General features: G+C 37.6%; 1 protein-coding gene across 1 annotated transcript; it reads right to left on the bottom strand.

Moving 5' to 3' along the window:
- Positions 1-13061: 13061 nt before the first annotated feature.
- Positions 13062-62294, bottom strand: LOC137010554 (contactin-4). The gene is made up of 22 exons (XM_067372624.1): positions 62202-62294; positions 55925-56051; positions 54769-54944; positions 52478-52573; positions 49373-49576; positions 47959-48061; positions 46380-46564; positions 45649-45791; positions 45378-45507; positions 38241-38391; positions 33305-33432; positions 29744-29916; positions 27785-27902; positions 27250-27408; positions 26852-27001; positions 23696-23766; positions 22297-22531; positions 21870-21985; positions 19282-19462; positions 16325-16437; positions 13313-13481; positions 13062-13156 (listed from the first exon to the last, which is right to left on the bottom strand). The coding sequence occupies exons 1-22, from the start codon at positions 62260-62262 to the stop codon at positions 13062-13064; spliced, it is 3084 nt and encodes a 1027-aa protein (XP_067228725.1). The 5' UTR covers positions 62263-62294.
- Between the last annotated feature and the right edge of the window lie 9795 nt (positions 62295-72089).

The following is a 72089-nucleotide window of genomic DNA, read 5'->3' as shown; positions in this document are numbered from 1 at the left end:
TGAGCTGGAAGTTTGGGGAGGGACAAAGTAAAAGGCCTGCCTACTTTTAAAAATAACCAATAGCCTTTGGTTTTCATCACAGCCATGATCCATGATTTATTATTGCTAGGCAAGCATTCAATATGGCTCAGTTCAAATGTAATGATTTAAGTATGTAACATATTGATCACAAATTTTATTATGTTGTAATATTTTTGACTGAATGAAGAAATTTTTGACTGTCAGAAAAAAACACACATGATTATATCATACTACCGTATATTCAAAACTCTTTAGAAATCACCAAGAATAAAGGGATAAACAATGAGGAGAAAAAGGAGAACACAAGCAGACAGATGTCATGTTTTCATAAGACTAGATGAATAGCCTGTGAATAGCTTTCACATATTCGTCTTTGCAAAATCACAAGACTGGTTAGGACAGTTTGAAAGTGCCAAATGGTAAAGGAGAAAGAGAAAGAGAGAGAGAGAGAGAGAGAGAGAGAGAGAGAGAGAGAGAGAGATAACCCTATAGACTGCCAGTCATCTTCTCCAGTTCTTTGTGGGGAGAGGGGGCTCCCTGTCTTTTTAATTCTCTGTGAATCTTCTGTCCATCACCACACTTTATCCCTGCTTTAGAGCTTGGCTCTGACTCACGCACTGTCACTTTCCTGACAAAACTACACCTGCACGGAGAGACGTCATAAACTGTCAGGAAAAAAAGGAAAGTATCTACCCGACTCTTCTCAGGAAAAAGAAGAAACCCATACAGATAAACTGCATACAAACTCACTTTTTACTGCCACTGAATACATATTTTTATAAGATATAAAAATGTTTTAATCAAACTCAGACTAAAGAATGCAGACTTGTGACAACCATGAACACTTTTACAACATCTTTTGCAATTATTTTACAAGCAAGTTTGAGGAATTGAAATTACATGGCAGAATGAGCAGTAGCTCTAACACATTGGATTTGAAGCTTTTTGTTATGTTTAACCTCATTTTAGTCTTTTAATAAACCCAGCACATTATTATGGATTAGGTTCTCGCCTGGAAACTGCAGGTAGGCAATTCATGTAGAGGTTTTAATTTGACCTAAAATGAACCATGACCATTTTCTAGGGCTTTGACAGCACCCTACTTGGATTAGCGTTTTAATTATCGCAAATGTCAAGCGGGGCTAAGAACCTGCTCACAACAGGCTAAAAACACCAAACAAAATGACTGAACCAGTGATACTTTTTTCTTGGGGTGAATATATCCCCACACTGCACTGAATTCCCTGTAGGCTCACAATCACTGATGGCAGGTGAAAAACATTAAAAAGAACCAGTTTGTCAAATTTCCCCCTGATGGCACATGATTTTCAAATGTCCTCGGAAATATAGATGTTAAAAATACACATGAAAAATAAATGCGCAAGAGACCCTCTAAAATGTGAAATATTCACATAGAGTAGAAAAAAGGACAAAAACAATTGTAAGTTTCTTTGGATTATGTTTTTGGTAACACTTTACAATAAGGTTAAGATTAGTTGGCTGAATTAGTTAACATGAACTAACAATGATAAACATTTTGAAAGCATTTTATACATCTTAGTTAATTCTTCAACATTTATTAATACATTATCAAAATCAAAAGTTATATATGTTAATATAACACTTTCCCCATCAGCATTTTTTTTTAATAAGTTGCCATCAATTTTGATCATTTTCACAAAATTGCATGGCCTTTCATACATTTTGTTCTATGAATATCTGAACATATCTGAACAGAGCCTCTGCTTTAACAAAAAAAAAAAAAATGTATGAATGAATGAATAAATAAATATGCATTTTTTTTTTATCAACACTTGAATGTGGGTACGTTTTGTAAAATCGCTTTTTTTTTAAACACTATGGACCCTATAATACACCCGGCACAATGCAATGCAAGGCGTAGCGCAAGTGTGTTTGCTAGTTTGCGTCCGGAGCCGTTCGTGTTTTCCCGTTCAGCGACACGTCCTTAAATTAGTAAATGCATTTGCGCCAGTTAGTGCGCCCATAGGCGTGCTGGTCTAAAAAAGAGGTGTGTTCAGGCGCATTGCCGGCGCATTGCTATTGTAAGGTGCTGAAAATAGACTGCGCCATAGACCAACTCAAACCTGATCTAAAGTCTAAAGTCAATGGCACAATATTTTTTTGTTAGAGCGCGTTGGTAGAAACTGCGCCTCTGGGCGCGTCCACAGTGCGCGTTGACTTTGCTTATTACACACAGGGATACGCATCACACAAACATGCCAAATATTAAAAACAAAAGGATTACAGTGTAAAAGAATATTATTGTGTAGGCTACATAAATATAAAAATGTAATGATGAATAGTCATTGCGTGTATTAGAATTAGGCTAGCTATTTTCAGTTCAGCCTATTACTACTTCTAATGATGAACGAAATTGGCTAATTAATTGAACAATCTTGCCAATACACACACACATATATATTAACTGACTCATCGCGCGGAGCTATTTGAAAGCCTGCATTTGCAAGCCTGCTTTAACTTTGAGCACAAGCAGATCGGTTTCTTCGCTTGAAAAGCGTTCAGCTTTTCCGCCAACAAATTCCGCCACGTAAATAGCAATCCGCCATGGCGCGAGCGCATCTCGCTCTTAAAGGGAATGGGAGATGACACTCTGATTGGTTTATTGAACGTTACGCCCATTACTCATTAAGAGAATAGGGACAACCCATTTCAAAAATGCACCCCGGCGCACGGACCGTTTTTCCGTCGTTAAAATAGCAAAAGTGGATTTGGACATGCCCTGAGTGCACCTGCGCCGTGTGCTTTACACTTTGCGTTTAGATCATTAAAATAGGGCCCTATATCTGGATCAAATAAAGAACATTGATCAAAACATAGATGGAGTAGATGGAGTCCATCAATATAGATGGAAACATAGATGGAGATCGAGTCCATCAACACCCCCAAAGCTTCACAGTCCTATATCCTTCCTTTTCCTGGGTCGACATTTAATTCGGTAACATTAGGCTGTTTTCATTTATGTGCTGTTTAATATTCGATGATCACCTTATTTAACATGTGCATAAAAGCACAGCTTCTATTGCTTGTTTCTGCTTCTTCTTCACCTGTGTTTTGATCTAGGGATTCTGTACTATTTCATAGGATGCGTAATAGCGCCCCCTACCAATATAACAGTGGAAACTTGGATTGGAAAATTCCATCAATAATGGAAGGAAAGCATTGTCATGAATGACAGAAAATTCTGTCAGTGGTGGGAATAAGTTGGACCTGAGCTAACATGAACTAACAATGAACAGTATTTTTTTTTTCAACCAAGATTAACACAAACTATAACAAATGTATTGCTCATTGTTAGTTAATGCTACTAATGCATTAACTAATGTTAACCAATGGATCCTTACTTTAAAGTGTTACCTGTTTTTTTAGTGTAAAAAAAAAAAAAAAAAAATACATTTTCATTAAAATGTGTTAAAGATTTCCCCTCCAAAATCCCTGCTTGACAAATCACATTTGATTACATTTGAATATCATTATTGAATAGGCTAATTGTAATACAGAGTTCTCATGAGAAAATCCTTGTTTAGATTTGCCATTGTATCAAATTATACAGGCAAACTGAGCTGAGTTTTGAAACTGGTGCATCTATTTAATTTCAGCAACATATTTTTCATTTCAGAGGATCGCACAGCTCATCAGAATAGAGCAAACAGGTCTATGTTGTTTGATCAGGTTTTGTGCAGGCCTGTTATTAATATTCACCATCATGTCAAAAGTAAGAGTCTCTCTGAGCCGTTTCCTTCCGTTCAGCTGACAGGTGAAGTAATGGCCCATCTTTCCTCTAACTTCTAATCCTGTTTACCCTCTTCCTCGGATGCTGCTTTTCCACAGCTTGGAGTCTGGGGACAAGCTTTGTAAACACACAACCTTCTCTATTCACGCCAATTTACAGGCCTAGCAGCCCAAGGCTCTACTTTTCAGATTATGAATGCTTTAACCTGGCTTTCCACACCTCTTGGTAATTTCGTCTGGTTTATCTTCTTCGGACCATATTTTCGAACCTTCCCCCTTTACGTGTGTCGCCTTCGTGTGAATTTACATGCATAAAAATCATGACCACATCAGCTCCATGAAACACGAGAGCTCTTCTTGATATGCTGCCATGTCATCACATTCTACCGGTGTGCAATTGTCAAATTAAATTATTAGTTTTGCATACCAAATAAGGTCTTGATCACTTTGATTGAAGTGGTTGAACAAATGAAGTGATATTCTAAGGCACAGGGCAATAAAAAGGACGATTTCTCTTTGGTATTCACGCACGTCTTTAGACTGCGGCATGACATGTAAGTAATGCAGCAAATTAGCAAATCATGGCAAGCTCTTTTAGATCAGGTGCCACTTGCATCTGTGTATTTAATTGATAAGGCAGAGTGTGGGAAACCCTCTGTGTGAATACATTACAGCAATTACAAGGATGATTGCAGTTACTGCAGGCACGCAGGTAACATGATAAGTTATGATTATGTTGCATTTATATTGTAGATGCAGTTGACATAAAACAATAATAAAGCTTAATATATATACTGTAACCTTAAATGAATAATTTGCCCATCATTTCAGTCATCATTTACTCACCCTCATGTCTTATGACTGTTCCATTAAACAAAAAAAGAGATGCTTTGCAGTTGACACTGCTCTTTTACATAGCAAAATCATATAACCACATGCTTCTAACAAACAAATCTTCTGACAAAAGCACACCATTAAAGTCAGCATTAAATTAAAATCAACCCTGTTTATTTTTCTTAATTCATGTTACTTGTGTTTTATTAACAAAGTTCAGGAGGAGCACATAATGCATTACTTTTAAAAGTAACGTTCCCCAACACACTGCTGTTCAAAATTTACTTGTAAAAAGCGCTATACAAATGAAGATGACTTGACTCAAACATGATGCTATCGTAGTTCTAGACTGTGAGCATGTGTTTACTCATCTCACATGCAAAAATAGAAAATAGTAGGCTAAATCGTGCACGATTTACTAATTCGTTCCGTTGATTTACTAAAACGTGCACACGATTTAGTAAATTGTGCGCACGATTTAGTAAATCGAGGGAACAAATTATTAAATCATGCGCACGATTTAATTTTTTTTCTTGCAAGTCACGTGTGGGGCTCTGTACTATGTAAAAATTACTAGTTAAACATCACATTTGTTTCTTTTCTCTTTTTTTTAATTGCTGAAGAGTGTTGAACTTTCTTTCCTGGGTCATATTCTTCTGCGATCCAGAATATCAGCACAGCAGAAAGGTTTGTTAGAGCTGCGCCCTCTACTGTACAGGTGGAAATTTGCATGTTCTTCAGCCTGAAGCTTATTTATTTGGTGTAAAAGGGTCTTTACATTTGCTTTTACAATTTTTGTTGTTGTTGTTGTTGTTTTTATTAAAAAACAGGCCAGCCCAGATGAGAAAAAGTAACATAAAGCAATACTTTCCATAAACAGTAACTAAGTAATGCAATTAGTTACTTTTTTAGGGAGTAATGCATAACTTTAAAAGTAACTTTCCCTAACACAATGCTGTTCAAAAGTTCGTAGTTTCAAAATGCTTTTGAAAGAAGTCTCTTGGCTGCATTTATGTGATTATAGATATGGTAAAATAGTAATATTGTTAAATATTATTTCAATTAAGAACAACTGTTTTCTATTTTAATATATTTTAACATGCAATTTATTACTGTGATATCAAAGCTGAATTTTCAGCATCATCACTCCAGTCTTCAGTCACACGATCCTTCAGAAATCGTGGTTTGGTGATCAAGAACCATTTCTTTTTTTTATCAATATTTGTGTGGAAACCTTGATACATTGTTTTTTTTTCAGTATTCTTTGATGTCTATACATTTAAAAAGAGCAGCATTTATTTGAAATAGACATTATTTGTAACAATTTAAAAGTCTTTTGATCAGTTTAATGCATCCTTAAAAGTATTAACTTCTTTAAAAACAGTATGTAATCAGTATTTTATTTTACAATTTAAGAAATGAAGTCAGTTGCTATTTCCATTTAATTCAGACTTAAATGTAGTCTTATGACTTTTGAACTGTTTGCCAAGTCTTCTGAAGCCTTCGACAGGAACAGACCAAAATGTAATTCTTCTGCATAAGCAATCTTTTTTGATGACAAAAAATATGAGAACCAATGGTGTCAACAGACGTCACTGACGTGATGCATCTTGAAACAGCGAGTTTAAATATGTTGGTTGTACTATACCTTTAAGAGTGACGCATCCTCACTTGAATTCAAGCTAGCGCTCTTTCTCAATAAGGTTTTCCCACTGATTCATACAAAGTTCTGTCTTTGTCTCCCTAGTGTTGAAATTTGTTTTATGGCCCTCACCTGCTTGTACTTGAAACCAGCTAAATAGGCCTGCAGGTCTCTCATACCCCCTTCAATACTATGACCGTCTTCTCAACCTTTCCCTGTAACATGGCGAACTTCTAAACCATTCATTATCTTACCAGTTTCCCCCCTGTGCCGCTGCAATACTAACAAGTGAACTATGACAGCCCTATTCTATCATTGAAATGATTAATTTGAATAGCCAAAGGTTTCCTCACAATTATTTCTCCATTTATATATCCGAGGGCCTTTATAAACCACTATGGCTATCTATGAAAAATCTGGGCCACATTTTCTCCATTCATTTTTGCATAAGATCCATTACATCGCTGCAGGGTAGAATTTTTAATCTGCCCCACTTCAATAAGCACATCTCTGCCTACCTTGAAAATATTGTCAAAAAGGAAGGCGGTTATTATTTATCAGTGCCAGTTTTGATAATAAGGGGCCGAGAAGCCCTGGTAAAATGTCTACAGTGGGATCCAAAAGAGACCTGGGATTTTTTTTTTTTTTTTTTTTAAGTCAGCATGAAACAGAATGTTGCGATTTTCTTCCCTATATCCAAGTGAAATGGCTTCTCAAACAAGAAAAAATGTAGGCCGGGACTTGATTTTGTCCATCGGGATGTGATTTGCTATTGCTGTGATCTCATGCGAGTGACAGGTTGCCCCGCCCTCGCGCCGGTAAACACATCATCAGAGAATAGAAGAGATGTCGCTGCAAGAGGGAGGGGAAGTTATTTTGATAAAAAAAAAATAATGATGTGCACGGATAAATAATTTATAATAATATTGCAATATTCAATCAATAAAACAAGAATTGTCCATTTTGATTTCATGGTGACTTCAAGTAAAACAAAGACATAATCCAAATTGAAATTGAAGAATTGGTATCTTTTCTTTGTTTCAGGGCACTGAAGCCTTTGTTCTGAGCAGCAAAGTGTCCGACTTATGGGATGGAACTGCTATCAGATAAGGTAAAACTCCCTTCCAAAGCGAGCAAGGGTTTATTACAACCATTTTGTGAGATTATACAGACACATTGGCTTGGCAAAAGTAGTGATTAGGAAGCAGCCTTCCCATGTCTCGCTTCCATATGGGTCTTTAGAGCTCCAGTGAAGCCATTAATTCAGGAGGATCCGTGCGAGAAATATCAGTACCCACCAAATTTTGGTCAGACTCACAGGCACTATTGAAGGGCACCAAATGACATGCAAGGAGGACTTCCAAAAGGCTCTGTGACTGCCTACGACTGCTTCCGTTTCAGCTGGACTAGTATTTACGGTTAAATCCCCTGGTAGCCCAACAAGTCGGAGCAGTTCTCGGGAGATTACATCCGTGTTCGCACACTTACCTGTCAGTGTTCCTGACAAGCTTATTCCTCTGAGCTCTTGGAATAAACTCCTACACCTTCACTGTGAAATCTACTTTAGCAAACTCCATTTCACACCTCAACTGTAGCCCGGTTTCATAACTTAATGTCAAATGTTGGTAAATAAACATGTAGGATGCTGCTTATTGAGTGAACATTTAAGTCTTTCCAAAAATGGAAGTCCTTCCAGATAAAACATTTGACTACTTCTAGTGTAGGGTGGTCGTGTCAAATATTTTTGTCTTGACCAAGGTCACACTTTTTTGGCATTGTAAAAGGCTACAATATCATAATTAAATATAAAGTAATTATAATAGCAGCACCTTTAAGGACAGATTATTTATCATGATACAAAGGTATACAGATCTAAAGAACCACCAAAATCTTTGCATTCGCAAACTAAATATTTGTGTTGCCCTAAGAAACTTTGTTCTCTCACAATACTATTGAATTCTATGTGAGAGATGCCAAAGCACTGACATAATTTTTCCTTCCATCTCATGTTTTATTCCATCACCTTGTCACTTTAGGGGCTCCTTACTCGCAAAAGTTTTGCGTTACCCCAAGAAACTTTGTGTTGCTCACAAAATCTTTGCATTCCCTCGCAAAAACTTTTGAGTCCCTCCCAGAAAATTTGTGTTTGCGTTCCCCCGAGAAACTTTGCGTTCCCTCGTGAAAACGTTTGCGTTCCCCCTAAGAAACTTTGCATTCTTTCACAAAGAACACAAATGGTTTGCGAGCAAACGGAAAGTTTTCAGGGGAACAAACATTTTGTGAGTGAATGCATACTCACAAAGGCTTTGTGTTCCCAAAAAAACCTTTGCGTTCCCCCTCCAGAAACTTTGAATTTGTTCACAAAGAACACAAAAGGTTTGTGAGCGAACAGTTGCGAGTGAACGCAAAGTATCTGTGGAAAAATCAAACATTTTGAGAAAGTAGTGAATACATATTTGCAAAGGTTTTGTGAGGGATCGCAAACTTCTGTGAGTAAACATTCACTCACAAAGTGTTTGTTCCCCCTAGAAACGTTGCATTCACTCGAAAAGAACACAAAAGGTTTGTGAGAGAACATAAAGCTTCTTGGGGGACTGCTAACATTTTGCCAGCGAATGCAAAGTTTTTGGGGGAACGCAAACATTTTGCAAAAGACGGCAAAGCATTGATATAATTTTCCCTCCCATCTCAAATTTTTTTTCCATCACAATGTCGCTTTTGGGGCTCCGTACTCGCAAGTGTTTTGTGTTCCCCCAAGAAACTCGTTCCCTCTCAAAAACTTTTATTCACTCAAAAAGAACACAAAAGGGTTGTGAGCAACCATGATTTGAGAGCGAACGCAAAGTTTCTTGGGGGAACGCAAACATTTTGCGAGTGAACGCATACTCGCGAGAGTTTTGCGTTGCCAAAGAACTTTGCATTCACTTGTAAAACCTTTGAGTTCCCCCCAGAAACTTTGCGTTTGCTCACAAAGAACACAAAAGGTTTGTGAGTGAACACAAAGTTTTTCGGGGAACGCAAACATTTCGCGAAAGACGCCAAAGCATTGACGCCAAGCATTTTCCCATCACAATGTAACTTTAGGGGCTCCATACTCGCAAAAGTCTTGCGTTACCCAAGTGTTACCCCATGTTACCGCAAGTGTTTTGCATTCCCCCAAGAAACTTTGTGTTCACTCACAAAGAACACAAAAGGATTGTGAGCAACCATGATTTGAGAGCGAACGCAAAGTTTCTTGGGGGAACGCAAACATTTTGCGAGTGAACGCATACTCGCGAAAGTTTTGCGTTGCCAAGGAACTTTGCATTCCCTGGAAACTTTGCGTTCACTCGCAAAGACCTCAATGTTCAAATGAACTCAAAGAAAAAATGTTTGCGAGTGAATGCAAAATTTCTCGGGGGAATGCAAACATTTTGCAAGCGAAAGCAAAGTTTCTCAGCGAAATGCAAAACATTTGCGAGAGACGCCAAAGCATTGACAAATTTTTCTTTCATCTCATTTTATGACCATGTCAATTTAGGGGCTCTGTGTGCAAGAGAGCGTACAAGGATTGAAATATATTTTCCCCCCTTATCTCATATTTTTTTCCATCACCATGTACCTTTAGGGGCTCTTTTATGAGATACTTCAGTTTCTATTAAAGCACAAGCTGCTTTTTAGATCATTCTCAAATCATGCTGGATAAAATGATCAACATGTTTCACACAAACTTCTAAAGTTCATGCCAGTTTAAGCACATTAAAGTTAAAGGGGATGTATGCAAGTACAAAGAAATTCATGTTATTTTTCACTTTAACATTTCAATCAAATTATGCTGATAATATAATTTGTACTGAAAAGAAAGTTGTATTTAATTAGAAAAATGCAAAATAGAAGCATTTTCACTAGTAAGCTCAGACTTCTGGATCCACTGTATATTTTTCTGTAATTTAAATAACTGTCAGTCAGTATGCCTGCCATCTTTACGCTCTTATCCAGCAGAGACTCAGTCTATTGGTAATTACCAATCAGTATGCAAGTCTTTGAAGGAATCGTCTCTAGGCAACCATATAGATCAGCCAAGCTCTCTTCCATTCATCAAATTAGACTGAAACGTCTCCTCCCAGATCAAAAAAATGCTGTAGTGCGTGTTGGAGGCTATTACTGATACTGTAGCTAATCACAAATTTGCTCTACATATATTTCAATATGAAATTTTTATTTATTTTATCTCTCAGAGATTGTACAGGATTAATACAAAGGTATTAAATAGCTCAAAATGCTTACACAACAGCAAAAGAAAATGCCAGATGAATATATTACATTTATAAAATGCTAATTTTCAAAATAAGGCAAAATATGGATAATATGGAAAAAATAAATAAAAAATATAAAAATACAATAAACGTAAATATTATAAAAATATAAAAATAATAGTAAATAAATAAAATTAAATAATAATAAATAATGTTTTTAAGTTTGTATGGTCATTACTTATATTGTAAAACAAATTTAAAAAATGATTAAATAATAATAATAGTAAAAAAAAAAAAAAAAAAAAAAAACTATAGAGGATATAAAACATTTCTTTTAGACACAAATATTTAGAAAACATGAAACCGGCAGAGGGAATATCTGGTTAAGCAAAGTTCTGATGACACATTTTGGTCTCATCTTCAAGCGTACAAACTCAGCAGATGTTTGAAAGAAAGATTATCACAGGAACAAACATGATGAAGCATCTTTGAGAGATATCCTACTGTTTAACCGACTCCCATAGGAAAATGTGAATGACAGAAGAAGTCATAACGGAATTGATGAACTATGGGTCGAATTTAAAGGAACAAGATACATGTTTCATTTCAAACCATCAAATGCTTGACTGTCAAAGTAATTTTCCAAAATAATAATTCAAAACTAACTAGCAGCAATACATTGGTGTAATTATCCAGAAACTATGTATTAAACCAAACTGTCGCTATTCATCAAAACAATAATATCTCTCAGGCTTATGCAAAACAACATAATGCATTTCATCTATCTAAAGGCCTTTTTACATACACAGACACAGCGTCATTGGCTTGACTGACGTGTGTAGGAGGAAAAACAGCATGGGTATAATTCATAATTCAAGGATTTCTCTTGGAGATCCAACATTCCAGGTCACTACTGCATTACATGACTTACTGTAATATTGTGCTCAATTTAAATCTCAGTTCTGAACACCTAAGCAAAATTATTAGCTAAAAGAGAAAGCCTGCTTTTTTGCATAAAATCTACATACAAAAGACGAATAGTTTGACAAAGAGGTAAAAAACCATCACAATATAAGGCAATGGAGCTGAGTCACCAGTTCTTAACCAAAAAACGAAAAGAAAAGGCAAATAAAATGTAACTATAACCAACCATATCAAAATATTTTAAAGTGTATTTTCACTGCAAAAAAACAAAACAATTTCTTCCTTAGTATTTTAGTCTTGTTTTCCAGTACAATACCTAAATTAATATACCTAAATTATATCAAATAAATCTTAAATCAAGGTACAATCAATTAAATCAATTTGCTTGAGAAGCAAAATGACTTGAATGATCTTGTTTGACTTGAATGGGTTCAGACCACATTGGCAGATATTTGTTCTTGTTTTAAGCATAATTTTGATATTTTTTTTTATTTTTTTTTTAAATATTTTAACTCATTTTGCTTCTCAAATAAATGTATCTTGATTTAAGGATGTTTAGATATTTGTACTGAAACAGGACAAAAATACTTGGTAAGAAAAACATTTTTTTTTTGCCATGTTAAAGCTGAAATGTATGGAAGCTTGTTTCCGCCACTAAATAAAAAACAAATTAAAGGTAATTGCAACTTTTTGTCTCACAATTCTGACTTTTTTTTCTCAGAATTGCGAGATATAAAGTCAGAATTTAACTCGCAATTGTGAGTTTTTATCAGGCAATTCTGACTTTATAACTCTCTTTATAACTTCTCAGAATTGCGAGATATAAACAATTGCAAGTTATAAAGTCAGAATTGCAAAATGTAGTCGCAATTCTGACTTTTTTGCGCAATTTCTACTTTATATCTCGCAATTCTGACTATTACTCACAGTTGTGAGTTTCATCACGCAATTCTGACTTTATAATTCATTATTCTGAGAAAACAAAAAGGCTGAATTGTGAGATAAAATCAGAATTGCAAGATATAAGCACAATTGTGAGTTATAAAGTCAGAATTGCGAGATAAAGTCGAAAATCTGACTTTTTTTCTCAGAATTGTGAGTTATAAAGTCAGAACTGCATGACAAACTCACAATTGCGTCTTATAAACTCAGAATAGTTATAATTAACAGAATTAACTCACAATTCTGACTTTTTTTGAGTTCATATCTCACAATTTTGATTTTATAACATGCAATTGTGAGTTACAAAGTCTTAATTGTGAGATATAAATGTCTTTCCCCCCTGACAATTGCACATTATAACATGCAATTGCGAGTTTACATCTCAATCCTAACTTTATAACTCGCAATTCTGAGAAAAAAAGTCAGAATTATGAGATAAAAAGTCGCAATTACCTTTTTTATTTATTATTTCATGGCGGAAACAAGCTTCCATCAAAGTGTGTAATTTATTTTTTTCAAATGTTAAAATGCTTTCTCCTATCTATGCAACAATTTTAAGCAAGCCATTTTTAGATTGATTTCTCTACACTCTGGCAAACAGTGTTTGGGAAACCATAGTCATTTTTGCAATTCCACTCAGTGACATTAGTGGCACAGAAAAGACACACTTCAGCTTAAATAAAGGCAAAGTTCTATGAAAACGCCCACGACAACATCAGAAACACTACTCCGTGAACATGGGCCATCTTGCTTGCGTCTGAACTGAAGTATCCCCTTGAGTTCAGGCCTGTGAGGGAGACAAACACAACGACATCACAGACAGGATTATATGAAATAGGCCACTACAAATGTCAAGCAATTGCCTAGTTAGCAGTTCAATTCTGTGTGTACAAGCTCAGAAATCAGAGTGCACTATTCTTAATCAGCTCACATGAAGCCTTACTTGACATCTTTGGTATACGTATAGGGCTGCTGCTGCTGCCGTCTCCTCCGTCACTCAGGGCTTTGATCTGAACGAGCAGGTCCTCTTCTGACGGCAACTGAAGCTCCACGGACGTCCTGTTGGTCTCCACTACACCGCTTCCTCTGTGCCAGTTTTGATGATACACAACCTGCACAGGAGAAAGTGGGTCAGTGAGATGCAGCTAGTCTGCGCCCATTAGCTAAAAACACTCAAAAATAAATGAATAAGTCAGAGCAACAAGGATATTTCATGCCGTACAGCGGCTACGAAACATATTTGAAGACATACAAAAAAAAATGCAGAAAAGTGATAAAAGTAGCATTCATTAAGAAGAAAACTAGCACAAGCATACTTGACATTTCACAAAAATAGGTCATGTTTGTTAATTTATAAAACTATTTTTTGTAATAGAAAACAAATTATAAAACCCTCACTTTTGGAATGCAATAAAGTGATGTCCAGCCTAGGAAAACTGACATCCTTCCTCTTTAGTAAAATATTATTAGAAATTTGTTAAAGATTTTGTAAGCATATTGAATAGTTGTGCTTGGAGTCATTTGTTTTAATTACTGTAAACCCTAATGCTCAAAATAATTAATTGGTTTGTGTAGGGCAAACTCAAATTAAACAAACTAGTTCAATCAAATTAACTTTTATGAGTATTTAGGACTTTTCTTTTGAGTTCATAAAACTGACACATTTTAAGTAATTTGACTTATTTCATTTCATTATATATATATATAATATACAGCTATGGAAAAAATTAAGAGACCACTTAACATTGATTTCTGAACTTGGAGTGGTCTCTTAATTTTTTCCATAGCTGTATATTATATATATATATATATATGCCATGACAGCCTGGCCAAAAATGATGCAGACATCATTTTTGGCCAGGCTGTCATACAGAAATTATGAACACATGCAAAAACAAGAGAGAACCAACTAAATATTAATAACAGATTATGAATGTATGGTTTTTCCTCTGAGCTTTTTGTTTTTCTATGCCGTTTTTGTATAGTAAAAAAAAACCCTGTAGCTGTAGTTTGCCTTTTTTGCCAAATCATTTTGATATATAATTATAATTTCTAAGATTATAATTTTAAAAATAAATATTTTAAACTTTAGTGTTCTTCTCTCATTTTTAAAATATTTAAAAAATATAAAATATTTTTATTGTTTTTTTTTAATTTTCCCTAAAAAAAAAAAAAAAAAAAAAAGCAGCAGCACTGCAAAATGCATGAAAGTCTGTTATTAATATTTCACACCAACTCCATGCAGTCTCCAAAACCCAGGTAAAAGAGGGAATACAAATTAAAAAATCGTTATCAATTTCAAATTTCAAATTGATTTTCAGTGGGAGGATTATTAGTATGTTTGCTGACATATCTCACTGGGAAAAAAAAAAAAAAAAGGTTTCACAATCCATAAATCATTTAAATTTGTTCTTCATTTTTTTTTTTTTTAGATTGACAGTGCAAAACAAATAGCCACCAAACTGATATTCTTTCTTGCTCACACAGACTAGAGAATTTATGATTATTGATTTCATTATTCTGCAGGTGCCTCACAGCGGACGGTTAGGATTGCAAATGAATAGAGTTTCTCCCTTATGAAAGTGTCTTTGGTGAGAAGTCGCTAAGCTCGTAGCTCCAGATGGAGGATAGCATCAGAGCCATCCAGCTGTTCGCCGACCCGACAAACCTCTATATTTCAGAGAGGCCTTCGTCAATTAGCTGGCAGCACGCTGCAGCAAATTAATTTGCTCAAAAGAAATGAATCACATTGGACAATTTTTAATCCTCTTTCTGAACATTTTGTGTGAACTCTTGCTACAGATGACTTGGGTTTTGAGCGCAGCAGGAGATCGGAGCAGCTTGTTCTGAAATGTAAAAAAGCCTCAGATGTTTCTGAACTGTATCTATGACCTTGAGTGTGGAAGTGCTTTATTGAGCCTTGCAAAAGGAAATTAGAAAAAATGAAAGATTATACTAAAATGGAAATCAAATCTAGACCTTAAAAAAATATCTTTACATTTAATGTATAGCCAGATATCTGCTTTAATTCATTCACTTTTATAATTTATCATTTATATTATTTGCTAAAGGGTCTTGCGAAAAGCATGTATCTATTCCTTGAGTTTTTCATAATTAATTTTAATAAAAGTAAAAAAAAAAAACTATAGGCTACTGCTTATGCAAATTTGTTTTGACCAATCCCACCCAAGATGACATGTTAAAGGGATAGTTCAACCAAAAATGAGTTTTTTTTGACTATGAGTTTCTTTCTTCTGTTGAACACAAAAGGATATATTTTTAAAAATGTTGGTAACCAAACAGTTGACGGCACCCATTGACTTCCATAGTAGGAAAAACAACAACAACAACAAAAAAAACAAAAAAACATGGAAGTTAATGGGTGCCGTCAATTGTCTGGTTACCAATATTCTTTAAAATATCCTCTTTTGTGTTCAACAGAAGAAAGAAACTAACACAGGTTTGAAACAACTTGAGGGTGAGTAAGTAATGACAAAATTTTCATTTTTGGTTGAACTGTCCCTTTAACAGCTTAACTTAACTGATATGAACAGTGCAAAAAGGCCGGCAACCATTTACAGCAAGATTGCATATATTAAGGTTTCTTATGATATTTAATGGTATGCAAAATGCCTTTAGTAAGTAAAAATGCTGTATATAACCAGTTGCCACTTATGGGAAACTGTTATTAAATACAATGCTATGCAAAATGGTTTGCACTTCAAATAAGAAGTTCAAAGGAAGTTGCATGAGCGTATCTGGAAAGGCTTCACTGGCACTTCAAAATAAAAAAAGTCAAATAAAAAAACATAGTATATAATGCAGCTTTCAAAGGTAATGTTCTCAGTCATTTATCTCTGAGTTGTTTTATGTGAAACACCAGCTTATGTGGCACACTGATACAGCATGTTTATCAGCAAAGAAACAGAAGAGCGAGAGTGAAAAAACAGATTACCTTGTAGCCAGTTACTTCTGATTCATTGTCCATCGCCTTCACATGTTCCCAGTTCAGAAAGACCTTTGAGTTTGTCAGGTTCCACTCAATGTTCCCTGGGGGTTGACTTGGAGCTAAAAGACATAAATAATATCCTGATTTACTTCCAACTTGTGTATATGACTGAACAGCATCTCCTGGTTATGTTTTGTCCTTTGCAATCTTTACAATCAGCATTGCACCAGCTGGGGTATCACTTAAATTTAAGACTTGAAAAGCGTAGTGGCACGGATTCAACACAGATTATCTCTCATTTTTAATTAGTTGGACTATAAATGGAACCTTATGAGTAATTTTTATGTAGAGGAAAAAAACAGCTATGAAACAATGAAAAATAGTGCAGAACATTACAGGGTTAGTTCATCCAAAAATGAAAATTATGTTGTTCCTCACCCGTAAGACCTTCGTTCATCTTCAGAACACAAATTAAGATATTTTTCATAAAATCTGATGGCCAATAACATGCCATAATAAAGGCCAATAATGGCTATAACAGTGGCCAAAGTCACATGAACTACTGAAATTTCGAAACACTTATGACGTAACGAAGCCTCATATACTGAAATCATGTGACTGGTGCTCCGAACCAACGATTCGAAACAAAAGATTTATAAAGCTTCGAAGCAGTTTTTTGAAATCGGCCATCACTAGATATTGCTGAAAAGTCATTATTTTGTCTTTTTGGCGCACTTTTTGTGTTCAGAAGATGAACGAAGGTCTTACGGGTGCAGAACGACATGAGGGTGAGTACTTAATGACAGAATTTTCATTTTTGGGTGAACTAACCCTTTAATCTAAATTCTGTGATCATTTATTTACACTCATGTCTTTCAAATCCTGTAAAAGAATGTCCAAGCTGCTCTTCTCCATGCAATGAAAGTGAATGGTGACCACGGCTGTTAAGATTTTTGTTTTTAAGTGAATAACCACTTAATTAAATTTCTAACTATTAATCGTACAATTTTTTTAAATGGTGAATGAGCAGTATGGACTACTTTTATTATGATTTTATCTCTTTTGAGCTTGACAGGACCTTGTAGTAAGACATAACAAATCTTAGTAGACATTATTTAAAATTTCTCATTTTTGTTCCACAGAAGAAAACAAGTCTGGAACAACATGGGGTTGAGTAAATAGTACCAGAAATGTCTTTTTAAGGTGATTTATACCTTTAAGGCCAACATTTCTGTTCATAACATCATAAAGTTTACACTAAAGAATGAGATTTAATCCATTATATGCGACTTAGCAGAGAAACTTTCCCTACATGCTGTTGTAATGTATTGCAATTTTCAATATTCTGACGTGCCAGACTGCTTGAATGTCATCGTGCCCTTTTCGCTTTATTTCCAAAACTCCATAACAGTAAAATAGTTGCCCCTGATGTAGGATTGCTAAGGAGCAATTGTATAAATGTTGCATTTGCCACTGCCCGGTTATGTGCCCACTCAAACAATTCAGAAAACATCTTTCAGTCAAATACTTTTCACAGTAATTGTGGAATTTAAACATAGTTTAACTCTAGAACACTGAACAAGGGATCTCTTTTCTCATAAAATTTCATGGTTAGGACATTGTGCACCCTGTATTCATGCTTTAAAAATTGAGGATAATAGCTATAGTAATTTGAAGCAATTTAACTAATGATATTCAGCCCACCGAGTCTATAATACATGCTATTATGATAACTATACTCAATCATAACAGTGGTCTGCTGTATCACGATATGTTTAGTCAGAGAATCTACCGTAAAAAAGGAAAAAGAACAATAGCCTATCTGCTCCGACACAAAGAAAGATATCTCTCAAGCTCTTTATTTTAAAGAGGCCTTTAATTGTATGCTCAGTCTATTAGCTGAAAATAGCCATAAGACTCCCTCCATAGTAATGTCATAGTTTATCTGATCAGTTTCTGGCTCAGTTAAACACAGTGTTTTGTTCTTGATTATTGGCATCAGATAATGAACCTATTTAGCCATGGTAGTTTAACAGAGGCCACCTTAATCTCTCATAGTGTTGAGAACACCCCACTAAGAGTTTAACAGGTTCGGATTATGATCCTGTCAGGCTTCTAATCTCACATCTTTGAAGTTCCACCCTACTTATTTAGTGGCAGACTCCTTATTCTACATTAATACATATTTCTGTCATGACAACTCTCTGAGGGATTGGTATGGTAATGGATGTGGCAATGTTAATGTATTTGGTCTTGAGCAAGTACAGACTTTCTATTGCCGATACATTTACAGATATGTTGCTGTGAGCACGTAAGACATGCTGCTGCTGCACATATAACATACATATTATAACCCCCATAACAGATCTATACAGGTGGAGCTGGGGAAAGTGGAGGGTTTCTGAAAGTGCGCTGCAGACTCCTAACAGCAAACACTGCCAAGTATTTGAATGTTGTGCAGCAAGCTCATTGGCTGCTGATGCACAGCAACCAATCAGCTGTGCTAAATAGATAACGCTGTGATCACTAACAAAGGACCTATCAGCCTGTGCCATCTAGAGTTTCATGACAGAACTTTGTATATATAAACCATATGGGGAGCTCTAGCTGTCAGTTTATGCTGTATGTGCAGCCCGAGGGCCATAACTTGTGCTACATGTTCAGCTTCCTTTGTCAGACTTGGGCACCCAGCCTGAGGCTTTGGAGGTCCCTGGAAGTCTGAAGCCCCAGGGCACTGGTTCCACTGCTTCTGCTTCTGCTTCTGCAGACTACACTGGATACTTTGTTATTATTGGCGTTTTTGCCTTTTTTTTTTAATTCATGTATAAATATTCCATTTAGTTACTATACTAGTATGTCAGAAAAGCTACCTGTTTAATAAATACAGGACTCAGGAAACATTAACTTCCACAAATGCATTTTGTGGCAGTAGAAATCAATCGTTTAAAAACAATATTACTTACGTGGCTTCTTGGTGGTGATGCTGATGGGGGCGCTGGAGGGCCCGGTGCCTGCGCTGTTGTGTGCTCTGACTGACATCAGATAGATCGTGCTTCCCTTCAGACCTGTGATATTGACTGAGCTTTCCGTGACCCTTACTCTCTCTGCATCGCTTTCTGGTGACCCATCCTCCAACCACTGCACCTGTAATAGTGAAGGTTACATTTAAAGAGACAGTAAGGGCAGGAAAATAGTGAACAGTGGGTGACATTTCAAAGTGCCACACTTCCTGCTGCCAACAGGTGGCGCTTTGACTGTAACTGAATATTGCCATGTAGATGTCTCCAGGACTATTATCAAACATGTGAAGTTTGGAGCAGATCGGACATTGTTTTTTTCTGAGTTATATCAACTTAATTTTCATGGTGTTAATCACATACTTTAACACTTAGTCAAGTGTTTGCATGATTTATCATGTTTCATGTAAAATGTTTGGTGCTTCCATGGCATAATTTAAACGTGTTTCTGGGAGTAAATTACAGTGTAAAGCGTGCCATTTTCTGTTGCCAGCACGTGGCGCTATGACTATCTGAATATTGGCATGTAGATGTCTTCAGGCCAGGTCTCTTATCACACTTATGAAGTTTGGGGCAGGTCAGACACTGCATGCCTGAGTTACAACAGCTTCCTCTTTCATGGCGAAACATCACATTTTGTCAGGCTACCACAGCCTTGAACAAAAACTCAAGATCTTTGCAATTTATCATCGCAAAGGCCTTTAGATTAGACTCACAACATATGGTGTTGATATGGTTAAATCTCTACGAGGAGTTAATCATAGCGTAAAACAAGTAATTTCCTGTTGCCCGCAGGTGGCGCTATGACTGTAACTGAATATTTGCATGTAGATGTCTTCAGGCCAGGACTCTAATAAAACAAGTGAAGTCTGGGACAGATCCGACTTTGTATACCCAAGTTACAACAACTTGGTGAAACATCGAAATTTGTCAGGTCGCCACGGACACGACCTTCAACGAAAACTCTAGATCTTCGCAATTTAACGCCGCAAAGGCCTTTAGATAAGACTGACCAAATATGAGCTCTAGGATGAGTTTGTTAAAGTACAACATGTAGAAATGGCAAAAACTGCAAAAGTTTTGCAGAGAAAACTCAAAATATCTCACTTTCTGTTGGGTTTACAGATTTTGCACCCAGGGACTTTTTTGTAGTTATTGAGCTGTTACATGTGTCTACCGAATTTCACGAAACATACACGAAATGTAAGTGTACGTACACGAAAAGTAGTGCTTAATTTAAATTTTGAAGGTGGTGCTATCGAGCCATTTTGCACACCTAATTCTGAAACCCATATCAGATTTAATTTTCACCACTTCTGACGCGTGTGTTTTCGAGCATGTTTAGGCCTTCAAAAATGCGATTCCTTTTGGAAAAGAAGAATAATTGACCGAGCAATTAGGGTCCTCATACCACCGGTGCTCGGGCCCTAAAAACACACAACTTGCATTGGTGTAAAAGTCACATTGAGTTATTACATTCAGAAATACTGTAAAATACCAATAAATCAAACAAACAACTTACAAGCATGTATTTTAGTTCCCCTCACTCCACAACAAATCCTTTAAATTTGACAGAACATAAATTATAGTGGCATTTATTATAAACAGCCAGCCTAATCAAATTTATTTAAACCGAAACTACCGGTGTGTGGGAAATGTGCTATAAAAATAAACTTGGGCTTACGTACCTCTCTCAAACAGCACAAATCCAAAATTGCACTTTACTCATGTTTTGCACAATATTAATTGCATTATAAAAATTAAAGCATGTTTCAGATGATAAAAACTGACTTTGTCTTATATTTCGAAAAATACGGTATATACACACATTCTGTTTAATGAATTGAATAGGCATTATGTTTCTGCTTGAGTAAGTGTGCTTCCAACCTCACAGCTAAGAAATCGACTTGAGAAAAATGTCATTTTTGTTCCTGCATTAGGGTTCAATACACTAACTCTGTGACAAAGTCACTGTGACTCAGTTTCTTTTTTTACTGCGTTCAATAAACATCTGCACACTGCAGCAAGGGACTCTGGAAGTATTTGTGGATTTTCATATGCGCAATATGTGCTTTTTCTTACTACCCGAAGCTGTGAACGACTTTGTGGTTTCACCACGGAACAACCGCGTGACCTGGGATTTCTTGCTGAGGCTCGTTCGGGTTGGAAGGAGAGAAATGGGCAGAATCCTGTGGGTTTCTCACACAGTGAGAAACGACCTAGCAGCTGAAGTGTTTGCAGGAGGGGGAATTGATGTATGATGTCCACACATCTGAAAGGTGATTTATATAAGTGCCCAGAAAGCCTGGGTATTGGCGCTCCCCGGGAGACAGGACCAGCTGTGAGAAGACCTCTTCATTCTGCAGATGAGATTGTGAAAAATGTGGCCGGGGGATCGCAGACTCTTGTTGGGGAACAGGAAATTGCACACCCTGCCATCAGCACAGTGCATACATTACGGAATCTGATTGAGGTGATGCAGTGTGAGGTCAGAATCTCTTTTTTCCCTTCCTCCATTTATGGTGTTTACGTACCTCATAGCCTGTTATGCGTCCTTTGCTGCCGCTTTGGTGGACAGGTTCCCAGAATACCTCGATCTCAGATGCAGACAGAGTACGGGCCCAGACTCTTGGAGGAGCAACAGAGGGTTCTGTACATGATGTCAGACACATCAAAAACAAGTGGAAAGGAATGGAAAACACAACAGCTAATGAGAACAGTCACTTTCCAGGATTTGTCCAACATCAGTCTTTAGTGCTTAAATGTACCACCTGTTTGCAAGAACTAATTGCGCTGTTAGCAGACTAGCGAGTAAAGAAATTACCATCAAAGTGCACTAACACAGCTGAGGGAGTGTAATTAAAAATCGCAATGCATCCATCAACTTTTGTTCTTAAATGATGTCCAATAATGTCCTTGGACAATTTGCATACAATCAGCACAGAATACGAGCATATTAACCTTCATCTGCTGAATATACAACGGCCACCGGGCTAAACGGTCCCTCTCCGATGTTGTTGTAGACGCCGACTTTTACCTCAAACAGTGTGAGTGGTGGAAAAGTATCATTTTTATAAACATATCGTGAAGCATCAGCCGAGGCCAGCACGCTCTGTTTCCACGTGGTAGCGCCAAGAGGACGAAATGCCACCACGTAACCAAACTTTTCTCCATTTTGTAGCTCCTCCGGCACAGGCTGTGAAAGAAGAAGTTGAAAATCATATGTACTGTAATGTCACACGATTCAATGACTCACTCATAAAGAAAGCCACTTGTTTTATTTCTAAATCAATCAGTGTTGTTTTTACATTTGCATACAAGAAACTGGCAGATGTTTTTAATCCAAAGCACCTTACATGCACTTAACAGCTTTAATGAGGCAAAGAACAACAATCCTACGAATCGTTGTAAATGATATTATTGAACTGAAAATGATGAACAAATATACAATTACTGATTTAAAGACTTTGATTTTTTGTAGAATGTAGTTTTTCTCCACTTTTGAACACAAACCCTTTAAAGACAAAGTTTAATGTTTAAATAATTAAGTTATTGTTCAAAATCAGGTCCTCTATGGAGAAAATGAATGGGATTTTTAAGTCCGGTACCTGCCTGTTGCATTCTATTAGCATCCTTGTAACTCCACTGAACCAGTGAGATTCAAAATCCAGATCTAATAGAGTAATATTAGCATTATAAGCACAAAAAATAAAAATGTGCACTGCTCTCCTCAACAAGTCCTGTGATTTGAGGTGTCACTCTGATGCCTATAAACAGTGTGGGATGATATACAAGGCAAAGTTTCATATGGTTATGTGTTGTTCAAAGTACAAGCAATAATGTATTAAAATGCATTAAAGCAAAATCATTCAGCTGACATGACATTACATTACTGCAAGTTGACAAGCAATTTTCCGTGGTAGGTTTACATTGTTGCCTACATAATCTGAAATCCATTGAATGTAAGTAAATAAAGTTGACAGATTTAAGCACTACAGTGTCAGTCAAGAAACCCCTGGACTTAGTGAAAAATGTGGTGTATTTTGAAAGTAATACTGTATTTAAACACGCCGCTGAATATCTGTCGTGACAGCCGGTGAGATTACAAGAAAGCCATTGATAAACATTGTCATTTCAGATTTACTGGTTTGAAAGCTGTTTCATATCTGCGTCTTCATTATGATTTACATACCAGAGGGAGCAATCCCACTGAGGCAAAGAGCAAAGACGACAGCGCTGCCTTTTAATTAAACCTTGTCTAATTTAAACCACGTCACCGTGGAGAATTCCCTCAGAATCCGATTCACAAGAGAAGACTGATTTGAAAACGCTCCTGTCACAATAAAGACGCTGAGCTCACCTCCCAAACAATCACGAGTTCGCCTCGGTTGCCTCCACCTCCACTCACGTTAGCTGGGGCGACTTCAGGATCTAGGAGCCAGAACAGACAACAGAACAGAAGAAACGGGTTTTATACCTGTGGGATTGGCGGCAAATCCGAACACTTCCTTTTCCTGAGCAGCGGCTCAATGCTCTTTTCAAAATGCTTCAAAGAATCTGAATGAGATAGATTGTAACAACCTGTAGAATTTTTAGTTTCCTGCTGAAAAATGGTCTTAGTATGTCTCCCAGACATTTTGTTGCACTTTTATAGATGGTCCAACCTGGCTGGGAGACCAGTTAGACCTGCTTAAAGGGTTAGTTCACCCAAAAATGAAAATTCTGTCATTTATTACTCACCCTCATACCGTTCCACACCCGTAAAACATTCGTTAATCTTACGAACACAAATTATGATATTTTAGTTGAAATTCGATGGCTCCGTGAGGCCTCCATAGGAAGCAATGACACTTCCTCTCTCAAGATCTATAAAGGTACTAAAAACATATTTAAATCGGTTCATGTGAGTACAGTGGTTCAATATTAATATTATAAAGCAACGAGAATATTTTTGGAGCACCAAAAAAAACAAAATAACTACTTATTTAGTGTTGGCCGATTTCAAAACAATGCTTCAGGAAGCATCGGAGGACAAATGAATCAGTTTGTCGAATCTGATGTTCGGAGTCACATGATTTCAGCCGTTGGCAGTTTGACACGCGATCTGAATCATGATTCGATACACTGATTCATTTGTGCTCCGAATCTTCCTGAATCTTCTCTTAATTTGTGTCTCTAAAGATGAATGAATGTCTTACGGGTGTGGAACGGCATGAAGTGGGTAATAAATGACAGAATTTTCATTTTTGGGTGAACTAACCCTTTAAACCAAATAAGCACACCAAACCAGTCCAAGCTGTTTTAAAATGATACTTAAAATCTGCTGGTTTAATCTGAGGTTGTTTTTTATGTCACTTCATGATACTTTGCAGGGCTTGACATTAACTTTTTTGCTCACCAGTCACTGTGGCTAGTGGTTTTCCAAAGTTACTAGCCACTCAGCATTTTCACTGGACACAATTTTGACATCAATACCATGGGGAAAAACCCATAGATAACCCATAGATATTAGCCCTATAGATATTAATATTATCTCATAATTTGGCAGCAGGTATATTAGGCTGCTGTCGCTTTAAAGCCAAACGCATATGCATTTTCTTTCTCAACTCTTTACGTTCTCTTTAAACATAACTAACTGTGTTTATATGAATACTTGCCGGCATTTTGGCATTATTTTGTGTGTATTTGACTGTTAAAGCACAATAAGCAGCGAAAAGAAAGCAAAATTTAGTACTAAGAGGCGGCTTTATGTGCGCGCACTTTGGGTGTGAGCACAAAATCTGCAGGAATCAGTAAAATTATGTGCAAAATGCACAATCCAATGCCGAAATTCAAGCCCTGTAACACAAACAATATTCATCCAGAGTAGGGATGTGCAACGATTAATCGCGATTAATCGCTTGCAAAATAAAAGTCTGTGTTTACGTAATATATGTGTGTATATTTACATATGTGTATATAATATATCCATATGTATTGAAAAATCTATATTTTTTGGCAACACTACATTGCACTTAGTTTATTATTTCAGAAAAATTTACATATTATAAATAAAATTCAACCCTCCAACCCTGACTGCATTACACGCCACTGCTGAAATCCACCTGCATTTGGTGTGTGTTAATGTCAAGCCCTGTTGCTTTGTAATATTCAAAGTTTATTTTATAATGTTTGTTTATAAATCTTGGGTAACAAATCTTGATAAGTTTTTTTTTTTGGTATATATTTTTCTAGAGTTTATAATATATTGTATCCATATGTATAATGTCACATGTCTGTCTGTTTTGGCACTTTGTTCTCTTTGTCACTTGTCCTCCTTTGTTTAGTTTTCCCGCCTTTAGTTTGTTGTCATAGTTACTCATTTGATTAGTGTCCTTAGTTCAGGTGTGTCTTGTTAATTAGTCTCGATTGCCCCTGTGTTTGACTTGTATATATTCCCTGTGTTCTCCCTCAGTCTCTGTTGATTCTCGTTTGTATGTGGTGTTATTTATCCTGAGTTTCTCTTGGTTCTTTGATTCCTTTATTAAAAGTCTACATTTCTGCAAATCTCCTCGTCGTGAGTGTTCCTACACCATGTACCGTGACATATATAGTGTAGATTGTTAAATTAAGAGTCAGTTACTAAATATTGCTTATTCTCTCACAGTGTAAACAAACAATTGTGTTCTATTGTATCACATTTACACTGGCTGGGAGAAAAGTAATTAAAAGTAAATAATGCCCAAATCCCCAGCCAAAGGGAAACCTAATAACCCTAATTATAACTATTTACACTACATAACTATTTACACTGTTATCTCAAAAAACAATACAATATGGTTTTGGTTCAACTTTTTTCAGTAATTACGACAGAAATGGACCTATATCCTTGATTTTCACAGTAAAATTCTACAGTATTTTAGACATTGCTGTTAAATAAATAGTGTACAGTCTTGGCAAATGTAGATGCTTTGTTTTATTTGCTGCATGGTTGGGATCTGAAGGAAACAGCATGTCAGTGATCGACGCAGTTACACATGGTACCCGAGCTTAAAATAGAGCCTTTCAAGTGTTACTACCTCAAAGAATGCAGGAGAAGTCCACTCAATTTTTGTTCATGTCGACATGAATTATTGATAGCTGCATTTCCTGATCGCTGATGTCCAGTGTGCAGCAGAGTTGGGTCTTGCATTAAAGCATATAGCTACGTGAGCTACATTTTATTTTGTCCTAAATTTCCATGCAACCACATTTTCTTGCGGTTTCAAACTAATCAACTAAAAACTCCAGCCCTTCTGTGACGCCAGTCCGATTTCTGCGCACTTAATTTGTGTCCTAATTGTCTGTAAATTATTTTGCAATTTGGATGTTCCCAGGAAAACCGGTGTGAATGCAGGAGTGTTTATTTCTCATGCCTGAACTCTATTACGAGGAGTCACTCCTGGTGATTTAAACTAATTATAGAATTAAATTACATTTTCTCCTTGCTGATGTATTAGAGATGACAGATATGGAATCAGGAGGGATGGGCGCATACCTGCAGCTTTGGTGCGAACGGGTTTGGATGGCACACTGGGTTCCCCCACCCCCACGCTGTTGATAGCCACAACTCTAAATTCATAATCTACCCACGGATTTAGATTCACTGCCGTCGCATGAATCATCTGTCCAGGCACAGAATCAGGAACTAGGATTAAAGAAAATTTGGAATGGAAAAACACATCAATACCCATCTGCACAAATGAGTAGCCTAGCATAATTATTTTGGTCTATCTTAGCAATTGCCTGTATCTTTTTTTATCTTAAACAGTGCATTTAAAAAAAAGCATTTGCATGAATCACATTTAAATGGCTCACTCAAAAAAAAAAAAAAAGAATATGAACAGTTGCTTATATTTCTATTATATAAACAAGAAAGTATGCAGACTACTATACCGGTTTTGACTGCCTGCCATCCAATAGAGAAAGGGGTCCTGGCTTGCACAATGTAGAGGGTAACAGGACTGTGGTTGTCAAGTCCGGGGCCCCACGAGAGCTGAGCGGTCCTGTCTGTGACGTCCCCCACCAACACACCCACCGGAGCACCAGGGGGCCCTGACAACACCGCCGCCAAAGAGACAAAAAGGACTCAAACTTACTGTGCATCCTCATCAGAGAAGGACACAGCAAGGTGACCAAGTACCTTGCGATGTGAGACAAGTCTGCCCACAAAAGCCGACATGTTTAATATTCACAACCAGGGAGAGAGATCCTTCACTTGATGATGGAAATACAAAAGGTTCTAAAGAGCACGAAGCAGGGAATTAATGCATTGATTTCAGATACTCCTGTAGTCATTACTTCAAGAGCTGAATAACGGAATAAAACAGAAATAGAGGGGCAAATTGTAAGGCCTTTTTAATTTATATTTGATAAATGCTCAGAAAAGTGTAGAATACTGAACAGCCTTCTCAAGGCAAGACGCACATACCTCTGACAATTAAGTCTGCCGCTGCAGACACACTGTCCACTGCTGTATGCACCATGCAGACGTACTTCCCAGAGTGCTTCAGCTGCACATTTCTGATCATAAGATCCCCAGAAGATCCCTATAAAAAAGTATTATATAAAAAGTTACTGAATAAAAATCTATCTATCTATCTATCTATCTATCTATCTATCTATCTATCTATCTATCTATCTATCTATCTATCTATCTATCTATCTATCTATCTATCTATCTATCTATCTATCTATCTATCTATCTATCTATCTATCTATCTATCTATCTATCTATCTATCTATCTATCTATCTATCTATCTATCTATCTATCTATCTATCGTTTATTCCTATATCACTGCACCAATTAAAACCATATTATAAGGAAATGGTTATGGTATATAAAGTATCAAAGTACTATGGTATTATCATCTGATAATTATTTTTTTTTTTTTAATGGCAATACTATGGTATGTTTTGATTACTATATTCATGTATTGTGGATTGTAAATGCTAATGTAAGGTACTTTAAATAAACCATAGTAGTTTACACTTTATTTGGTAACACTTTATTTTACAGTGTCATTGTTACATATGTTACATGTATTTACTGTAGTAATAACTAGAAATTATGCATAATTACATGCAGCTAATCCTAAACCAAACCCTCATCCCAACCCTACAGTAATTCCATGTAGCTAATTGCCATTACTCAGTACTTAAATATATAATTACACTGTAATACTGACACCTTAAAAGAAAGTGTAACCCTGTATTTTAAGGTGTAAGTATTAAAATGTAATTATACATTTAAGTACTGAGTAATTAACTACATGTACTTACCATAGGGTTAGGGTTGGGATGAGGGTTTGGTTTAGGGTTAATTGCATGTAATTATGCATAGTTATTACTTCAGTAACTACATGTGTAATGTGTAACAATGATACTGTAAAATAAAATGTTCAAACGTTTGTGGATTTTTAAATGTTTTTGAAAGAAGTCACTTATGGTCATTTATTTGATTAAAAATATTATTAATATTGAAAAACCATTTTCTATTTGAATATATTTTGAAATGTAATTTATTCCTGTGATCAAAGCTGAATTTTCAGCATCATTACTCCAGTCTTCAGTGTCACATGATCCTTCAGAAATCATTCTAATATGCTGATTTGGTGCTCAAGAAACATTCCTTATTGTTTACAATGTAAAAAATGGTTGTGCTGCTTAATATTTTTGTGGAAACCATGATTTTTCATGACTATTATAGATGAAAATTGAAAATTATAGATGCCTTTACTGGCACTTTTGAACTATTTAAAGCATTCTTGCTGAACAAGAGTATTAATTTGTTCTTACTGACCCCAAACTTTGGAACGATAGAGTTATGGTAATACTGTGGTACTTTTGTATGGGAAACTTTCATTTCTGTAGTTATGACACATTTGAAAAACATTAGATGGCAGTGAAGTAGCAAAGGACACTTTGCTCTCGTATTTGATTGGCTCTTCAGATTACGTTCCTTTATCTCACTTAAACAAGCAATCCTACTGTTGTTAGTAAGAGCCCACCATTCGTGAATTTGATCATTGGTCTCTCCAGGTTCTCAAAAGCAATACTTGGGAACCTGAAAAGCTGGATGATCTACACAGTCAGAGAGTGGGTCCTGTGGATAGCTATTTGAGGTTCACTGTGTGTTAAACAGAGTGCGATGAAAATCCTGTAATCAGACAGATTTGTGCCTCTGTGTTCAGAGAGCAGCCAGGTGCCCTTGTACTCAAGTTCCCTCCATTGCTAGCTGAGCTACAAAAGTTAAAACGCCAAGAAATCTCAGTCATTCCTCACACGCATTCCTCTACCCCTAGTTCTTTCAAAGAGGAATCCAAGGCTACAGTAATTCAGAAAAACAGCATTTGTAGCTTTGAATTATAATGACTGACAGAAACGCACCCCTCCAATCATCCCGAAGTGATCATGTCTACTGAAATCGATGAGTTTCCCGTTGAAGAACCACTTGAAGACGGGGTGTAGAGTGGAGTCTTTAGATACTTCACAAGGCAAGACAATGCTCTCCCCTACTGTGGCATCCATACTCAAAGGGGGGACTGTAATCTTGGTCGGTTCTGACAAAGGGAAAAAAGTACCAGGAGAGAAGACTTTAAATACTTTCGATTTGTTGTAAAAAGAAATCTACAAATTAGTCTGATATAGTACTGATTTGCTTATCCTGATGAAAAAAGCATCCATGAACTATAAACTACAAACCTGATTCCAAAAAGTTGGGACACTGTACAAATTGTGAATAAAAACAGGATGCAATGATGTGGAAGTTTCAAATGTCAATATTTTATTCAGAATACAACATAGATGACATATCAAATGTTTAAACTGAGAAAATGTATCATTTTAAGGGAAAAAATAAGTTGATTTTAAATTTCATGGCATGAGCACATCTCAAAAAAGTTGGGACAAGGCCATGTTTACCACTGTGTGGCATCCCCTCTTCTTTTTATAACAGTCTGCAAACGTCTGGGGACTGAGGAGAGTTGCTCAGTTTAGGAACAGGAATGTTGTCCCATTCTTGTCTAATACAGGCTTCTAGTTGCTCAACTGTCTTAGGTCTTCTTTGTCGTATCTTCCTCTTTATGATGCGCCAAATGTTTTCTATGGGTGAAAGATCTGGACTGCAGGCTGGCCATTTCAGTACCCAGATCCTTCTTGTACACAGCCATGATGTTTTATTTGATGCAGTATGTGGTCTGGCATTGTCATGTTGAAAAATGCAAGGTCTTCCCTGAAAGAGACGACGTCTGGATGGGAGCATATGTTGTTCTAGAACTTGGATATAACTTTCAGCATTGATGGTGTCTTTCCAGATGTGTAAGCTGCCCATGCCACACGCACTCATGCAACCCCATACCATCAGAGATGTAGGCTTCTGAACTGAGCGCTGATAACAACTTGGGTTGTTATTGTCCTCTTTAGTCCGGATGACATGGAGTCCCAGTTTTCCAAAAATAACTTTTGATTTGTCTGACCACAGAAAAGTTTTCCACTTTGCCACAGTCCATTTTAAATGAGCCTTGGCCCAGAGAAAATGCCTGCGCTTCTGGATCATGTTTAGATATGGCTTCTTTTCTGACCTATAGAGTTTTAGGTGGATTTTAGATGGATAGCACGGTGGATTGTGTTCACTGACAATGTTTTCTTGAAGTATTCCTGAGCCCATGTTGTGATTTCTATTACAGTAGAATTCCTGTATGTGATGCAGTGCTGTCTACGGGCCCGAAGATCAGTATGGTTTTCCGGCCTTGACCCTTACGCACAGAGATTGTTCCAGATTCTCTGAATCTTTGGATGATATTATGCACTGTAGATGATGATAACTTCAAACTCTTGGCAATTTTTCTCTGAGAAACTCCTTTCTGATATTGCTCCACTATTTTTTGCCGCAGCATTGGGGGAATTGGTGATCCTCTGCCCATCTTGACTTCTGAGAGACACTGCCACTCTGAGAGGCTCTTTTTATACCCAATCATGTTGCCAATTGACATAATAAGTTGCAAATTGGTCCTCCAGCTGTTCCTTATATGTACATTTAACTTTTCCGGCCTCTTATTGCTACCTGTCCCAACTTTTTTGGAATATGTAGCTCTCATGAAATCCAAAATGAGCCAATATTTGGCATGACATTTCAAAATGTCTCACTTTCAACATTTTATATCTATATTCTATTGTGAATAAAATATAAGTTTATGAGATTTGTAAACTATTGCATTCCTTTTTTATTCACAATTTGTACAGTGTCCCAACTTTTTTGGAATCGGGTTTGTATAAACCAGCCTATGCTGGTTAGGCTAATCAGTTTTAATGGTTATAGAGTGCATGTGTCAAACTCCACTCCTGGAGGGCCACTGTCCTGCAGAGTGTAGATCCAAACAGAGACACCTGCCTGGAAGTTTCTCGTAATATTGAAGACCTTGATTAACTGGTTCAGGTGTGTTTAATTAGGATTGGAGCTCAGCTCTGCAGGACAGTGGCCCTCCAGGAACTGAGTTTGACAACCCTGCTTTAGAGAAATTTTGGGCAATTTTCAGCCTGTCAGGGTTGGAGACTGAATGAGCAAAATCAGCTGAAACCAGCATGGCCCAGTTGGGAGAGCAGCTAGACCAGCTTAAAGGGTTAGTTCACCCCAAAAATAAAAAATGATGTCATTAATTACTCACCCTCATGTCGTTCCACACCTGTAAGATCTTCATTCATCTTCGGAACACAAATAAAGATATTTTTGATAAAATCCGATGGCTCAGTATTGCCAGCAAGATAATTAACACTTTCAGATGCACAGAAAGGTACTAAAAACATATTTAAAATAATTCATGTGAGTACAATGGTTCAATCTTAATATTATAAAGTGATGAGAATACTTTTTGTGCACCAACCCCCCCCCAAATAACTACTTTTCAATAATATCTAGTGATGGCCGATTTCAAAACACTGTTTTGAAGCTTTATGAATCTTTTGTTTCAAATCAGTGGTTCAGAGCGTCAAAGTCAGTTTGATACATGATCCGAACCAGTGATTCGAAACAAAAGATTCATAAAGCTTCAAAGCTTCATGAAGCAGTGTTTTGAAATCGGCAATCACTAGATATTGTTGAAAAGTCATTATTTAGTTTTTTTGACGCACAAAAAGTATTCTCATCGCTTTATAATATTAAGGTTGAACCACTGTAGTCACCTGAACTGTTTTACATATGTTTTTAGTAACTTTCTGGGCAACTGAAAGTGTTAATTACCTTGCTGGTAATAGAGGCCTCACTGAGCCATCGGATTTTATCAAAATATCTTAATTTGTGTTCTGAAGATGAACAAAGGTCTTACGGGTGTAGAATGACATGAGGGTGTGTAATAAATTACAGAATTTTCATTTTCATTTTTTTGGGTGAACTAACCCTTTAAACTGCCTCAAACAAATTTTTTTTATTTAGCATGTACTTGATGTTGAACTGTAGCCATAAAAAATGGTGTCTGCCTCATTTTCAGATTAATTTAACATATACAAAATTATATATTGTTTTTTAATGTTCAGTCCTGAATAACCCTACTTGAAGCCATCAAAGTGTCCAAAAACATGCATATGTAATGCCTTAAGTTATTAAAGGAGTAAATTGAGAAAAAAAAAAAAAAAATCAAAACTTGCAACAGCAGCATATTTTTAATTAAACATGTAGAAAGTGACTGGGAAGACGAGGAGAAAATCTGCTCCCGGTGCTGTGGACAGCTAAGGATTTTTTTTACACCAATGGCTGGACCAATAACTCACACATGACAAAAGCTTGGATGAGTTATACCTCTGTCAAACCGGCAGGAACATAAAACAACTATATATTTCATTATCAATTTCATGCTTGGGTTGCTCACAGTTTTTCCACTGGTTCTCATCCGGTTTAAGGCGTCCGCTTAGAAGCAAGAGAAATGTGCTGTTTGTGAAATGTGAAAGGTGTTTTACCTTTGACCACTAAAGTCCCAGAACTGCTGGATGTACCGAAGGGGTTTCTGGCAACGCAAGTGTACTTCCCTGCGTCGGATTCGGTAACGTTGGCGATCCTGATGGTGCCGTCCTCTAAAATGGTCCGTCTAAGATGGAAAATAATTTATGGAATAAATGGAACAACCAATGACATCTTGCAATAACTTTGCTGTTTTAATAATAAATAAATTATATATACACACTACCATTCAAATGTTTTTTTAAAGAAACTGAAATTTGAAATTGACAGTCTACTGCAATAGATAAATAAATAAATAAATAAATAAGCAAAGATGTTTTTTAGCTTTAATGTTGAAAGATATGGCAACTGTCTTTCCTTCTTTCTAGGCACCCCAAAAGGAATTCTTAAAGATTCAGACTCAGCCCAACTGTTCCAGACAGAAAAACAACCCTGTATTTGTCCCTGTGTGCTTGTGCTTCTTTTTAAAAAGTGTGAAAACTGTAGGAAATCGTTTAGTTTAAATAACCACAGCCAGAATTTTCAACAGGATACAGTCAGTCAATGGGATTCTAAAAGATTAAACCTCCACATTCACAGGTGAATACTGCTATATTAAGACCAAGAATAAAGAGAGAGGGAAGAGTATGTAAAGGAGAAGCTGATTCGTTCAGGTTTGAATTCTTACCTGCGGTCTTATCATTATCCAACATATGAAAGATGCTATCGACACATTAAAAGGCGTTTCCAAAAATGTCTGGATCATGTGAGGAGATGTTGATAGCATCTGACTAAAATGTTACCCTAGAGATTTGACTTCACAATATAGCTACAACAGCACAAACAAAACAGATTCTCTCTCTCCCCAAACAAGTTTTTATTAGTGGTGGTTGTTCAGGTTATGGATTTTTCATAACCCCTCAGTATAGGTTGTTTGCAAAGTTCTGGTGACGCGTAAAATTGCGGTGGAGGGAAAATTAGAATGGAACAGATGGAGAAAAGTCCGTACTGTGCTGGTTTAGAAAGGTATAAACAGAAAATCACAACAAATGTTGGACGTGATCCTTATGTTATGAAGAGGAGCGACTTTTCTACTGAATTAAAATACTTGCCTGCCATCGAGGCGGTAGATATAGAGAATGTGAAGCTGCCATCACGAGTTAGTCTGGTTTGTTTATATCGTGCTGCCTTTCTGCTACTGACGTTAAGGACAGTATTTTGATTTTCTGTAGTGATTGTGAAAAATGTCGCTATTGTAGGTCATTTATGCTAAATCAAATAATTAACATTATTCAAATATTTTTAATAATGTTAAAATGGTATAATATTAATGAATTTGATGATGTACTTATCCATTTTATTGCAAGTGCGGGAGCTTGCCGAGAAAGCCCACCCACGTGCTCTTCTGATTGGCTGTGATTTTTGATTGTCTCATAGTCACGTTGCGTCTGGTGTGGAGACAAATTGTTTGTCGCTGGAATCAAATTTTTTTTTTTTCTTTTTAAAGACGCGTCATAACTTTAAGTTAGTTACATAAAAACATATATTGGTCTAATTTGAATCTGAAAAATAAGACTGATTGCCTCTTGTTTAACTGCTAGTTGGTCAGATTCTTTCTTCACATTAAGGCAAATGGTCAAGCTTGGTTCTTTTGCCTTGGAACAGGAAGTAACCACTTTAGCAACCAATTAGCAACCATTTAGCTACATCAATTGTGGTAGACTTTTGTACCACGCACTAAACTGAATTCTGATTTATGTATATTTCGTATAACTGGAGAAAACAATTCTCAGAAGTGCTTCATCTACCTTGATATGCATCAACAAATGATGCTGCCTTGTTTTTAATAACTAGGAATGGAATGGAAGGAATGATAGATAAATAAATACAGCAATGTAAATATATAACACTGAGATCCGCTGTGACCTTCTCCCAGAACAAATCAAACATGAGCGCAGCAGACCTGCCAGCTCAGAAATCAAACAATTTCAGCTGCAGCTTTTAAAAATAAATATGTATTTACTATGGCTCAGAGAACATGCTTTACGCCGAGAGCTTTCATCTGATTTATTGACAAAAATATCAAACGCTGAGTGATAGAAGCGTGCCGACCAGACGACCCGTGAGCAATGAGCTGCAAAACCAATAAAAAAAAAAAACCAAGAGCTATCTGCTTACGGAACAAAACTTTTGACCACACAGAGCCACATTTATATTTGCGTCAAGACATGATGGCTTTGTAATCAGTCTCTGATCCTTCCTCTCCTGACCGCCCTGTGGAATACGATGACTAATCGATGCTTCTCCTCACAAGTTGGAGCACGTCCAGAGAATCACAGAAAGTCTACGGTGTAAGGCTCTAACACACTGACTTGATACAAACTCAGGAGTGTGAGATCCAACATCAGATTGACATGTTCATGTTTACACCTCTTCAAACTAAAACACAGTGTAATTGCTGTGAAAATATTTCAGACTCAACGATCACACATATTTACCCACAAAGGCAAAGAGCATCAATCTGTTCCTTTATTCATGAATGTAGGTGTCAGTATGTTCAGAAGGGAACAATACCTAACGTACACTACCGCTCAAATGTTTTGGGTCGGTAAGATGTTTTAGAAAGAATTCTCATCAAGGCTGCATTTATTTGATCAAAAATGAGGTAAACACAGTAATACTGTGAAAAGTTCTAACAAATTCAAATAACTGTTTTTTTTTTTTTTTATATATATATATATATATTTTAATATGTAATGTATTACTGTGAAGGTAAAGCTGAATTTTCAGCAGCCATTACTCCAGTTTTCAAGAAATATCATTTATTCAGTCTCATTTGATCAGTTTAATGTGTCCTCGCTGAATTAAACTATCAATTTCTTTCAAAAATCTTACTGACCCAAATATTTGAATTGCAGTATGCAGGGTATACACATTTTCACTATGTATGGAATACACAGATGACCCCACTACATGTCAAATTGTCACAATTTCACATTACTGTATCCCGTAATGCAATGAGGCAAGGCAAATTAAAATTAATTTTCTAAAGTAACAAATGTAAAGTCAGCCACACCTTTAATCTCTTTCTTAACTTATTATTTGATTGGACTGTCAATCAATTTCTGAATTAAACATGTAATATACAAAAATAATATTGTATATTGCGTTCAATAATAATATTGCTCGAACAATGTAGTTTAAAACATTTATTCTGCATAATATTTTCAGTTTTACATAATATATATTGTAAACAGTATGCAGTATACAGTGTGCAATATGCAGTACACTAGTATTCCTTCCAAACGCAACAAACCAGAAGCACACTGTGTAATAGCGTATCCCACAATGCAATGCACTCCACTTGACCTTCCATTTCCTTCCATTGTTTGAGCAGTCAAAATTTTACTCAAAATTAGATTTCAAAAATGATAACTGAATGCCACTCGCTGATAAAAAGACTGTTTACTGAAATGTTGATTGTCGCATATTGCATACTATTTCATATAGACTACTATTTGTAAAACATTAGTATGCAGTGTGCACAATGTGCCATAGTGTATCCCACAATGCATTTAAGTGGATTGTCAAAAGTTAAGACATTAAAAAAATAACTAAAATAACTACTTGCAAAATGATAACTAGATGCCACTTCCTAGACGTGCACATTGCTTCATATAGGCTTCTATTTCCAAAATAATAGTATGTGCAAAATGCACAATGTGCAATAGGGTATCCCACAATGCAGTGCACTCGACTGCCCATTTGCTTCCTGACACATTGAGTCCAAACCTGAAAATACTGCAAAATAACTATTTCCAAAATGATAACTGGAGGCAACTTTCTGAATTAAACAAACTCTTTACTGAAATGTTTATTTTTTTGCATATTGCTGCATATACACTACAAAGCTTTAATACATACTGTGCAGTATGCAGGTAGGAGTATGTTAGCACTCCATTTCAGACACTCCGAGGCCTACCTTTACCCTCTGATAGACAGTATCTGATACACAGTCTTGCACCTCTTGTCTCACTTCCTATCGCTCTCCCCCTTTCCATCACTCCCTCTCTCCCTCATCCAATAATCACATCGTTCCACAGAGACCCTGGGCAGCATCAGTGAGTCATGGCATGTGTGTTCTCTCTCAGGTCCAGATGGACCACAGTGCACAGAGTGAGCTCCCATTGGTTATCGCTCCATCCCCATCCATTACTGGAGATCATACACTTGTCCCTCCTGCCACCTGTTCTGACATGGCCATGCTAGAATGATTCTGTCCTGTTGAAACCCCACAGGAAAGACGCAGAACCAGGGGTGTATTAATTAGTGTTCCACTAGGCACTCACTCTTGTGTGAAAAGCACCATCAGGATGGATGTTGTTGGTTTTGAATGTGCAACATCTGTGCCTCGGCAGCGTGTGTTCAGTATGGACAACAAATGGCAATTATTTTTGAATAAAAATATGGAAAAAATATCACACAGTAATGGGCTAATGCTTTGCAAATAATGACTGCTGAAGGAAACAGGAAGTTGAAAAATGTATTCTCATAGAATGTAATAAAATGTTACACTGTTATTTCTATGGGAAGTAATGTAAATTTTGCATTTTTTTTTTCTTTCTTTCCATTTTTATCTGCAACATACATAAAATGAGCACAACTGGATTCCACTAAAGCACCCAAAAGATTTTTTTGTCATTTTAAATCCCATAAAATCAAAATTGTCCATAAGCTTTGAGGCGTTTTGCCAACATGGGAAAATGAGAGATTTCAAATTTATTGGGTATTATAGCATAAATGTAATAATAAATTGAAAACTATTACTGTGCAGATGCATGCAAGAAAGCGTCCTGTGTGAATGGCCTGCAAACAAACCCAAAAGCTCTGGGGACAACAGGAGTGCAAGTGGCTCATTTCGCACCTTTCATTAGTGACCAGTCTGCTGACCCATACCTCTTGCTGTCTTTCAGGAAGTCATTGCCTTTCCTCCAAGAGTATGAAGCTCTGGGGGACGCGTGCGGCCGGCATTCGATGATAGCTTCTCCACCTCTCTGAATCAGTGTGCTCTTCTTCAGTGGGTTTTTTGAGAAGTCTGGAGGTGAGGCTGAAAGACATGGGACATGTGATATACAATTTAAAGGTACATATTTCACTATTATAAACACTGAATACCAGGGTTCCCACACATTTGAACAATTAATTTTCATGACTTTTCATTAGTGATGTGACTGAAATTAATAATTTTTTTTTTTTTTTTTTAAAAACGTGAAACACCTTTTCATTTAGTCAAAAACTGAAACCAAAAATAAAGTTAATTTAATAATCAATTAATCACATTTATTTAACAATAAACACTCAAAAACTGAGTCGTATGTAAGCATTTAGATTGCACATACAGTAAGGCAGTTTTTATATTATGCAGAGTCATTACATGAGACAAGATATATTTCAGTAAGTTGTACTGTATCTTTCAACATAACCTCTGATGTTCATTCATGTTTATTTCATGCTGTAACTGCTATAACTAATATGATTTTTAGAAGGTACACTATGTAAATTTTGTCCCTTTAGCGGTTAATAAGCAATTTTGCAGAAAAATCAACCTGATCTCACGGCAATTCATACATATTTGACGAGGTGGCTAATTCGTACGTGTACGACCTCACTCATACGAATCTGTACGATTTTTGCCGAATCGTACGTATTTTACAAGTTGCCAAATTCGTATGAATTCTTACAAATTACCTACCCCTAACCCTGCCCCTAAACCTACCCGTCACCCAAACTGTACAAATTCGTACAAGTGAGGTTGTACGAATTTGTACGAATTAGCCACCTCATAAAATATGTATAAATTGGTTATAAGATAGCGTTGGAAGAACATTGTTTTGGTTGTGCTTTGGCTCTGCGTAACTGTGCGGATGAATATGGTTAACCTACTGCTCATAAAACATTCACTACTAGGCTTAAGGGATATAATCAGCTTAGATGGAAAGGATCTCAAGTTGACTAGCTGCAGACGTTACTGTAGCTATACCCATTAATAGACAAGGTACTTCCTTTAAAATAAATTCCAGCACAGTCCTAAAACAAAAATTGGCATTTCCATTTCACTTTGGAAACGTGTCAAATCCATCAGATCTCAGTAAAGCCAAGCCAATGTTGATTCTTGTTTTATTACAAGTTCTGTCGCATTCTCTTTTTGCCAGCAGACTCTCCTCTGTTTGGCGTTTATATAAAATGGGTGATTCCCCGGAGGTTTGAGATTTACCGTGCTCAATGCCAACTTTTCTCACGCGTAGTGACAAATAACATTTGCCACTCCCACACCATTCACACATCAAAGTAAGCGGAGCAACTTTTCTGTATTTACGGATATACAGTAATGAGACACGCACGGACGAGTGACGTATGTACGCAATTTCCTGCGTAGTCTAAAATATATACACTAATAATCGGCTTACCTAGTGAATCCGGGTCAGACAAAAACACTTTTAAGAAGGATTGTGTCACAGACACGCCAGGCTCCACCTCACCACAGTACCCACGCACTCAATCACCAGCTTATTAATCACCGCCACCTGCACCTCATTCACTCTGCAATCACCAGCACTACAAAGCCACCACTCTCACACACACTCACTGTCCGGTCTCGTTTGCACTACGCCATGTATATGCTTACCTTAAGGACTCCCCTTCAACATACTTACCTGCTCCAGCGATCTCCTTCATCTCCTTCGTCTCCTGGTCCCTTCGTGTGCTTACCCTTCTGTGTGTGTGAGTGTCTCCAACGTCTCCCTCCATCTCAGCTCAACTCCTGGATCCACAAACCACACAAGGACAGTATTACTTTATATTCATCTCTCAAGAACCTGATAACCGCCATTATCACTCTGTGTTCCACATATTGTTCCAATAAACTCACCTGGATTGCTTTTATCTCTGCCTCCGTGTCTATATCATAACAGAAGACCGGACCATAACAACTAACGGCATGAGTACCCACGATCCATTCCAGGAACTCGTGGACGTGCTGCGTCGAGCACTCACACCACAGCCCTCAACATCGTCATCCCACAACACGGCTGTCTCCGCACCCACCAGCACCACTCCTTCACCTGCATTCACCGCCAGTCCCATGGCCAAACCGGCGCCCTACTCTGGATCGGCGGAGGAATGCAGCGGATTTCTTCTCCAATGTGAGCTGGTCCTGGAGATGCAGCCGCACCTCTACACCACAGACACGGCTAAAATAGCGTTCATTATTTCACAACTGCAAGGGAAGGCTCTGCAATGGGCAGATTCGTTGTGGACCCAGAAAGGCCCAGTCGTCCAATCCTATTCGGCGTTCGTCTCCCACTTCCGGGAAGTATTCGGGAAACCTCTGACTGATTCCTCGACTGGTGAGAAACTTTATAATCTAAAGCAAAGAAACCTATCTGTTAACGAATATGCCTTGCAGTTTCGAACGCTAGCCGCCACCAGCGGATGGAACGAGCAAGCCCTCATCACCACGTTCCGTCAGGGGCTGGAACCCTCCGTGCGGCTGCATCTCGCTGCATACGAGGACTCCATGGGATTAGAACGCTTCATCCAACTCGCCATCCGCGTGGGGTCCCGTATGCAGTCGTGCATTCAAGAACACCAGGGCCAGTCATCCACCACTAACCTCCTCCGTCGGTCCGAACCCGTCAGCTCCCCAGAACCAGCCAACGAACCCATGCAAATTGATCACTCTCGTCTCACCCCCAATGAAAGACAAAGAAGGCTGGCCCTGAATCTCTGTCTCTATTGCGGAACAATGGGGCATAATCTCTCCACATGCCCAATCCGTCCTCCTCGACCCGTGGTGAGTGCAATATTTCCCTCCATTCAGAAAATGAAACCACTCACTACAACTGTAACCCTTACTGCTGCTAACATCTCTGTTCCAGTGGTGGCGCTCCTTGATTCAGGGTCAGCCGGAAACTTCATCTCAGGCACCCTCTGTAGACAACTCAACCTTAAGATCTCTCCTTCACCGACGAGCTATCAAATCCACTCCATCACGGGCAAACCCCTAAGCCGCAGACACATCCGTCACTGCGTGGGTCCACTACAACTCAGCATCGGTATCCTGCACACTGAACACATCCATTTGCTGGTTCTGGAGGAATCCACCGCTGACGTGGTTCTAGGGCGTCCGTGGCTGGAACAACACAACCCCAACATCTCCTGGCGCACGGGCGAGGTCCTGAAGTGGGGCGATCACTGCTTCCCAGACTGCTTCCCAGCGCTTCCTGTTCCAAAACCTCCACTCTCCAAGTCTCTTCTCGTGAATGCCACGTCCATCGAGAGCCCTGTTGAGAAGCGCTCCGTGGATGTTCCCCCTGACTACGCCCCCTTCAGCGACGTCTTCTGCCCGCAACGCGCCTCCAAGCTTCCTCCACACCGGCCATGGGACTGCGCCATCGATCTGCTGCCGGGTGAACCAGTGCCCAGGGGACGCATATACCCCCTGTCCATACCGGAGGAGAAGGCCATGGAGGAATACATCAAGGAGGCACTCGAACAAGGTTACATCCGCCCGTCTACTTCCCCTGCTGCTTCAAGCTTCTTCTTCGTGGCAAAGAAGGACGGAGGCTTGAGGCCATGCATCGATTACCGTGCACTCAACAAGATCACCATCAAGTTCCGATATCCACTTCCCCTCGTCCCAGCGGCCCTGGAACATCTCCGCGGTGCCACTGTGTTCACCAAGTTGGACCTCCGCAGCGCGTATAACCTCATCCGGATACGTGAGGGGGACGAGTGGAAGACCGCCTTCGTCACGCCCACTGGACACTACGAGTACCTCGTGATGCCGTATGGCCTGGTCAACGCCCCCTCCGTATTCCAGGATTTCATCCACGAGGTGCTCCGGGAGTTTCTCCATAAGTCCGTTCTGGTTTATATAGATGACATCCTCATCTACTCCCGGAGCTTGGCCGAACATCGCCACCACGTTGCGGAGGTCCTCCAGCGCTTACGGCAGTTCCATCTCTTCCTCAAGGCTGAAAAATGCTCATTCCACCAACCCTCCGTCCAGTTCCTGGGGTACGTGATTGATCACAGTGGCATCCGGATGGACGAGGGGAAGGTCTCCGCCATACAGTCCTGGCCCACTCCTACCACCATCAAAGAACTCCAAAGATTCCTAGGTTTCTCCAATTTCTACCGCCGGTTCATCAAAAACTACAGCACAATCGTCAGTCCACTCACCAACCTCCTCCGTCACCAGCCCAAGTCTCTGTCCTGGTCTCCATTAGCCACCGACGCCTTTGAGACCCTGAAGAAGGCCTTCACCACCGCTCCCCTCCTCGTCCACCCTAACCCGGACCTCCCGTTCATAGTAGAGGTGGACGCATCTACCACCGGAGTGGGAGCGGTCCTTTCACAGCAGCAGGGGACACCAAGTAGACTCCATCCATGCGCCTTCTTCTCCCGCAAGCTCAACCCGGCGGAGGTCAACTACGACATCGGTGACCGCGAACTCCTGGCCGTCAAGCTTGCCCTTGAGGAGTGGAGGCATTGGTTGGAGGGAGCTACTCACCCATTCCAAGTCCTCACTGATCACAAGAACCTCGAATATCTGAAGGCCGCAAAGAGACTCAACCCTCGCCAAGCTCGCTGGGCTATGTTCTTCTCTAGATTCAACTTCTCCATCTCCTACCGTCCTGGTTCTAAGAATACGAAGGCTGACGCCTTATCTCGCCTCTATGCTCCTGAGGAAAAGCCCGAAAAACCTGATACTATTCTGCCGGAGTCCATCTTCGTGAGCCCCATCCAGTGGTCCGAAGAAACCATTCCCTCCGCCAATGCCTCCACACGCACTCCGCCGGGTTGCCCACCGGGCTTGCAGTACATCACACGGACACGTCGCACTCCACTCCTGCACAACGTTCACTCTTCACTTGGCACTGGTCACCCGGGGGTCAAGGAGACCCTCTCGTTGCTCAAACAACGCTTCTGGTGGCCCAACATGGCCAACGACGTCAGGAGGTACGTGCAGGGCTGCAGGGAGTGTGCCATCTCCAAGAGCCCACGCCATCTTCCCACCGGCAAGCTCTTTCCTCTGCCCGTTCCTGAGAGACCCTGGTCACACCTGGGAGTGGACTTCGTCACCGATCTCCCCGAGTCTGACGGTCACACATGCATCCTGGTGGTGGTGGACCGCTTCTCAAAGTCCTGCCGTCTGATACCCCTGGAGGGTCTACCTACCGCCATGGCCACCGCTGAACTAATGTTTAATCATGTTTTTCGCTATTATGGATTACCTGAAGACATCGTCTCCGACAGAGGACCCCAGTTTGTCTCACACGTCTGGAAAGCCTTCTTCTCCCTCCTGGGTGTGACCGTCAGCCTATCGTCTGGATACCATCCTCAGTCGAACGGGCAGACGGAACGGAAGATCCAGGAGATCGGCCGCTTCCTGCGTACCTTCTGTCACGGCCACCAGAACTCCTGGAACCAGTACCTGGGTTGGGCCGAGTACGCACAAAACTCTCTCCGCCAAGCCTCAACGGGACTAACACCCTTCCAGTGCGTACTCGGCTACCAACCCCCGATGTTCCCCTGGGACGGGGAACCCTCCAACGTTCCGGCAGTCGACTACTGGTTCCGGGAGAGCGAGAGGGTGTGGGACTCAGCTCACCACCAGCTGCAGAGGGCCCTGCGCAGACGCAAGATGGCAGCCGACCTTCGACGCTCCGAGGCTCCTGTCTACCAGCCGGGGCAGAAGGTCTGGCTGTCCACCCGGGACATCAGGATGCGTCTGCCCTGCAAAAAGCTGAGTCCCCGCTTCATTGGCCCGTTCACCATCCTTCGGCAGATCAACCCCGTCACCTATCGTCTCCAACTCCCGGCACAGTATAGTAGAATCCATCCTACATTTCACGTGTCTCTACTTAAACCTCACCACCCTTCTGTTGTTCCCTCCACAGAGCCTGACGTGGCAGCCGCCGAGCCCACCCTTCCACTTCTCCTAGAGGACGGCACAGCCTACGTGGTCCACGAGATCTTGGATTCCCGGCGCCGTGGTGGTAAACTCGAGTACCTCGTGGACTGGGAGGACTATGGTCCCGAAGAACGCTCATGGGTTCCCAGGAATGATATCCTTGATCCTCTTCTGTTACAGAACTTCCATACCAACCATCCAGACAGACCTGCCCCGCGACCCAGGGGAAGACCACCACGACGTCGGGGTCCGCGGCCCTCAGGAGCGGGCCGTGGGAGGGGGGGTACTGTCACAGACACGCCAGGCTCCACCTCACCACAGTACCCACGCACTCAATCACCAGCTTATTAATCACCGCCACCTGCACCTCATTCACTCTGCAATCACCAGCACTACAAAGCCACCACTCTCACACACACTCACTGTCCGGTCTCGTTTGCACTACGCCATGTATATGCTTACCTTAAGGACTCCCCTTCAACATACTTACCTGCTCCAGCGATCTCCTTCATCTCCTTCGTCTCCTGGTCCCTTCGTGTGCTTACCCTTCTGTGTGTGTGAGTGTCTCCAACGTCTCCCTCCATCTCAGCTCAACTCCTGGATCCACAAACCACACAAGGACAGTATTACTTTATATTCATCTCTCAAGAACCTGATAACCGCCATTATCACTCTGTGTTCCACATATTGTTCCAATAAACTCACCTGGATTGCTTTTATCTCTGCCTCCGTGTCTATATCATAACAGATTGATGATGATTTATTGATTTTACTTATAAAATTTTGTTAATTTTGAATGAAAAAAGCTACATAGTGTACTTTTAAAGATCAGTCTGATTGTTGGTTTTCTAAAAGTACTTGCAGATCTCGCCCCCCACTGACCCGGGAAAAAAAAAAAAAAAAAAAAAAAAAAAAAAAATTATATATATATATATATATATATATATATATATATATATATATATATATATATATATATATATATATATATATATATATATATATATATATATATATATATATATATATATATATTCACTACATACAAAATTCCATTAAAGTTTTCCAGGTCTGAAAAATCACTATTTAATTTGATAACATTGAAAGCTGCTTACCCACAACTTTGAGTTCAGCACTAGCATATATGACTCCGTTATCATTCTCTGCCAAACACTGATACATCCCAGAATCCATCAGGTTTATGTTGGAGATGGTTAACCTGCTACCATCAACACGAATTCTGTCCTGAGCATAAACAAAACTGTCAGGACAGATTGCAAAGACGATATACACATTTCAACATATACAGCATATTTCATGTCTTAGCATTTCACTGAAAAGGTAAAACGTGTTGAGGGATGTTATTCTGACGGTTAGTATTATCACCTGAGAGACCAAAGGCTGTCCATTCTTGAGCCATCTGTAAAGAGGTTGAGGTTTTCCATTAGCCTTGCACTCCCAGTGAAGATCAGACTCAATAGCCATGTTTGCATCATACAGAGTCTGCGACCACTGCAGGTGTTCCACATCTGCGTGAACAGCAATGAACTAAAATAAAACAAATGCAGAGGTCTGCATCCTGCCTTAACACAACGTCTGTCTCTCTGAACTTTCTCCCTTGCAATGCATTGCAACAATGATGAAAGCATTGTGTTTTATAAACCACCAAAAAATGAGGTTACACTGTGCACATTAATTCTAGATGATTCTTCCTGTCTTGTAGAAGAGCACCATTGCAGTGCATATATTGTGGGTATTCTGGGCAGACTAAACAACACCTACTATAGCCATTCTAATTAGTCTTGCCTTGACAATTGACAATAAAATCTATTCTTTCATTATTTATTATTTACCACAGGTTGCTGTGTGATCCGTTATCTGACTCATTAAAAATTTAAATTTCTCTTATTGATTCTCCTGCGGTAATGGCGTGATGGCAGACAAAATGCTGCATGGATAGGAGAGATAAAAAAAAGGTCTTTTAACATTGTGAAAAATACTCTGCACACAATGTTTTGGACACAGCTGTCTAAATATAAAAAAAAAAAAAGGCTATTTATCATCCAGTCTGTATTTTGAAATAACTATCTGACCATTTTGTCAGTATTTGACCTTACTTTGAAAAACAAGACGTCCTTTTGCAATACTGCGTCCTTTGGAGTTTTCGGCCACACATTCATAAAGTCCAGAATCCTCTGGACGAAAATATGGGATCTCTAGGACACCATTTGAGTGATTTATCTTCATTTTTCCCGGGAAGGGGCTTCCGTCCGCTCTCTTCCAGGAAATAGAAGGCACTGGACTGAGGAAAGACCATATTAACATCACACTGCACAGAGATGATCTATGGAGGTTTTACATGATTCACCAAAGCAGAACATGTTAGTCAACATTTTTTAATAACATGTGACTCAACATCCATTCCTGCACAATTATAATGAACATCATTCACAAAGCATGACATATTCCCCAGTCCCTAACATGTTTACATCTATAGTATGTGACTTATTTTCTCAGAATTATGAGATATAAACACAATAAACCCTTTTCACATTTTTCCAGATTTCTCAGAAGCAGACGTAATCAAAGTTGGGTAAACTTTTATAGCGGTGAATGAGACTTCATTAAATATTTTTTGAGTTTCCATTTGCAAAAATAGCAAAAGAAAAACTCCACAATAGTGTTTTCATAACTTTCAAAAAGAGAAAAAAAAAAATAGAGAGCAATTGATAACGGCAGTCAGAAGAGAGAAAGATGTAATTTTTACCATCACTTCCATAGCCGCTGTATTAGAAAGACCCTCACAGCAGTGTCAACTATTTAGTGTCGACTATTTTTTTGTAATTTGCAATAGTAATATAATACTAAGTATAGTGTTATAAATGTACATACATTTAAAAAAAAAAAAATGAAAATATAAAAAACTAATATAAATAAACTAATAAAAAATATAAAAAAAACTTTAAAACACGCCATCACAGTCTGTGAAAACGGTCTATTGTGAGAAATAAAGTCAGAATTGCGGGTTATAAACTAACAATTGCACGTTATAAACTCATAGTTGCGAGACATGCAATTCTGACTTATTTTCTCAGAATTGTGAGATGTAAACTCACAGTGGTGAGTTATAAAATCCAATTCAGAGGGGGGGGGAATTCTCAGAATTACGCCTTTATATTTTACAATTCTGATTTTATACTTTATAACTTGCAATTGTGACTTTATATCACACAATTCTGACTTTATAACTTATTCAGTGGCAGAAACAAGCTTCCATAAATTTGTGACATTTCAACAACATAATATATATATATATAAAAGTCAGACTGACCCCAAACCTTTGAGAATGTATAAATAAATAAAATGTTAAAATACATGGCCTGGCAGCAAATCTGTTCTGCACCTGATCGACCTCCAGTATCCCTGCATCCCTTAACACATTACCTGTGGACAATCCAAAGCCAGAACCCCGCCCCACCCCTGGATCACAGTCTGCAGCTGTTTTTAAAATAATGGCTGCCCCCCTCCATCTGCTTCCTAGTACTTCACGGAGATTAAAGGATCCTGTAGATTTCTGAGACATTTCTCTTAAATAAACTGCGAAGATGTACTATGTGCCAAGTGTGGCAATCCCCAGTTAAGCAAGGCAACCCTCTGGGGGCAAGCAGTCCATCTGTTAGTAAAGTAGAGACCTACTTTCCTAAAGCGAAACACTCCAGTCGAACCGATGATCCTTTGGCAACGTGGAGCATTTTTTCAAACTGGACTTCAATCTTTGGCTCATATTCCCCCATCACAGCTGTAAAATAAGGATAAACAAGCATAATACTTTTAGGGTGAAAGCAATGCACTTCAATTCAAATGAAACTATTTATAGTATATCACTTGATGTGCAAACAAGGCATATAAACAAGTTCACAACACATGCAGCTTGCCAAGAAACCCTGCTGAAAAGAGAATGGCTGGTCACCAGAATATGTAGTGCTTTGGATGCTGGTGTTCTCACCAGGCTTTTAACTAGGTTAAAAACAATATTAATTTTTCAAATTATTATTTTTTCTTTTAGTCATAGTTTTGTCTTTTGATGAAAATATCTTGTGTAAGAAAACTTAGGAAAACTTATATTCAATATTTTGTTATAACATATTCAACTGACTCACAATTATACTTTTATATAATTTCAGTAGAAAAAAACATTTTGGGTAAAAAAGTAAAAAAAAAAAAAACTCTTATTTTGGAGAAAAAAATAATAACAGAAATGCATATAATTTGACGATAACGTAAGAAATGAAAACTAAAGCTTCATATTTTTTAAAACGTAACATTTTATGAAAAAACATGTTAATTTAAATATGTATCATGTAAAAGATAATCAAAATATAACATGAAAATAGTGCTTGTATTAGATAAATTGTGAATTCTTAAATACTATAAATAATAATAAATAAAAAAACTTTCATCAACTAACACTTGTTGTAGTTATTTTGTTTAATTTTGATGAGATTAACATTGCTAAGCTAACAATCTTTTGCCAAAAAAAACAGCTTTAGCAAAATCTTATTCAACCAACTTTAGCAAAAATATCACGACGGTGGACCAGCTGATTGACTAGCACCAACTAGAAAATCATGTAAATTTATGCTGGCCTAAAATGGTCTTTTCAGCAGGGAATGTAGATCAAACACAAGGAAAAGTAAGAAATAAGAATTAGTAAAGTAGTAAGAGTTCAGAAGTGGTCTTATGCCCAAAATATTCATAGATGAAAATATTCAATATTCACATTAACTCAAAATATTCAAAACCTCTCCGCCCTACTTCATATACCTTGTCTGTGTGAATATTAAACAGACACTAATGACTGGTGATGTTGAGCCTCCCGGGGTATGTGTGTGAGAGAGAGGGTGTACGTGTTTCTTAATGCAAAATTTTTTCTCCTTCCCTGTCTCTCTCTCTATCTCTCTCTCTCTCTCTCTCACACACACAGTTGGATGAGCATGGCTCAGAGACTATGAACACACAAATGCTATGTCTCTGAGTGGCAGCAAAGCAAACACCGTCATGCTCAAATCTACTGATTCATCACTGTTAGCAGTTCCTCCAGGCTACTCACCATCCCGACGTAACACCACTGGAGTTGGGGAACTGTAGACAGTCGTGTTGGTCATCACGTTCCTCACCACACATGTGTAGTTGCCCACGTCTGACGTCTCTACCTTAGCTATATACAAATTTCCAGTCCTCTGGGACACAAAGCGTCGGTTGTCCCCAACAGCAACGCTGGGGCGGCCATTAAATATCCAGGAATATCTGATTTCTGAGGAGAAAATTCTCAGATGTCATTACTAACTTTTTTTTTGTTGAGAAATTTACTTTCACAGTAGTTCTTTTTAAGAAAAAATTTCATATATAATTACTAGAATGTCACACACACTCACACACACACACACACACACACACACACACACACACACACACACACACACACACACACACACACACACACACACACACACACACACACACACACACACACACACACACACACACACACACACACACACACACATGTTTGTTTTTGTGAATTGTGGGGACTTTCCATAGACTTCAATGCATTTTACACTGAACAAACTGTACATTCTATCCCCCTACCCTGCCCCTACCCCTAAACCTAACCCTCACAGGAAACTGTGCAAACTTTTACTTTTTCACAAAAACTCATTCTATATGATTTATAAACCCATTTACATTGTGGGGACCGCTGGCTGGTCCCCACGATGTAGGTGAACTCAGGTTTATATTACATCATGGGGACATTTGGTCCCCACAATGTAATATAAACAAAAGCACACACACACACACACACACACACACACACACACACACACACACACACACACACACACACACACACACACACACACACACACACACACACACACACACACACACACACACACACACACACATATATACAATCCACAAAAAGCAAATGAATGTGTCTTCAATTTAATCTGCTCACTCACTAAATTTGCTTTTCATATTCATTTAGATTTTTTTAATGATGTAAGTTCCTTTTGTCTTCATAGCCTTTTCATTTATTTCTTTATCTCCATTCATGCATGTCACCTCTCACTCTTTCTTAATGAGACAGGAATACAGGAAGAGAGGGAAAAAAGGAATGCACACGGCAAGGCCTGTGGTATGAAATAAAGTACTGTATGAAAGCATCAAATTAAGCAGCATTTATTAGAGGGCAGACAGGGGGTTAGAGTGGCTGAAAAGTGGATTGATAAGGGCTATTTAAGGTTAAAAAAAAAATCTACAGTACCAAGGAAAAAGAACCATTTTGCTTCCAAATAGAATAGAGGTGAATTAAAACCATCATAAATGGAGTAGTGACAAGGTGAGCGACCTCTTGTCATTACTGCGCACTGTGCTTAAGGCTTTTGGTCTCTTAGGAACCAAATTCACAGCCACTAATCTGAAATCACGTGACAGTAGACCAATGAACAAAGCTATTTAGCAGGAAAAATAGCTGATTTTTACTTTAGGTAGTAGTTACTGTACATTAATGTAGAGCCGTCACTATAATTCACATGGTCCAGTTTAATGTTCCAAATTATCCACACTGGAAGACAGCGAGCAGTAATTGAACTAACATAGTCATACTGAAGTAAATAAGCAACCAAAATTACCTCTAAGTGTGCACTTTTATTCATTTATAATTCTAATCAAATGTAGACTGTAATGTTTCAAAATACTTCAAATAAATGCTGCTCTTTCAAAATTGCTATTCATCAAACAACCCTAAGAAAAAAAAAATGTCTTGTGGTTTTCACAAAAATATTAAGCAGCACAACTGTATTTAACATAATAATGAACATATTTGTACAATTTCTAAAAGGTTTTAGGACACTTGAGAGTGGAGTAATGGCTGCTGAAAATCCATCAGAGAAATAAATTATATTTTACAATGTATTAGTATAAAAAACATTGACAATATTACTGTGTTTACTGTATTTTGATCAAATAAATGCAGCCTTGGTGAGCATAAGATAATATTTTTGAGCTTAAGAGACTTGTTTTTTTGAGACTCCAAACCTTTGAAAGTTAATATATACTGAGATATATGCCAAATGTTCATATATACATGGCGGACACATTTCTCACGCGCCAATGTTAAAGAAAAAAAATATATTCCCAAGAGCAAAAAAAGGCAGATTTCAAATTTCTGGGTGGTCATTCACACCTGCCTTTTGGATGAATGTGAATGATAAAAATCACTTCCAGCCCTGCAAAAAATCACTTCCAGGACCACTGTATAAAGTCCCATAACCATTATCCATACAACAGAGCATCGGATTACAGAATGTGGCAAACAATCAAGGCTGGTGTGGCGGGAGAACAGGGGAAGGAAAATAGAAGATGGAGGGTGGTGGCAGAGAGTGGGGAAGGTATGGGGCATTAAGGCCATTGATTTGAGTGGAAATGTGGCGGAATGTCAGAACGCCGGTGCGGTGGCGTGAAATTGCACCTCTTCTGTATGTGTGCATGGCTCTTTGAGAGGCTGCTAATCAGCTGTATACAGACACAGAAGAGGTACACAGCTGGACTGGGGGATAAAGAGACGTGTCGCTTTAAACCAGCCACCACATGCCTTTATTACCTTTCAACAGAAGGCCAAGGCTTAAGAAAATAACCTTTCCAAATGACCACAAGGGCACAAGTGCCATTAAGAAGGAGGAAGGGGAGCTAAATGCCATGATGCTGGTGTATGAATGCAAGAACGGGAGCTCCAGAGTGAGCCTTGTGCTCCGGTCATTTGAAAGCTTGATTTGCTCACAATATGAGATGATTAAGACACAATCTGAACCAACATGTACCATACATACTAAGTGAGCAGAGCAGAATGAGGTTTTCTTTGACATGACTAGCACTGAATTGCCACTTGCGGTGAATTCCTGACCTTGGATTTGCTTGCAATTATTCCACAGGCTAAGCATAGTGCTCGAACTGATAAAAAAATGCGCTGTGGAAAGAGGTCAACAGGTTTTGGAAACAATTGTCACTCTTGCTTTGTATGAAAGTCTCTATTGGAAAATGGAAAAATAGTGTTAACTTCAGAAAATAGGGACTTTGTGTATTTGTATGCAAAAAAACCTGATGTGCATTTGAAAATAACATTCAAATTCATACAGAATACACTAAAATGTACCTCCAAAGTGGGGTGGCGGACCGCACAGCAGCACAACAGCCTGTCCTTCCCTCACTAATACTGGACTTCTGGCCTTGCTGCTGAAATTCTGCAGGTCTGCAAAAACAAAATAATGGGTTTGCCATTACTTTTCATTAAAGGCAGTGTCATCGCTCTGACGTGCGACAGACGACTCACAGAGCAGGGACCTTTAGAAATGCCACTCTATAGCACAGGAAGGGACAGGCAAAAATGACATCCCACACTGGGCTAAAGCTGTGGTGTTTATTCAAATATCAGTTCTCCAGCCTCATGAATATATGACTGTGTGGAATGAGTTGTGTTTTGTGTAACCAAAGGACAAACTGCAAGAAAAAATAAATATTCAAATTTATTAAAGTTAAACGGATAGTTCACCCAAAAATGAAAAATACCCCATGATTTACTCACCCTCAAGCCATACTAGATGTATATGACTTTCTTCTTTCAGATGAATATTATCAGTTATATATTAAATAATGTCCTGGCTCTCCTAAGCTTTATAATGGCAGTAAAGAGAGGATGAGGTTTTGAAGCCCAAAAAAGTGCAACTAACCATCATAAAAGATATCCACAGGGCTTCTGGGGGTTAACAAAGGCCTTCTGAAGTGAAGTGATGCATTTGTGTAAGAAAAATATCCACATTTAAAACTTAAACTTAAATAACTGGCAATACGCACGTCAACTTACGGCAAAAAGAGTAACCCCTGACACGATGCAGGAGTAGTGTAAGCTTTGATGCCTCTCTGTGTTCAAACAAATAGGGCTGTGCAACAAACTCAAGCTCCGCTTCTCTTATATTGAAATCCGTCGACATTTCTCTTTAAAAACTCTCGTTTTAGACTTCTAATTTGTGACTCGTGTTTTTTTTTGTTTTTTTGAGTTCGTCAGAGCATCATGTGTCAGGAGTTCACTCTTTCGCTGTAAAGCCAATTATTTTAATTTTTAAAGTTTTAAATATGGATATTTTTCTTCCACAAATGCATTGCTTCACTTCAGAAGGCCTTTAATAACTTACTGGAGCCGTGTGGTTATATTTTATGTTGGATGTCTTCACAATCTCATCCTCTTTTTACTGCCATTATAAAGCTTAGGAGAGCTAGGACATTATTTAATATAACTCATAAACACCTATAAGTCATATACACCTAGGATGGCTTGAGGGTGAGTAAATCATGGGATAATTTTAATTTTTGGGTGAACTCACACTTTAATGTATAAACCAAAAAAAAAAAAAACTTTACATTTAAAAAAGAATTTGCAAGTCAGGTAAAATAAATAACATTTTTATACTTATCTATTTGAAATGCAACAAACACTTTCTGACTACACACTGTGTATGTGTGTATTTTTGTAGATATGTGGTTGTCACGGTAACTTTGTTAATTATGTATTGTCAGATCTATATTTTTATGGATGAAACTAAAGGAAAATGTGCCCTTGAATTATATATTAAATATGTGGTTTAAAGATATTTATTAAGTGTGTTTTGTGCCAGCAAAGTACAATCGTTCTTGGAGCTTTAACAGTATAAAATGGTGCTAGAAATGGCAAGGTAAAGAGTTTGATTCCCTGTATACCTTTAATGCAATAAGTTGCTTTGGATGAAAGTGTCTGCCATATGCATAAACAGGAAAAAAGATGAATAAAACTAAGTAAAATTACATAATGAAAAGCTTTCCTCATTATGAGTCAAGAGAAAAAAAGATTCCTCAAGACTTCAGAACTGATGGCTACGTGAGAAGGTAAATCATTGGGAAAATGCTTTTTCCCCACTCTGTGAATGCCAATTTTGCCAGTGAAGCACCACCAATTAGTCCTACAACAATTTTCTGCATCACTCAAGCCCAGAAAAGACATCTACTTGTGAAATTTCAAATGAACAATGTGTTCATATGTTCACACAATATAAATGAGGCAGACTTTCTGATTATCTGTTGACATAAGTCCTTTTTTCAATTTTCCATGACAGGTTGCATATCAGTTAGTACCACTGGACATCTGATGGTATCTGATGTGAAAATGTAGTTGTCAATTTAAAAGCCTACCACATCCATGGAAGAAAGTATATCTTACCCACTAATGGACCAAATGACAGCATGAAATATGAACGATAACATAGCAGCCATTTTACACATTACGCATTTAAGCTTCCAAAGGATACATATACAGACAGCGTAGTAAAAGTTATATTAATCATGTGTGAGGTAGACTGTCAAAAGCTATTTTCAAACATTCACATATACAAAACATACAGTTTAATTTGCACTTACATGCAAACTCCACTTTAGCCTCTCGGCTCAGAATGGTTCCAAATGCATTAGTGGCGATACACTGGTAAACACCTCCGTGTTTAGCTGCCTCAGGGTTAGTGATCAAAAGGTTTCCTTCAGCAAGACTGTAGTTGAAGTCCATGTCAATGTCAAGATCTTTCCCATTGAATTTCCAACTAAATATGAAAGGAGTGAGCACAGGATAATGATGATGAGAAGAAATTTAGACATTAAAAATATACGAATACTTTTTATTCAAAGAAAATGTTTTAATCCAGTTCCTTCAGAGAAAAAAAATATCAATGTGCTCAAAAGCATTGTTATAATTAACAAAACTATTATAAAAAATAAAATAAAACAGAACAGATAGAAAAAAAATACGGAAGAGGATTAGGGCCAAGCAATAATAAAAAATAAAACCATCTCGAGATTAAAGTTGTTAAATTTCGAGAAAAAGGTTGAGATAAAATGTTGAGAATAAAGTAATTTTCTCGTAATTTAATGAGTTTATTCTCAACATTATATCTCGACCTTTTTCTCGAAATTTAACAAGTTTATTCTCAACATTTGAATTCTACTTTTTCTCGAAATTTAACAACTTTAATCTTGAGATGGTTTTATTTTTTTATTATTGCTTGGCCCTAATCCTATATATAAAAATATATATAAAAACATACATAATAAAAATGACAAAACACAACAAAATCACTAAAATGTAAAAAAAAATAAAAAAATAAAAATTGAAAATAAAAAAAATAAAAAAACAACTCAAAATATTAATGAATACTATAATAGTATATTAAAAAATATTAAAATAACACTGTCCAAAAGTCTGAAAATACTTGTGACAAAATGTTTCATTATAAATTTAATTTACTAGTATTTACAATTTCAGTCAAAAGCTGAAATAAAAAATTAAATAATTGTCATAATTTCTTGTTAAAACTGGGTCATTGAAATATGATTTAATTATGTTCGAAAGAGCAAAGAAAATCTGACCTTGGAAAATCGATGTCACATATTTGTTCTTTGTTTTAATGTTTCAAAAAATTCTCAAATTTGATTTATTTATAGGTGTAAATCTATATTTTCAATTTGATCTCAGACTTTTGGAATCCACTATATACTGAGAAGATATTGAGGGAAATGGTCATACTTGTAATGTGGCTCTGGACTTCCCTTGGCTTTGCAGTTAATAAATATCTTGTTGTCCTCTGCACTTAAAGGGAAAACACTGTCACTGGGTTCTTGCGTGAACACTGGACCATGTCGAATAATTCTCTCTAGGAGAAAGAACAAGAAGAGTTACAAACGGCTCATAATCCACAATCTGGAACTTGAATCTGGATTTTAAAACAGGTGTGAACACATCAGGTCCACATTATCTCTAATGTGCGCTATTCATTTATTTCCAGCAACTTCCCACACTGAGCTCATTAGATCTACAACGTAAACACGTGCCAGAGGAACAGCTTTCATTTCCCCTCTTGTAGCAGAAACCGTATCAACATGACGTCCTCTTTTTGGCAGGCCTGTAACACGCATGGCAATGTGGCTAGGTCTGTTGTTTCGGTTGACTGCTGCCAAGACACCAATCCACCTCCCTAATTACCCCATGTTGTGGTAATTACTCTAGTGAAATGTATCATTTCTTAAATGAATAAACAAGCTCTCAGAAACATGTCAGCCCCTTCACAGGGAAATTGTGCTTTCTACTGTACACTTTCTCATTCAACCTTTCCCAATAAAACTCACCGGTGATTTTTCCCATCCTCTTTGAGTGAATGAAATTCTTTTTTACAGGTCTCTAACCTTGACGAGGACAAAAAAAATTACCCTCTCACATCATCAAGCTAATGGAAGTGTCCAGGCGTGTTTGCCTGGGGTGAGGGCCCTGCCTCCTCACGCTGGGGGAGATGCTACCTTTTTCACTTTCCCTTTTGTGTGTCCTTTGAACGACGGGAATTAATGAAGCATTTAGAGCGAGGAGTAGCACACTTACAGTATTCCACATTTAGGTGTCATTTGCCGTGAGGACACGTCCCCATCACTTTTTGTCATGGACGATTTTGCCCCAACCCCTTTATGGAATAATTTACTACAGGGATAAATATAATACAAAAGAAGCATCTAAAGAAGTACTATTATTAACAGTAGTTAATTATAGTGGGTAATTTAATGAGAGGTGATCTTCTGCTGAAATCTGTTTTTTTTTTTTTTTTTCTCTACTGCTTTTCCACAGCATGCAATCACAAGATATAATCACAAAACAAAATGCAAACAAATGTCCGTACTTTGGATATGCACTAGCGTTTAAAAGTTTAGGGTCATTAAGTTTTATTAAGGGATTAATAAATTATGGAGCCCCTAAGGACATGTTGAGGTAAAAAAAAAAAAAAATATGACATGGGAGCTATGAAAAATTATATGTCAATGGTTTTGCGTTCTCTCGCAAATGTTTTGTGTTCCCCTGAGAAACTCTGCGTTTGCTCGCAAAATGTTTGCGTTTCCCTGAGAAACTTGAGAAACACGTTCACTCGCAAATAACTAAATTTTCTCAGGGGAACACAAAACCTTTGCGAGCGAACGCAAAGTTTCTCATGGGAACACATTTGTGATGGAACGCAAAAGCATTAAATTGATTTTTTCTCCCATCTCATATTTTTTTCATTCACCATGTCCCTTTAGGGCTCCGTAATACTATTATTTAACAAGGACACATTTAAATTTAAATCGATTAAAAGTGACAGTAAAGACTTTTATATTGTTACAAAAAAAATTCAAATAAATGTTGTTCTTTTGCAGCAGTTTTTAACTGTGATAATAAGAAATGAGCACCAAATCAGCATAATAGAATGACTTCTGAAAGATCGTGACACCGAAGATGTAATGGCTGCTGAAAATTCAGTTTTGCCATCACAGGAATAATAAAAAAACAGAAAACATTTTTAAAAATATGTTCACAATATTAGTTTTACTGTGTTATTGATTAAAAATAAAATAAAATAAATTAATAAATAACGTTCATTTGAACATCTGAATTGTTTCGACAAGAATGACTGTTCCACTGTATAACAAGACATGTGTTTTATATTGGAAAATAGTCTCAATATGCTATTGAATTTTTTGCTTAAATGATTTTGTACATTTTATTTCTAATCATAATGTTATTAATAATTTATATAGATATGCAATGAATACAATTAGAAGAGGCAGGGATTCTTTAACATCAGGACATTTGTCCGAGTTTAATAACTTCCTATGCTCATTACTATAGCTCCATTTATTGTTTAAATATTAACTACATTTATATTCAATATCTGAATGTTAAATAACTATTTCACTTTGGTACATCACTATTATTCATTCTCTCACTCAATATAACCTATTTCCCAAATGAATAAGTGTAGGCTACATTGGATTTATTTATTTCATGATCTAATCCACTTCTTTCAACTGGAAATTTACTGCACAGCACCGCACACGTTTCGTCAATACTACGATTAAAAATAAAAAGACAAAAATCCTTAAATAAAGTCTGCCTTCAAAGCTGAAATATGGCAGGTTGTTAGATACAGTATGTGTGTTTGGTCTCCTCAGGTCCTCGGTGCTGAATAGCTGCTGCCCTTCCATCTGAGGCTGTCTGGCCTCTGCACTTCCTTCTCTCTAGCTAAGCTTTCTGAATATCAAGCTGTGCAATCAAAAGAGCACCTGTGGCTTGAATGCAAATGCCCATTTGAGTTGGCATAGTTACTGTAGCACAACAACGGCAATAACTAGAGCACTGGCACTGAGCGGGGGACATTGGTTCGTTTAAATAGGGCACCTGCCTCTTCGACGGCCTCTTCCTTACAGCGGTGCAGTATGTGCTGAGAGTTGCACAAACCATAAGAGAAATAATATGAACTTGTTGTATGGATTGTATGTACATGGTGGAGAGTTTTATGTCATTTCGAGTCTGTCAAATGCTATAGTTATATGTAATGTCAATATAACTCTATCAATATTCTGTAAAACAGTGGTCTTCAACTGGTGAGACGCAGGTTTTTCTGATTGTTGATGGTAGAGAAAAAACAATGCTAAATGCATTGCATAATAAAATGCAACTAAAAAATATAATTGTGCATAGTTAAAGGTCCTATGACATGCTACTTTTTGGATGCTTTTATATAGGCCTAAGTGGTCCCTAGTACTGTATCTGAAGTCTCTTTCCCGAAATTCAGCCTTGGTGCCACTACGAGCCAGTCCCACAATGAGCTTTCCTCAGGACGTTTCTGGGTCTCTAGCTTTAATGAGGAGGAAAGAGGCAGGGCAAGGTGGAGGGTGGGTGCGGCCTTAACCAGCTTGCGGCCACGGTACCATGCGCTAATGTTGACAGTGGATGTATCGCAATGACTCACAGACACGCAGTTGTTTCAGTTTGACCCAGAATCTGATCCGGAAGAAGAAGTTGCAACTCAGCAGCTATAGCAGGATATCTCCGAATGGTTAGTTTAAAACATTGTGTCTGGATACGGTACTTTAGTTGGTTTATGTATTATCATGAAGCTAATGCTAGCCTACATTGTTGGCTCTTCATGTTGCTCTGATTTGCTATTGTATTATTATTATATATATAATTATCAGCTATAGACACTAACCAGCGCAACTAAATTATTATTCATTATTACAAATACCTTTTCAGATAGGTGCCATTGTGGAAAATGTGCTACCATGCCAACATCATTTATCTGTTTACATATTTTATATTTCATAAATCTTAAAATTTTTTACAATCTTTTTACAATTGCTCTGCAATCTGGAAATGTGGATATCGCATGCGCCATAACAGCAGAACGGTTTCAAACAACAAAGAAATGTTCAACACTCGCGTTACAGTGTGTGTATTCACACACACACTTGATGCTATCTACCTTCACATTAGCGACAGTAACTGGGCTGTATTGGCCCACGTTGAGGAAACAGTGGTCGGAGAAATGTGTGGCGCAGACATACAAAACTATGGGAAGTTGTATCAGCATATTACCAGAGAAAATGAAATTAACCCACTGTTTCTTCATAGGCTCGGATGAAGGAACTAAAAAAATATTAATTTGTACATCCAAACACTGAGCAACTGCCATGCTTCGCTCATTTACAAGGCATGATGTGTCTCTCGAGGAAAAAAAAAAATATTGTGCTCGAATCTCACTGTAGTAGCTCTTTTTCTCATGGGCGGGCAAAGCAGAGAAAGGGGAGGTAACCTTTTCCTGTATGACGACTTAAGGGGTAGATTCCAGATTGGGTCGTCTGAGCTTTCGTTTTCTCAAACGTGAAGCAAAACACCCAGGGCTCGGTTTACACCCATCGCCTTTTCTAGCCACTGGGGGACCATATGCAAGCTATTGGAACTCATATTAATGTTAAAAAACCTCATAAAGTGAAATTTTCATGCCATGGGACCTTTAAGTTTAGCAGATTTCTTCATTTGTTTTAAAAAATATCTGTCAGTGCAGTAAAAAATACTCTTATTAAAGATAGAATCTATGAAAAAAAAAAGCTTAATATTTTATGTACTGTTGCCTCTCAGGTAAACTGATCTTGTTCGAAGGATTTTCAGATATTTTATCTGGAAGATTAGATAAAAATACTTAAGAACAGACTTTTTTTCCAGTGTAATGTCTGTCCTGCATTGTTTTGTTCATGTTTTTATTTATTTATTTTATTATTATTTATTTATTATTATTTTTTTTGAGAAAAATGTACAGCCTTTGAAGTTGACATCTTGATCTATAAATCCTTGAAACAAGATAAATGTATCTGAGAGCCAACATTGCATACAATATTTAGACTTTAGACTTTCCAGAGAATGTATCTTTAATAAAAGTATATTTCTTACTGCACTGGCAGATTTCACAGCAAGATTAAATACATTTACATATATGTTAATTTGTAAATAACACTTTCAGTGTTGTTTCTCAAATAAATCTGAGATATTTTTAGATGGATAACAAGTAAACAAACAAAAAAAATAAAAAAATAAATAAATATACAGTACAGTCCAAAAGTTTGGAACCACTAAGATTTTTAATGTTTTTAAAAGAAGTTTCGTCTGCTCACCAAGGCTACATTTATTTAATTAAAAATACAGTAAAAACAGTAATATTGTGAAATATTATTACAATTTAAAATAACTGTTTTCTATTTGAATATATTTCACAAAGTAATTTATTCCTGTGATGCAAAGCTTAATTTTCAGCATCATTACTCCAGTCTTCAGTGTCACATGATCCTTTAGAAATCATTCTAATATGCTGATCTGCTGCTCAAGAAACATTTAATGTGTACAATTGTACAAAATATTTGTGTACAATATTTTTTTTCAGGATTATTTGATGAATAGAAAGTTCAAAAGAACAGTGTTTATCTGAAATCTAATATTTTGTAACATTATAAATGTCTTTACTGCCACTTTTGATTGATTTAATGCATCCTTGCTGAATAAAAGTATTCATTTCTTTAACTTCTTTTCAAAAAAATAAAAATAACAATTCTTACTGACCCCAAACTTTTGAATGGTAGTGTATAATGCTACAGAAGCTTTGTATTTCAGATATTTTAAATTGTAATAATATTTCACAATATTACTGTTTTTTTTACTGTATTCTTAATTAAATAAATGTAGCCTTGGTGAGCAGACGAAACTTAAATACATTAAAAATCTTAGTGGTTCTAAACTTTTGGACTGTACTGTATACATATATATATATATATATATATGTGTGTGGACACTATAGTTCATTTATGTAAGTGAGGATAGCAAAATAAAGTAAACTGTGACATATTATACCCAAAAAATCTTCATACAGTGAAGAAAATTTATTAAAAAAAAAATTATAAAAAATTTGGAACCAAAAATTATTCAGACACTTTGACCTGACCATGTTTTGCTTAAGTGTTATCTGACATAATTAAGTTAATTTTTTTTCGGACACTGTATAACTCTGAGATCATATTTTATTACCATTTTTTTAAATTATAGTGAATAAACTGTATTAATAAATGCAATGTTCATTCATTCAATTTTGGTTTGACTATATAATATTTGGATGGCTGGTTAGCACTCAATGTCCAATATAAAATCAAAACCAAACTGCTTCAGAACAATCTTCAAAGCTATATAAACATAAATAAATTTTCCTATGCTAGTGTGTTATGAACAAACAAAGCGTGCCAAAATTAGTTGGGTGAAGTTCTTGCTGAAGAGAAAAATCAGAAACTGTGTCAATACAAATGTCCTGCTGGGGCAACCACGAGAGCTTGTTCCCAGCATGCATCTGTCTCTAGAGGAATGTGAAAATGATTAGACAGAGGCATGAAAAGCCACTCTCTCTGCTGAAGTGGGGACTATGCAGAACAGGTGAGCTATCAAAGGCAACTCGGGGATATCGTACCTGCTAGGCAGCTCTTGAGTGACAGCAGGATTAAGAGTTCCCATGGCAACAACATCTTCATCTTCCAAGGTCACAGAATCTCTTTTATTTCCATTCAACTGCAAGTGAAGCAGGCCGTGTTCTTCCTATGTAAAGTCAGCTTTGTTAGCTGCGGAATGAGCAAGGGACAGAGGGAGAAAGAGAGAGAGACAAAAAAAAGATTAGAAAAACAAAACAACACAACCAAGAGGAACTGTAACTTCAGATAAACCAGTGAAATATTAATAATTCATTCATCCAAATAAGGACAGACAGGATTCCATGCCTATGGGCCTGCTCACAGCTGATCAACTGCAGTGTGGATACCGAGCAAACCCTCAATATATCTCCCAGGAGTCGAGGGAATCGGAGAGAGAGAGAGACAGACAGACAGGGGAAAGCGAGGGCCTAAGAGAGATATGAAAAAATCCTTAGTGGCTTACGGCAGCAAAACCTGAACACATATTCAGCTGCCAAAGGCAATGTTTGGATTGTGCTAAAAGTATTGGTTCTACACACTTACACTGGGGGAAAAAAGCTTGTGATACATTTACAAACCTGCAAACATATTTCATTTTCAGCCCGCCGTATCTCAGAACAGGATTATGATTCGATAGGGGAGGTGATACACTTTGAAAGGGCAGTGAATATGATAGAGGAGTAAGCTATACGGCGTCAGCCCTCCCTCTTTTTGAGATGGCGGCGTGCAATTCATCCACCTCACAGGAATTCAATACTCTTTAAAGAACATCAGAGTTGTCAAATACCCACTTTAATTTATGACGCTTTGGCTTTTACAAATACGGGTCCTTGTGGGACGTGCGGTTCAAGTGTCAAACTGTAACAAATGTCTAGCAAATGAGCGTAATATTTTACATTTCTGAGTGCAGAACAGCTTATGGTTTATGAGCGATATAAGAACACTAGGGACATAACATTTTGAATCAGCCGAATATATTAGAAATAATACATGACATGTTTAACATTCAGACTTTAACTTATTTTCTGCAAATGCAATACCAAACCTTAAAGGATTGAAATCGTTTAGGTCAGTACTGTTTCTAATCATCAGAATTGCTTTAAAGCATCAAATCTGTTTTGTAACATCAGTGTTGTTTTGAATCATCAGGATTGTTTGGAAGAACATGCATTGTTTTAAAACATGAGATTTGCTTTGAAGCATCAACGTTGTTTTAAAGCATCAACTCTGATTTGAAGTATTTTTGAAGCATCCTTTTTAAAACAATACTGCTTTGAAGCATCAGTACTTTTTACAAGTGGCAATATCATTTTGAAGTTTTGATGCATCAACATTGTACTAAAGCATCAATATTGTTTTGAAGTGCCATCATTGTTTGGAAGTATCAAATCAGTTTGAAACATACCTTTTTGAAGCTTCAGTTATGTTTTGAATCACTATAGTTTCAAGCCATTATAATCGCTTTTAAGCAACAACGTTGTTTTGAAACATCAGTATTGTCTTAAAAACAATCAACATTTCTTTAACATCAGAATTGCTTTGAAGCATCAAATCTGTTTTGAATTATCACTGCTGTTTTGAGTCATCAGATTTACTTTGAAGTTTCAATACTGCTTTGAAGTATTGAATCTGTTTTGAAACAATATTGCTTTGAAGCATCAGAACTATTCAGAAGTGATAGTATCATTCATAGTATCATCGGTGATCATAGTATCATCGGTATTGTTCAACTAACTTCTTTGATGTGCCAATGTAATATCAAGAGCAGCTAGGTCGTTGGGCAGAAAATGAAAAGACCTAACCATCGAAGGGAAAAAATGAGTGCAGATCAGGTCTGAGATAGGGGGAGAGATTAAATTAGATGAGATTGATTATGTTCATGTATTATCTACTCTAAGGGACCACGAGCTCTGACCTTCAAGTCCTTCGTCATTTCAGTCATCTCTATCGATTTGGTTTCCATTTTTTTAACCTCCTGCCTCCTTTGTTTGTCATTCTGCTCCTGCAGCCCGCTATGAGTCTCAATCAAGTCTGGGAGGACAGGTCAATAGCCGGATATTTGTTTGATGTCTTTCCTTATGAGATGCATGAGGGTGATCTATAACCGGTGAGTATGCGAAATGAAGGATGAAACTATAGATGCGCAATGGGGGAATATCTTAATTTGACCTGCACATTTGATTCCCTGCATGCTACACGTTTTTGTACTTCTTCAGATCAATTCATTCAGTTCTACTTCCCTGCACACCCGTCCTTTGAGGTGTGTTTAATATGCTCAGATTAGATAACTGATATACATGCTGCTCTGCTGTATCATAATTTAAAACAAGGGTAAATGTTTACGTAAAAATGACACCTATTTTAAGGCACTCGAAAAAAGGTTGAAGATCCGCCAGCATTAATATACTTCTTTACGTTAAAAAAGTCCCTAGAGGAACACAACATTAATGACTCTAAAAATGTTGCCCTTGAATGTACCAAGAACCATGTGCCATTTGTAGAACAATCGAGAGTTGCTGGACTTCTGGGACAGCTAGTAAGACCATTATAATCTATTTCCACAAGATGTCTAACAAGCCCTGTAAGGCTCAAATCATTAATGTGGCATGTTGAGCAAAAATGATCAATGCTAATTTATGTTTCAGTCTCGTCAGCAGTCCCCGCTCGTTTCAGAGAGAGGTCAGCTTGGTTTTTGTCATCCATTCGGGCTTCTTGTACATTTCAAAGTCACAAAAAGCTTTCTGTTTCTTGTCTAAAGCATGATAATATGCTTTAAACCATATACTGGGGCAACCGTGAGCATTATCTCTGTGTCAAATGGCATTGCACGTTTTAATGATGCATGATGTCTCTGGCATCTTTGGGGAAGGAGGGAGGGAGTTTCTTGGTCACTGTCCAACCAGATTCAGAGTAGTTCCTTACATGATTAATTTATAGAGCAGGGAAAAAATACAATGGCAATAATTCTTCTGCCCAGCGGATGACGGTCACAGGTGGTAGAAATATCAAGTGGGCCGAAGCCTGGTTAATGGTGCCTGCAAGGGAAAAGATCTGTCAGGGATAATCTCTTATAATACTCTACCATAGATAATGTGCTTCCCCCCTTCCACTGGCGGCAGATGAAGAGATTGCATAGCAGACATTATGAAATGGGATGAGAATTATCATGACTATGCTGCCAGTGTCCAGAGCGATAAATGCGGAGCTAGTTTAAATCTTATTGACAAAATGGAGAAATGGTGGGCGAGAGTGCTGAAAAAGATGGGACACCACAGTGTAATGTGATCCGGAAGGAATACTTCATGACTTTGTAGCTAAATGAACAGCTGTATAAGGAAAAAGGCTTTTCCGATGACAATGGTGTCAAACTTTTGTAAGAATACTTCCTCCAAGTCTGACAATGAACACAGATTACTCATTTTTAAAGGCTGTAGAGTCATTAATCTTTCAACTGATTCATTACAACATGCCGATTGATTCATTCAGGAATTAAACAAGTTATTTTCTTTATAATCGAGTCAGTGAATCATTCACTCAAACAAAACATGTTGATTCATTCAGAAAGATGCTCAATGTTTGACGGAAAGATCATATTTTACTGACCTGGGTCTTTGAATCTCGTTCAGAAAATTGAACTAATCTTAATGCAATCATTTTGTTAATTTGAGCAAAGTAAAATTAAACCATTAAATATATGCATAACCCAAAACTATTTGGATCTGGCAAAACTAATATTGTGTATTCTAATTTTTGTGTCTTATAATACTGTTCAATATTCTTGTTTACTACTTGTTTACTGAAATGTTGTATCTATACATCGTATCTAATTTGAACATTAATGAGTTATTGGGGCAACATGTAATGAAAAAAAAGAAGTGTAATAATGGGAGCAACATTTTCATCAGACTATCTCATATAGGAATACTGATATATAATTTATTTTGTTGTGTCTCCCCAAAATGCCTGATAAACATGTTTTAAATCCTGGTGTCTTCTACAGAGGACATGTATGAAATTGATGCCCTGTTTTGTAACAGAACGTCATATTCTGATTTTGGTTTCCTGAGATGTTTATTTACAACAAACAATTTGGAAATTGGTCAAATTTAAATGATAATTACAAAATATTATCATATTTCCACAAGAGTGCTAAATTTGATCATTCAGTCAATGTACATAAAGACCAAGGAGAGGGAGCAAACATTTGGTATCTCTGAAAAACCCTGAATGTGCTCTTTACAGGACATCCAAACCAGAATTTGCTAAAATATAATGTCCTCTACAGAGGAAAAAAGTCTATGCCTAGGTCTCAGGAGGAAATAGAAAATGGAAAATGTTCAGACTGGTAGCAATTCACATATTTTTGCAAAAATGTCAATATCTTCATTTAAAAAAAAAAAAAAAAGCCTATCCAAATATCCAGACATGTCAAATGCTGCCTAAACCCTGAATAATAGCACTGCTCAATAACTCATGACGCATGCTTCCTTAACTGGCACTGGCTTGATAAAAATCCAGCATCCACCTTCATTTACAGCATTAGATAAATCACAGGGAATCTGACTGCAGATTGAGTCCTCAAAGAGTCTTTGTGAGCTTCACACCAGCCTGCAGAAGCCAGAGGCAGAAACGCCGGCTGGGTTTAGCCGATGTGAACAGAATCTCAACATGGGCTTCAGTGAGACAGCTTCCATCAAACCAGCCAACCAACTATCTGCCTCAACCATACACAATCTGCCAGCTCATTGCCCCACAACCTGCTCCATTCTGTGTGCCATGCTAAATAATACAGTTTTAGAATCTCTAAAATTACACAAATTATACAAAAAGCATTAAAAGGGTTTTTGCAAGTGCTTAAAGATACAAAAGCTCAATCAATGCATATTTGCACTATTCTTTACAAAGGCTGTTATGGACCATTATTTTGGCTGATATTTGGCCATTTAGAGGTCACTGACATTGGTCAATAACAAAGCCAAACAATGCAATAGCAAACTAAAGAGTTATGGATCTTGTCAATGGAAAATGTAGACTTTCTGTTTTAAAATGTTATTGAGAAAATGTAAAGTAAATATTATAGGTTGAATATATGTAAAGTGGGACATTTAAAGGGACAGTTCACCCAAAAATGAAAATTCTGTCATCATTTACTCACCCTCAAGTAGTGTATGATTTTTTTTGTTGTTCAGCTGTACACAAAGGAAAATGTTTGGAAGAAATTCAGAAACCAAGCAGATCTAGCCCCCCATTGACTACCATAGTATTTATTTTTCCTACTATCGTAGTAAATGGGGGGGCCAGATCTAATTGGTTGCTGACATTCTTCCAAATATCTTAATTAATCTTTATTAATTGAAATAAAGTTTAAATAAAATAAAATATTAATATTATGTGAAAATACATTTACTTGGCAACTAACTGAAATAAGTTGAAAGACCTTTTTAAAAAATAAATGAAATCAAAATAGTAATATTAAAATATATATATATAATAAAAATGTCAAAAGCACATAACAAAATGACTAAAAAGTTAACTAAAATGAAAATGAAAAATACAAAGTTCAGTCATGAAACTCTAACCGAGCGCTGATTGGTTCTTTCTACGCCGTGGCATCAGCCAATCAGAAGTAATTCCATATCCACGCAACCATATACATCATACCCTAGCCTGCGATCGACAAGCTGCGCAATGTGAAGCGCTGTTATCCCTCCTCCTCCCCAGCTCCACCTGTAGAGATCTGCTACGAGGGTTCTACCATTCTTGTAGCAGCCTTTTCCTTGTTGTTTTATTTGACTAAGCTGAACAATTTGTATTTTCTCAGCAGCAGCAACAGCAGCAGCAGCAGCAGCAGCGTAGCAGATCTTGTACGCCAAAATCAAGCCATGTATACTTCATACCCCATGCCAATAAATGCTGGTTGAATTTAATCCACTCCGAGAGTTGTCATGATTGAACTGAAGATATAAAAATAAAAGCTAATTCAAAATATTAATAAAACCCAAAATAGTATATATTATATATATATATATATATATATATATCATAGACAGTAAAAGAAATGGACACAGCGACTCCATTGGAACTCAATTGAGTCAAGTGAAGCCCATTTTTAGCGATTTTTAGCACTTCCGTTTCTGACGCGCAGACTCAAACTAAGCTTGATGACGTCAGCAACCTGTCTGACAGATGTAAATCTTCTAGTAGCTGTGCGTGCAAACTGCCATTGTTAATCTTGCAGAGACGGCGAGCTTGAGCGGGGAGTTCTTTGGCGTGAGTGAGCAGGAGTAAGTATTCTGATTAATTATTTTGTATAGTATTTTAAAATGTAACGCCAGTAGGCTTCTCTCTTGACGTCTCCCCGATTGCCTGCAAGCTTCTCATCCTGTCTGTACGGTAATTTCTCTACTGTGCGACAGAGAGTCGAGTGGTTATGACGCAATCGTTAGCCTATTTTTACAAAAACTGTTTCTAGGGGGCCATAATGTAACATAGAAGGTAATGGAGCTCTTTATACATTGTTGTGTATCTTTAGAAATAAATAATGGACAAATGGAGTCTTTAAACGCCTCAGATGTAAAGTAATTCACTGTCAAAGTGATGCCAAAATGAATGGGAGTCAATGGGGATGCTAACGCAAGTGAAGTTCTGCTACAAGATGGCGGCATCCGGCCGACTTCAACTTCCGGTCGACTTCCTTGGGCACTGATATTTATCCACAAGTTTCCTACGCCCCATGAGGCCTTGCGTCAAACGTGCGAGCGTCTTCCGGTTCGAAGTAAACAAGCTGGACGTGACACTCATTCATTCAACAGTTAACAGTCATTCAAGATGTAACGATCCAAACTTGCGAACGTTTGTTTTTTACTTAAAGATTTAAGATTCCGGCATCAATATTTGAACAATGTTTTACAATATTTTTTTTTTTTTACAGTAATAGTAATGTATTAATTTATGTCAGGAGTGCAGATCAATCATGCTAAATCTAACTGATATTTATATTGACATAAAAAGAGAACACATACCTATTCAGTTGCGCCTGCTTCCATTTATTTGCGATCACAAGAATGCAAAAAACAACTCCACTAAGGCTTTTAAATCCAAAGGCTTACACATTTAGAAATATATTGATAACATACCCTATGTTTACGTCACTTTTATGAGCATTTCTATTTATTTTCCTCTAAATTATGCGATGATTGCTATCCGAGGATGTTTGCGCGATCTCTATGTCTATCTATCCTGATCCTGATCCTTTCAGCCAGAGCAACAGAGGGAGCTCATGAGAAGACAACAGGAGTTATGAGTTATATGAGTTAACCGGAGTGTGTGAATCTGTGATATGCATTTGTCAGGAATCAACAGGCACAGGGAAGAGACAGATAAAACATTAAACTAAATAAATACACAATTATAATCACACAAGAATTGTCTTCATTCCTCAAGCAGTCTCTGATATATTCCATAAACGTGTGTATTTATTATCGCAATGGTTAACAGAAGTAGCCTTTAGCATCGCATAAATGACAGTGGAAACAGGACTTGCTCTGGCACGCACGATACGTTAGGAGTACAATATCACATCATAAGGCTTTGGTGCTAGCATCAGTGACAGGTGAAGTACAGACAGCGGGTTGTTCATGTATTGCAGGATCAGGATGCTCTAGTCATGCAGCAGCACTTTTGTGGAAGGTCAGTAAAGTAAAGAGCAATTAAGGGCACGATACGTTTATTGTATTGTTATATTAATGTAGTAAACTGAGATGTTGTCCCTGAGCACCATAACGACATCTCTCATAAAGATTTGCAACTTTACAAAGTAAACAATGATCCAAAAAAAACACTTAGCCTCTTCGCTAATTAGCACACAAAATACCATTGGTATGCTACTTCCGCCGCCTCACCGGAAGTTTTTACCCATGTTCTCGTTTACAGTAGCGCCCCGCGGAAACAGGTGGATAAAATCTAAAATAACACTGGTTGCCGCACAACCACTAACCACTAGGGCACGGCTAAACGTGATAAAAATGTCTGGAGGGGCGGATTCACTGTTTACACATATACACATGACCTGGATTCCTGGGCTAACACCAACAAGGCCATTTGCTCACAGTAATTTGGTTTCCTTGTGCAGGCAGACTCCAGCAGGGCTATCAAAAAAGACGAATCATTTCAGCAGGTGGATGGAGAGAAGGCTGCAGTGGCCTAATAAAAAAGCACTCTGCATATAGCCCCCTCTCCTATAACAGGGCTTGTAAGAAAACATGCAGTCTGCAGTTTCACCAGCCTCTCAGTGAACGACCATTAAACAAGTACTTGTTGACTTGTAATGAATAATAAAACAAAAGCATCAACACTGTAGATGTTACGGTTGAATGCTAACATAGGAACCAAGAAGTCGAGCTAGTCCTCGGGGGGTGACGAAATAGCTTGTGGGAAAAAAAAACAACATATTTTTCCCACATACTGTAAGTTCGTGACCTCAATTTTCAAATTCATGAAGGCAAAGTGCTCTGAATCAGTTTGCCCCAGAAAAGTTAACTAGGTTTATTGATTAAAAAACAACAACAATTATTGATTTTAAAAGTGAAAAACATATGTATTAAGGGGTTAGATACATGCCCACTCCATGTCAAGAAACATTCTCATCAAGTATAGTTCTTTGTTGACCTTATAAATGCCTTGAAATTCACCAAGCCTGTTTAGCATCTATAATATATCCAGCAAAACAGAAAGTGTGGGCATGTACTGTATATGTAACCCTTTAATGCACTTGTTTTTCACTTTTAAAATCAATTATTGTTTTGTTTTTATTTTTAATAAATAAATGCCTCTAGCATTCAGTGCCTCTACAGGTATGCACACTTGTGATCACACATCAGTTTAACTCTAGTCTATTTACAGTAAATTAACAATGTTGCCGTCTTACTACGTCTTCATGTTTATACTATATTTCATGGCAGAATTGAACATTGCTATGTTTTGTCACATTGCTACAGTTCTTAAAAAGTAATTAGCCACTTGAGTCTGTACACTAAATGGATATTTATACAGATATTGTAAAGCAATCAAAGTAACTTGAAATCATTGATTCTCAATGAGAGACGGCGTGCCAGGCACATGGTCTAAAAGGGTTGTACCTCATCTTAATGAGTCACGGGTGTGTTTTGTGCGTAATGTGCAAAAAAAACAATCAAAGTCATTCCCTTTAAAAGACTGTTTATGACTATTATGACTATTTACATGGCGGAATTTGCAAGCAGAAAGACTGAATGCTTCTCCAGAGAGGAATCCTTTTATTTTTAATTTTTAAAAACGTTTGTGTGCTGCTGCGCATCCCTGTGTGTGTAACAAGCAGAGTCTATGCACCCACATATAGGCACATATTACTAACGCACCCTTTATATAACAAAAAATAAATAAATACTGCGAGGTGTGTTCAGGCACATTGCTATTTTGAGGCAACTGAAAACGACTGCGCCACTGACCAACAAAAACCTGGTGTAAAGTCAATGGCGCAGTCGTTTTCAGTTGCCTCAAAATAGCAACATGCCAACAATGCGCCTGAACGCACCTTGTTTTCAGACCAGCACGGCCATGGGTGAACAGATGGGCGTGAGTGCATTTGCTATTTAAACAACGTGGCACTGGACGTGAAAATGATAACTGCGTCAGGCTGAAACTAGCAAAAAACACTTGTGTCGCATTGCGCCCAGGTGTATGATAGGGCCCTAAAACTTTATACATATATGCAGTGAATTAAAATATGAAGTATAATTATAAATGTACATATGTAATATAACACAAATGCATGGCAGAACATTAATTTTCAGCAGCAAGAAAGATTCCTTGTCAAAATAAAATGACATTTAGATAGATTTTTTTTTTTTACA

The sequence above is a fragment of the Chanodichthys erythropterus genome, chromosome 21 (genome assembly GCF_024489055.1).
Source record: "Chanodichthys erythropterus isolate Z2021 chromosome 21, ASM2448905v1, whole genome shotgun sequence".
NCBI lineage: Eukaryota > Metazoa > Chordata > Actinopteri > Cypriniformes > Xenocyprididae > Chanodichthys > Chanodichthys erythropterus.
Note: the sequence above shows the minus strand (reverse complement) of the source record. Positions and strands in the feature narration are given on the sequence as shown.

Excerpts from the sequence above, each read along its gene's own strand:
- LOC137010554 (XM_067372624.1), bottom strand. The coding sequence starts at position 62,262 with ATGAAGATGTTGTTGCCATGGGAACTCTTAATCCTGCTGTCACTCAAG. Across the intron at positions 27,002-27,249 it reads ATGGCAGGCAGTCAAAACCG|TTCCTGATTCTGTGCCTGGA; the intron begins GTATAGTAGTCT and ends CTTTAATCCTAG. Across the intron at positions 19,463-21,869 it reads GACGCATAACAGGCTATGAG|GTGCAGTGGTTGGAGGATGG; the intron begins GTACGTAAACAC and ends TCACTATTACAG.